The sequence below is a fragment of the Hippoglossus hippoglossus genome, chromosome 4, assembly GCF_009819705.1.
Source record: "Hippoglossus hippoglossus isolate fHipHip1 chromosome 4, fHipHip1.pri, whole genome shotgun sequence".
NCBI classification, from domain to species: Eukaryota; Metazoa; Chordata; class Actinopteri; order Pleuronectiformes; family Pleuronectidae; genus Hippoglossus; species Hippoglossus hippoglossus.
This window is the reverse complement of record NC_047154.1, coordinates 4,189,676-4,261,764: the sequence shown is the minus strand read 5'-3', so window position 1 is coordinate 4,261,764 and position 72,089 is coordinate 4,189,676. Positions and strand designations below refer to the sequence as shown.

Below are 72,089 nucleotides of genomic sequence, written 5' to 3'. Positions count from 1 at the left end.
CTTTCCTCTATAGGAAGGTTTTTCCAGTGATGGGTGTATCCCAGGTTTAAATTTCAGCTTGTCGATTTTGAGTGCGGACTATTTTCATCTGAGGGTTGCTCAGGCCCAACATGTCGATCATGTTTGGATTGCTGAGAATTCAATATTTCTCCAGGAAGTCATCATGATGGAGAACATTCATAACACGACACACACTGGCATGCAAAAGCATTTTCTCAAAGCAAAACGCTATTTTGTTAAAAGCCAGTGGATTTAAATGGTTGTGTGACAAAAATATTGAAATGAAAAGATAAAATCAAATCAGTGGACTGCTCGGACTGTTTTATGACAATGACACAGCAGTGTGTGATGTTGCATGGGCATTGTTGGTCGTGTCCTCACTCAGTGTCGGTGCAGAATTTGCTCCCCATTTGTCGACATCCACACAATTATTTTGGGTAGTGTCAATTGAATATCTGATTGGGGTTATGAATTCAGGGATTTAATTTCACTGCAACAATGCATCAATTGTTTCCAGTAAGAGACGCAGGGACGGTGTTGTTGTTCAGTAAACTGATCATACACAGAGTGTACTAATGCCTCTGTGGTGGAGTCCATTGATCTGCTGTCCCCATGCATAGTACTTTCCTAATGATATCTGAGATGCCACTGTTACAGAAACGGAGAGCAGCATTTCCCCAGCTCTCTGGAGCAATTTATTGTGGGAAGGTAATAATAAGTCTATATTTGAAAAAATGGGAGTGGATGAGCCCCTGTCTGGATGTGGGCTCGGAGCCTGAAACCACAGCGGCTCATGGTGGCACTGGGAGTCATTTTCAATCTTACTTTAGAGGGAAACATCGCTGACTGCAAGAGAGCGGTTTGACAGAGGAGCTACATTTGTGACTTTTTCACAGCTTTTTATTCACTCTGTTAGGGACTGTACAAAGTTAATTGGGGTCAGGAGGCCGGTTAAATCTACCCTCCCCTGCATTATTCGTTTTCGGGAACTGTCCGCTTGGCTTCACTCTGCCCCCCTGATATCTTAAATTATATATTTATAACAAATGCAACACGTCCAAGATCCCACACAATGATAAAATATATGAATTACATCTGATGACGGTATAGCCTCACATGTATGAGATCATTTGTCTGACTGTCCCTCAAATCAATTACATGATGCATGACTTGCATGGTTGGATGCACAAGGAGATGCTTCTTCAAGTCACCTGTTTAAATGACACACTGGGAAGGCAATATAGTAATTTGCTTTGTGATTTCACACCCCAATCACTATGTTTTTTCAAATATAATTGAAATGATAAGAAACTAGAAATGACAAATATAATACTGGTTGTACTATTTGTTGTATTATCTTTTTCCCCCAGATTCATTTATATGTTGTTTTGTTGATACAGTTAAAAAAAACAAAATGATATCATCTGACTTTGGAAGTGGCCGATGATAAAAATGACAATGCCAAGTGACATGCTGGGGAATTTCATTTGGTATTTGTTTAGCTGAAAGACTCAGGGAATCAGGGATTTGTCATGTAGTTGGAAATCTAATAAGCAACTAAAACCACTTTCAGCAAATGTATTTCCAGAGCCTGTTTTCTCTCCCAGGGGTGAAGTGTGTCAGTGGTGCAGCAGCAGCCACTGTATAGTAAACATAACACTGAAACAAACCACAGTGAAGTTTCTGGCCATCGATCTTCGGTCATTAGCTATGAGCTCATGGCGCCACTCAATGACCAGCAAGACTTTCAGAGTAATATAAGTACGCAACACCACTATTGATCCTGGTGTGCCCCTTTCTGTGTCAAGCACTCTTAATAAGGGGGTGTCAAAAAAACAACCACGGTCAAGCCAGAAAAAGTTGTTTAACCAAACCTGACATTTGCTCTGGACTAAATGTACCTCAATGTACCTCTGTCTGCTAGAAATAATGTCTCTACGCAAACTAAACTGCAACACAAAATATGTTCTGAATGAAATGGAATTGTTGTAGAAGCAACACATTTTTTAATAAACAAAACACTACATGTGTCACCTTTTCTGTGGACAAATTATTGATAAGTTCAGGATCAACATATTAGCAAAATACGTAAATTAACATCCTCGTTATATTAATATCAAACATAATCATAACACAATTAGGTTTTGTACAAAACTTACCTGTTGTTGCAATTTAGTAATTTTAGGTAACAGGCAGGGCTCCGACTGACTTTTTCCATTGGTTCCACCGGTGGGAACCCGGCTCCAGAGGTTCCAGAGGAGGATAACAGAGGACATTTAGACTAAAAACACTTAGACTACTGCACCACAGGAGCAGTATGGAGGCATTTTCTGTTTTTTTCTGTTGTTTTTTCTGTTTGAAGAATTGGTCACCATTGACTTCAAATGTATCGGATTTGGCTGCAACGCTGTTTTCCCCTGAAACTCCAAAAGTGTCCATCGGCATAGTGGTGAGTAGGTTATGAGTACATTTTCATTTTTGGAACTAGCGTGTTTTAGCACCACAATAATTCACCTATTATACCTTTACTATACCCCAGATTCGATTTCCAGTTCAATTCAATTTCGATTCAGTTAAGGGTATTTCATTGTACAATACCAATTTGGCCTGGATATGAGAGAAATTCTCAGTTAATTAAAGCTGTAAACTGAACGAGGAAACTTCTAACTCTGTGCATTCTTACAAATATTAAGGAAGGCCTGTCACGATAACAAAGTTGTTTGATGATATTTTGTCCCAGAAATGATTGCGATAAATGATATTATTGTCATCTTTGAGAAACCATTTTAATACGTTTTATGATATTATAGCATGAACATTTGGCACAGGATACATGTTACCAGCTCAGTAAACAGGACATGGATGAACTTTTACCTTTGTATTGTATTAGGTTAGTATGGGATTTGTGTGTGTGGGTGTGTGTGTGTGTGTGTGTGTGTTTGTCAGATTTTCTATGTGTTAACATATGTGTCTCATAAACACTGGAGTGAATCAAACAAACACAAAGTAAACTTCAGTAGTGTTCAGATAATCACTTGTGAGTAGTGTTGGTGTTTATTGTTAAAGTGTAAAGTGTAGCCAGGTCAGCAGGAGTGTGGAGGAGGCAGCTCAGACAGAGACTCTGACACGGTAAAACCAAAGTGCTGCTTCTGCTCTGATCATGAAGCAGCGGCGCTAATCGTTTAGCGGCCCTTGTGGAAACCCTGTATTCACACTTTCTGTCGCCACTGTTCGACATTTACCGCCTCGTTCACCGCCTCTCATCTCTCATCTGTGAGTGAGTGGGGGCGGGGCCAGCCAGGTGTAAACTCCGCAGAGGAGAAGAGATGAGGAAGCGACACAACTCGATCAAATACAGAGACACCAGATTGATGTTTGGCGCACCGGTGCGACCAAGGAACATTTTTAGTCGCACTTCACAGGTTTTTGGTCACACTCGGGAGGCCTGACAGGGCTGCTGAAGGTCAGTTAATGATTAAATGTTAATCATAAATAAATGTTAACCAAGTAGTTTTGTTTGCCAACCAATACTGGGGCTGAAAACTTAGAAGGGCAAAAGCTAAAGATAATGAGGTAAGTCTAATGATGAACTTTTGTCTTGTCATGCAAGTCAAACACCAGTCTTCTGGATGGTGGCAGAAGTTGACACACTTGAAAAACACAGTTCAAGTGACAATTCTCGTACAATGGACATACTGTATGTGTGCTGGTGTTGGAAACAGATTGTCTAATCTGCAGTTGATTACTTAGTTAGAGAAAATACTACAAAGGAGAAACAAGAATGGTGAGACAAGAGATTTCTTTTCTTGGGCCATTTCTGTTGAACTACCTAGTAGTGAGTGCTGGCAGGTGTAAACGCAGCAGTAGTGATGCATTTTGAAACTAAAACAGAGTCGTGTGGATGCAGCCGAAGACACTTGATGATAAACAGATTTGAAGGAATGAGAGAGATGACAGTAATTAAGGCCAACATTTTACCACGAAGAGATAAGAATGGGAAGATTAGGAAAAAATGTTTCCCCTGAAGAGTTGAATTGTTGAGTAAGACTGCAGTAAAACTTTTATGAAACCAATTGTTCATCTGAATGTTAGCATTTGCTTTTATTTGTTGGGAAAAATGTAATATCTTATGTCATAGTTTGTTTTCAAAGGTTATGCCTTATTTAGTTTATGTTGTTTTCATGGGACAAAAAACATTGGCAACGAATATTACAAAAAGAACGATAGACTCTAATAATCCATGATGAATACCAGTGGACAATAATCCGAGGGGAATTTAATTTTAAAAGAACTGCCGATCTAAACTTATGCAATAAACATCAAGACAAACCATCTCTGAGCATCAGCCTTTCCAGTTCAATTTAGCTTTCAGCGAAAAGATAATTGCATTATTTCCTGAATTCCTGAAATCTTTTAGAGAAAAAACACTCACATTCATTACACCAGACTTTGACATCACTTCAAGTTCTCATTTTACAAAAAAGTGAAACTGGAATGGAGTACAGTTCAACCCCTGGGCTAATCGTGGGGCCTTTTATCTGTAGCAGGAAGAGTGTCTTTTGTCAGAAACAGCACCCTGAGTCTGGAGTGAGGGGGGTGGGGGGAGGGAGAGTTCTGGGCATTGTCTCCCTGGAGGACACTAATGGGTTTTGGTGTCATGTGTTTTTCACTCAACACTTGACACATGGAGCCGCTCTCCTTCAATCACTCCACTTTAATGTCCATTACGATGAGGTATGCCAAAGTAACAGGCTGACTTTTGGTCACTTAGATTGTCCAAAAAATGAGAGTCTATTTTAAAGACATCCCTCCTTTTAAAGCTCTCAGCCTTTCTTTGCATCCCCGCACCCCAAGTTGTCTTGGTAACACACATCCTCGCCGTATCTGGTGTGTGTGCGACACCGTTTCAAGTGTGTAAAAGTCAATGTTTTTGTCTGGCCATGTATGCAAGTAACAAAAAACTATTGGTTGTGATTCTCTTTTCAAGGCACTAGACTGTCTAATGAACCCCTGAATTCCAATGAGGGTGGGATGGGAGGCTTCACAGTATTTGGGGCAATAAAAGATGTATTCTATCCAAAGGAGAAAAAGAAATGTATTCTCCTGAAATACAACTTCTCTTTGTCCTCACCTGGCACAATTTAAATTATTGCTCCAACCTAGTAAAGTAGGACACTCCATACCTCCTAATCCATTAGGCAATTAATATGGGAACTTAAAACATTGCTGCAGATTTTTGCCGCGCTGTCGTCGTAGTTCTGCGAGACAGAGAGCACTCGGGGGCAGTCCCTGAAACTTGAGTAGATGATTAAGTGCATTTCTGCTCTCGAGAAGAGATTATGTCTTGCGCCAGTGCCCGAGTCAGAGGATGGAGCATGGCTGTGGAACTTGGCAATTGTCGAGGTACATTGAGATAATGATGTACCTGTCCTCAACAATAACGCTAATCATATCTCACCTCCAGGGTATCGCTTTAAGGTCAGAACAAATTCACTACCATACATTAAGTCCTTGTATTGTTTTAATGAAGGTGCACGGATTCCTGCCGATGCGGATTGCACTTACACCTCAAATACCCTGTGTGTATGAATGCCTCCGATTCTTAATTCGCTTCTCACTTAACAGAGGAAAAAATCCACTGGAACACTGTTCACCTCTGAGCTCCCAAACATTATGAGTAAGAAGATTGTGACACATAAGACTGCAGGCTCATTTTTAATGAATGTGAAACCTGGCCCGAGTTTACACTGGACCGCAGTCTGGTGCCCTAAAATTATAGGCACACAACACCTTTCCACTCTGCACACTCGTGAGGGCAGCGGCAGCTCTCCAAATGTATGGGGCCGCTGAAACGAGCATCTGTGTAGACGCCAGCGCCTGATGGGAGTTTCTCATGGAGGGAGCCATGGAGATATATTTATGTTTCTCCCCCCATTACCAGAGCTTTAAATAATAAAGTAAAATAAATAGCATCCATTAAACTGATCACATTGTACTAACTCAAATTGTGTTTATTATGCTAATGGTACATGAAATTAAGAAAAAGACCTTGATGCCAGTGGATTTAATTAATGGGCTTTGCGAAAGGCACCGAGACATAATTCATTTCTGAGTAAGTAAGTCTCATTTGCAGTTCCATGGGTCCTCATGCCACTGATTGCCTGAGTTATTCTTGCAGATGTGCTGCTCACAGCATGTCCCTCCATTAGAAATGAACACCTCATTATATAAACTACCTAATTAAACATAATACAGCGCCGCATTGACTCATTAATGCGTAGCCTTCTTTCGTCTGAAGGAAAGAATGCGAGGGGGGGAAAGGGAGAGCGAGGCAGAGATAACGCAAATGAGAGATAGAGGAGGAAGAAAAGGCGCTGTGAGCAGAACGGGCCAGTCCACTGTACTCCCATCGCACCAAAAGGACCTGCACCTTTTCACAGATTCAAGTCATTGTTGCAAACACAAGAAAAACTGTGATTACATTGTGGGTGTGACACAGTTGCTGGAGAGTTTTTTTTTTACTCTCTATTTATAGTTTCTAATATTTTGTGTTAAAAATATAACACAAAAACAGCCAAGCAGGACAGCACACCGAAGTCCAAGATGAGCTGAAACAAAATCAAACAAATGCATGTTGAGTAAAAAGAAGATCAATGAGTGAAATCGAGGCCACCCCCCCCCCCTGTGGCTCAATCACCCCCAAAACCTAAAGCAAACACTGCCGGGATAAGCCTCAATAATTCAACACTAATTAAAAAGACACCAGGATATACAACCACTTTGAGAGCTGCAGAGGCGTCAGTCACTGACATGCCCACACAGTGCCCCATTCATCGCTTTGCGTGTGTGTGTGGGTGTTAGCAATTATGTGTGTTTTGCAACTTCAAGGCATTTTTGCGAAGTGATGACACTGTGGTTGGTGTTCATTTCTTCATGAAGTTTCGTCTGGTTGCAGGGTCAAGTTTGGATTTAAGATTAGAAGCGTTGAGGTTTGGGATATAGTGTTTGACGGCTTTAACGTGAGAGTTAGAGGCTGGGAATTACTCCAGTCGGTGAGGGTCCTCACACACAGCAGATGTGTGTGTCAGTGCACGTTTCTGAGTGTGAGTTAACAGTGGGGTCCACAGACATGTAGATGTGAGAATAAAATAGTTGACTCAGGGTCCAGTCAGGAGCATCATCTGGAGCTCTAAATCATATCTCACAGTCTTTATCAGCAGATGGAGTTATATTACGTCTCTATGACAACGGAGTGAACTCCATTCAAGACTGTGACATGTAGATAATAGCTCAGAAAAAAAAGCTAATAAGTGGACATTGAGACTTAAAAACAAAGAGACAGATTTATAATTTTGTCTTACAAATAAAATTTGAAATAAACTTAAACTAAAATTACATATATATGTGTGCATTATAATATCAGTAATTAAATGTGACAACATTTTTACATGACATATTTCAACTCTGATTGTCCCAGAGTTGAACAGTACAGTACAATAGTAAACTCCCTCAGTCTGATCCAATCAGAGACTTGTTTGATCTGAACATCCTGTATATAAGTACAAGCTGAACACACTTTTCTGTTGTGGTAATACAATACTTCAAATATAAATACTTTTTTTCCTGAATTCATATTCCCTTCAATAATATTCATTATATTTAGTCATGTTTTGTTGCACTGGCTGGTTCCTCATATTTTATATTATGATCCGAAAATAGCAGGAGAAATATGTCGCATTTCTCCAAAGTCTTCCTCTAAATAAAGACTAACACATATGGGTTGGAAAATTCGGATTACTACTGGAGGAGGTTAATGAGTAGCGCAGTCATAGGTTATATATTTATTCTGATCATATCAATTAAAAACCATTTATTAAAAGTATAAATGTATGAACTTGTCACATTTCATCTGGCTTTTACCCATAAAGAGTTTTGAACAAATACATCTCAGCCTCATTACACCAGAGAAAATCTACTTCTCTGTCCGTACAGTAATATGTCCTGATACCATCTTTAAACAGATTCAAAACCACTATGTCTTCCTGTGATTCCAAGCTGTTATAATATTGAAAAATTGGTGTCAAATCATATAAACTTTCTTTTTGACTTTACATCTGATTATTGTAATCGTAGCTCAACTTCAGTCTCTGAACATACAATTTACTTCTGTCGCTTCTCTTCCTCCACTCTGCCCTTTCTTACTCTGTCAGACATTTATTGCACTTTTGTAGGAAGCACAAATGAGAAACCAAGTCAATCATTGGTATGTCCAACAAGTGTTAATCTACAGTGCATACAGTATTCACAGCGCTTCACTTTTTCCACATTTTGTTATGTTACAGCCTTATTCCAAAATTTATTAAATTAAATTTTTGTCCTCAAAATTCTACATAGAATACCCCATAATGACAAAGTGAAAAAGGTTTGTTTAAAATGTTTGCAAATTTATCAAAAATAAAGAACAAAAATATAACATGTACATAAGTATTCACAGCCTTTGCTCAATACTTTGTTGAAGCACCTTTGGCAGCAATTACAGCCTCAAGTCTTTTTGAGTATGATGCTACAAGCTTGGCACACCTATTTTTGGGCAGTTTCTCCCATTCTTCTTTGCAGCACCTCTCAAGCTCCATCAGGTCCATCATTTTCAGATCTCTCCAGAGATGTTCAATCGGGTTCAAGTCTGGGCTCTGGCTGGGCCACTCAAGGACATTCACAGAGTTGTCCCGGAGCCACTCCTTTGTTATCTTGGCTGTGTGCTTAGGGTCGTTGTCCTGTTGGAAGATGAACCTTCGCCCCAGTCTGAGGTCCAGAGCGCTCTGGAGCAGGTTTTCATCAAGGATGTCTCTGTACATTGCTGCATTCATCTTTCCCTCGATCCTGACTAGTCTCCCAGTTCCTGCCGCTGAAAAACATCCCCACAGCATGATGCTGCCACCACCATGCTTCACTGTAGGGATGGTATTGGCCAGGTGATGAGCGGTGCCTGGTTTCCTCCAGACATGACGCTTGGCATTCAGGCCAAAGAGTTCGACCTTTGTTTCATCAGACCAGAGAATTTAGTTTCTCATGGTCTGAGAGTCCTTCAGGTGCCTTTTGGCAAACTCCAGGCGGGCTGTCATGTGCCTTTTACTGAGGAGTGGCTTCCGTCTGGCCACTCTACCATACAGGCCTGATTGGTGGAGTGCTGCAGAGATGGTTGTCCTTCTGGAAGGTTCTCCTCTCTTCACAGTGCAACGCTGGAGCTCTGTCCAATCAAGTTGTAGAAACATCTCAAGGATGATCAGTGGATACAGGATGCACCTGAGCTCAATTTTGAGTGTCATGGCAAAGGCTGTGAATACTTATGTACATGTGGTTTTTTCGTTTTTGATTTAAAAAAAAAAAAAATTCACGTTATCATTATGGGGTATTGTGTGTTGAATTTTGAGGAAAAAAATGAATTTAATCCATTTTGGAATAAGGCTGTAACATAACAAAATGTGGAAAAAGTGAAGCGCTGTGAATACTTTACGGATGCACTGTATATACCCCACGATGACCTAACAGCAATGCTAACCCCAGATAGCATTGAGAAATGTAATTTAGGTGTAAAACTCAGAAACTGTATCACACCTAAATTGCTTTCAGACATACACTGAGCTCTCGATAAGCTCCTGGCATATTACGGCGGGTGCTGTTTATGTCAAAACGCAAATGTCCAGGTGAGACGCTCCATACTTTTTTTTGTACTTTCTCCAGCCAGCCCCCTTGTAAAAACTCCGGATAATGTCTGAATGAGCTAATGTAAGAACACAGCAGGAGATCGTCAGGAGGATTCAAGCGAGTTGTGCGTTGATGACGTTTTTGACACATAACAGACACAAAACTGAAAAAAACAAACAGAATACAAATATCTTTGGCTGGGTCTGGATGCTAAAGTGGTGTCATACACAAAGAAGACACCAATGAAGATGTCAACAGAGCTTTTGGTGATAATGGCCGACGCCAGTGTCAATGTGCTGCAAGAACAAGTAAACTGCATAATTTATACGTTACATCCTGCCTCTGCCTGCTGTGTGACCCCTCACCTGAACGCTCCGGAGATCTTGGTGTTGTTGTGAACGAGTCTGAGCGGAGAATGTCCTGCTGCGTTGTTAATGTGGGAAAGACAAACTCCGGAGAATGTCCAGACCCAATTGTGCGTACATTTATAAACAGTCTTCCTCTCAGTGACGAGTAATCCACATTCTTTGTTACTTGTGGGAAATAAATATGAATATTCATATTCATAGTCATATTCTGCTCCTCTCAACACACTGGATCAAGCACAACTGCATGTTCTCACCAGGAGGTGAGAACAGCAGTTTATCTGACAAGTGTGAATATTTTATATATTAGTAATTTTGCAATTTACAAATTTCGAAAACTAATCTGAAAAACTGTCATTAGATTACCAGCACATGAGGCCTCCAGGACAACTAGTGGACATACTGAAACTAATCAGTATCAAAATGTAGATCTGAGAATAATGCCCAAAGAATGTGAGGGTCTCATTAAAAATCCTGTGACGTAACAAATTTTGTGTTGCACACATAACCTACATTTACTACTATCCAGAGTTTAGGCACAACAATTAGCGCACAACGCTAAGTTTTAGAGCTGGGTTTCAGGATGGCAAACAAAAAAAGTAAATCTGGTGGTGCCAGGTTTGAGGGATGTGTCACAAGAGTTTGGGGCAGTTCTGGGAAGAGTAGCATTTCTTTTGCTGCAAAGCGAGGGTTGATACAAGTACTGCACATGTAGCGTACTGGTTTTAATGAAGTCTTACAAGGATCGCCATCAGTCCGCTGCCATCCACATATGCTTTGGATCTGTAAACCTCGGTTCTTCTTTCTTTCTTCACAATGGTTATTAATATTTTTGACTGAAATACCTAGAAAGCATGGCCCTATCCATTTCAGTTAGCCTCTTTAACCTCTATCTCTTTATCCCAAAGGAATGTAATCACCTTCACCACTTCACTGGCCGATCCTGATGAAATGGACTCCACTGCAGTTTCATATCACTGGATTCAGGACGTTGTGAAGTTAAAGAAAATTAGGCCCTCCAAGGAAGGGCCAGTGCAGGGGTCCCTTTCTCCTACATCAGTTTCTTGATATTCCAATACAACAATTGAAATGTGGAGGGACAAAGTTCAGCAGTGTGAATTTTTTAATGAGTAGAATTACAATGCTCACATGCTTCTCAGCGCCATCATCATTATGTGGTTTTGTTTTGTCGTGTTCTCTAATTTACTTGTGTGTGCGTGTAGTCATACATGTCTGCATTCCTCTTTGGAGCATAATAAATGGCAGTCTTATTTGTAGAAGTAGTTGAGTGGTGAAAGCGTTGCCCATTGATAAACTTAGACGTTAATTCATAAAATAGTCAGTAGGACAGAAGTAAATAAAGAACAGCCCCGTCATTTTTCCCCTGTCAGCAAACTCAGCATAGTGCTTCCATGTACAGTTACAGTCGGTGCACTGAAAACACATTTTCCCCAGAGATATTTTACAAGTAGATTAAACAAATGTTTAAAACTGAGACACAGTGGATTCTCAGATCTCTTTATTCACAAAATATGAAGGATGTTTATCAATATATCTTTTTTCCTGTTTATGGTGTGTTTCTAATAAAATGTTTTTTTTTAAAAGCCAAAATCATTATATCATTATATGATAAATTGAAATCAGTTCATCCTGAATCTGTCAGGCTCTACTACTAAGTAGAAGATAAATCAAGGTGCAATGTTCAGATTGTTCACCCTTGCTTAAATTATACTCGTTATAAAAACGTATAATTAAAATGGGGAGAAAAAACCCCATTTCTTTTCAGATTTGCTGCGAAAAAGTCATTTAAATATACACATCATAACTTATTTCAGTCTGTATTTTTCATTTAAAAAGTAATGTGTGTGAATTTGTCTTTCATCCATACTGCACACTCCCTGATGGTAAGGAGTGGATTAAAGCATTGGCATGAAACAGACTTCTATTAAGAATTTACCTTTTTAATTATGCTGCACTTATGTCACAGTGTTATGGGGCCGCTATGCCCTGGGGTGTTTTTCAAGACATATAACACAACAACTCATCCCTGGACCATAAACTCTATATTAAAAGTTCCTGTATTGTTACAAAGAGAAGTCACAACAACTGCCAACGCAGATAATTAGTCTGCGATTGCCAGAAATTAGGTCATTATGAAAACTGCAGCCACCCCTGCTGACAACTTCACTCTATGATTAACCATTAATAATGTTGCTTCTATGCAAAAACTCTGTAGCAACTGAATGTGCAGCATCCGGAGCCCAAGGAACAGTGCACGGACACAAACGCAGATACGAAGGTCGAGAGAATACATTCACGTACATTTACCTTAATCCATCATCATCCCAGATCAACAGAGACATCAAACCAAACAAGTGCATCGGAGGTAATTATCACACTTAACAGTCAGAGCCATTTAAAGCAAATCTGTCTAAATATACATCGAAGCTCACAACGAAACAAGAGCATTGAAACGTTCTCAAATCCACTTCTCCTCAGTGGATCCATATGATCAGTGTAGTCAGTAACTCCACAGGCAGACATTCATACAGGGATGAAGTTAAGTCATTCTTTACCTGAGTGGGAACATTGCCAGGTTAGGTGAACAGAATCCAAGCTTCTAAAAACACAAACTCTTTATGGACAATGCTTGTTGTTGTTCATCTTGTTGTTAATCCCAGATCTCAACTATGAATCTGACCGTCCGAGACAGATTTTTTTCACACAAGCAGACTTGTTTTTCATTTACCTTCATTCTGACCACTGTCTCCATTTCGTAGCTGTAAAACCACAGGTTATTTCATCCGAATAATGTAATGATCTGAATCGAGTTCATACATAGAGTCTGGTTTTGTGTGGGTGGAGTGTGATGAGCTTTACTTTTCACAGGCAGTGGAACTTCCCCTCGACACTGTCTGATCTGATAATCAGATAATATCTTCCAAAATAAAACTTGGACCCATACAGGACAAGATAGGGACATTCACCATCTTGTCCTATATTCTGAAATGATACTCAGGATACAAAACGTAAATGATTGCCTCGTGGTTGTTTGCCTCCACCAACCTGTTAACTTTCAGGAAATATGGACACAATCTCCACGTCTGACTTAAGGTATTAAATAATGGCTAGAAAATGTTTTTTTGCAGAACATTATGATGTCAGTGAGGTTGACCTTTGACATTTTGGATTATGGCGCTATTGCCAAAAATGTGTTTTGATGTCGGAAGGATCTCGACCTTTGACCGAAAGAATCTAATCAGTTCATCCTTGAGTCCAAGTGAACCTTTAAGCCCGGTCTGAAAAAATTCCTTCAAGGTTTTTAAAAGATTGCATTCACAATGGGACAGATGGACAACCAGAAAATTGCTGGCACAGACGCATTAGAAAAGACCTAACCGCATGTATGTTCATTTCTCACACTTTGTTTACGACATTTGAATATTGTAAATGAGTCTGTAAAGGCCATTTGAGAAAAGGTATCCCTGTGTTTTTCCATTCAGTCTCGCTCTCTGTGGTCAAATTAATCCTGAGAACAAAGATAATCTGAGGAAAAAGAGCTGCAACATTAAATCAGTAAATGGAAAATCTGCCAGTCAAGCTGAAATGATGTTATTACACTGCATGCTGTGAGTGGCTGAGTAACCTTCAGATACCAACTGTGAGTGAGATGATTTATTTTAGAGCAAAAAAAACAAAACAAATCAAAATGAAATAGATTGAGATTTAATTAGAGATCATGACATAAAAGTTAAATATTCTGGATAATGAGATTTATGCTTGGTGTTTAAATTACAGATGGTAGATTGTATCTTTTTATGTACTCTTTTATTGGGTGTGTTTACGCTCTGTATAGTGCTGTGAATGTTGTGGGGAGGGCCTCTGGTCATTGCATGCCAGCCTTTTCAATGTAATGCAAGACCTTCCTGAAACTCTTGAAAGCTGACAGTGCTTGACGTGAGCTGTGTTAATTACAGTAATGGCACGCATTCTCATTAAGTCATTGTTTACGTATCCCGGGGCCTTATGGAGCCTGAGTGGTGCTCCGGTCTGCTCCAGCACCGCCGCCTCGCTGGCCTGTGTGGCTATGGCCTCGTTAACACAGACAGCTGTTCCTCCCAGCCACGGCCGTGGCCGACATGACGAGTGGCGCCGGACATGCTGCCGAACACACCCACTGAGCGACTGTCAGACACAGACGTATCCCAAAAGGCAGGCAAATGTCAATGAGTAATCAGCGAGAAAGTGCTCCTCGGGTGATGTTTTTCAGGCCCAGCCCCCCCCCCCAACCCCTCGTAGAACCAGCCGCTCCCCTTCACAAGACTGTGCATGAGGCTGTCGCATGACCTCGTCCTCTCCCTTTAAATTGGTGCAGTCAAAGGTGCAGGTGGTGTATAATTCCACCAGTGACCTGTGGAGGACACCATACACAGTGATACAGGAATCCTGTAAGACTCCTCTGTGAGGCCAAGCAGCCAAAAGCAGGAGGCAGATGAGGCAGATGAGGCAGGGCCTGTATTTATCCAACTAATCAACATTTTGGACTGAAGGGGAAGATAAACGTAAGAAACATTTAATGTCATCGCTACTCATGTATTTAAGGATAAAAGCCAAATAAACTTGTCACATATCTTTTCACTTAATACATAAAGTTATGGCAGTTCCAGAAATCCTATTAGTTGGTTTAGAGGAGATGATGATTGCAGTACAGACAGAGGTGAGCACATACCTTTTGAGATGTGTTAGAGATTAACTAAGTACTAAAAATCACTGTCATGTTGACAAATATGTTATTTATAGAGGTGGGATGTAAAGAAGTACAATTAATTCGTAACTGTACTTAATTACTTTGGAATGTATTTGCGCTTCATTTAAGTAGATTTAGTTTTGGTACTTTTAACTTTTACTCCACTACATATATCATCCAAAATTTGTACTTTCAACAGCAAACAATTTTTTTTTTACAAAGCACTGTGTTATATACTTTTACATGTATTTAAAAGTGATTAATAACGTTATAATATAGGTAAGTAAATAAGACCGGCCTCCTTCAATGAGAGCAAAGCAGCAGCAGCATCACTGGTGAAGAAACACCTGAAAAAGACATGAAGGAGACTCAGACATCGGCCCTGTCCCAGTTCCTCTACAACGCTGGGAGTGCCCAACGCTGGGAGTGCCCCCTCCAAACGGAGCCAACCGATATCAACCAACATTATACATAGTCAGTCAGCGTGTTCACATCGGTTATTTCAATGTTACGTTTGTCCTGTCCATAAAAAAACCTCTGCCCCCCACTGAAAACTTTATAACATGAGCGGGGGAAGTTTTTTCCAACATCCATAAATGGGTCCAGGGAGTAACAAACGTTCCCCGTTACTCTCACTCAGACTGTTTACATGCTTGTTTTGGCGCCGTGAGTAGTTTTCCTGAAGCGCTTGTCACAGCAATTCCATAATATTTTCATTTCCTATCAAAATAAGATATTCTGGGGGATTTAAAGCATTTAATCCGCAGCGGTTGTCATCTTGATTCGCTTCGTTCGTTCGTAAAGCATTCAGACACTTTCGTCTACCCCTTCTTTTTTAGGGGGTTCCTGAATACACTACGGTTGAAGGGGTGTTTGAAGAATGGCCACTACCCCTACATCACATAGAGAAATGGGACAACACTACCCCTTCACTGCCACACAGTAAAAACGAAGGGGTAGATCCAAGTGGTAGGACCAAGGGGCGAATTGGGACAGGGCCATAATGATGAAGGGAATAGGCGACACTCGGCTAGTACTTTGAGTATATCTAATAGTAAATACTCACTTTTACTGAGGTAGAAAAGCTAAGATGGTGATATAACTTTTACTTGAGTATATTTTGGTGAATTTATTAGTACTTTTAATGAAGTACAATGAGTACTTCCTCCACCACTGGTTATCAGCAATATACAGATTTCTTACAAAAGACCAAAATGAAGTTGAAATTGGTTTGGTTTGACTAAAACCTCATACTTAACTTACCTTATTTCCCCTCAGGTCCAGTCAGATCCTCCAGTTTGGTTTCAACCAATCCCACTAATCATAAATGCATTTAAAAGGTGTTAAGGATTTGTGTTATGTTTTGCAGATATTTTTTAATGTTTTGCTTTATAAAATTTCAGAAATCAAACCTTATTATGTCTTTGTTGGCTCTGGGGCACATGCGGCTCTGAAGGTGGCGCTGCTGGCCAGTTAGTGCTGCGGTGGTCAGTTTTAACCACTTTGTCCATGAGGAGCAGTCAAAAGCAGAGGCATGAGGAATTTGATAAAAACAAATCAAACAGCATGATCAAGTCAGCTTATCTACATGTGACTGTGACCTATAAAATAATCAAGCATTATCAAATTAGAGTTTGTGGAACTTGATTGATGCTTTCTATAAATGTTATTGCAAAATTCCAATTTCTAACATATCACGTCAGAGTGAAGGTGGCAGCGATGGCTTCAAGAAACAGGGATTGAAATGTCTAATAAGGAAACAGTGTGTTTCCTCTGAACGTGGGAACTATAAAAGCTTTAATTTCCCTATCATCACTGGGATCTAATACCAATCTGTATCCTCTATTCAGACCGTCTGTGTTGCTGCCAGACAAAGCCTTTGAAAAGCCAATTCCTGGGAATTAAAGAAAAGAGATTAAAATGTCATTAGGTGCTACATAATTGAATGTCAATTTTGTATAAACTTGAATTCAATCCCTGGTCGTTAAACTGGATGTGGTCTACCTTTTTCCAATCATAGTTTTTGAGCGTGCAGATGAGAGTGAGGTGCCATAACTTCAAAATCATTAAACTGAGGGGAGTTTGTTTGGCCTCGGCGCTGCCAGGCTGCTTTGATTTTGGCTCAGAGTGGAGGGATGAGCAGCTGGAGGAGAGATCCAATTGAAACAAAGCTTCGGAAAATTGAGGGAAACGTGAGCGTAATAATATTTAATAATTAAATTCTCACAAACAATGGCAACGCGAATGAAGTAATCTGCAAAAGTGTGCGACACCATTTGCATAATTGACACAGTCCCCCCCTTCTCCCTCCTGTAAATGAATGATGAAGACAATAAAAGATGTTGCTAAAATTGGGAACAATAACAGCAAAATTTCATCAAGGCCCCCGTGCTCTGATTAATCTGAGTTTGCAAATCAGTGCAGGGGTAAGAGAGAGAGAGCGGGAGAAGGAGGCAGAGGAGGGGGAGGGGGTGAGAGATTGGGGGGGAAGGCAGGTGATTAACAACAGCAGGGATTGCCACCGTGGACAACGTGCCCCGCTTTGCCGCGGCTCGAGGGGCACCATACGAGCACCCCTTCCACGCAGCTGCTGCAGGCGCTGGCTAGCTGGATCATCCCCTCAAAGCCTGAGTGAGTGCAATCATTTGTATTGTCATTAACCCCTCGTGCACCGTCTCCATGCCTCAGCACCTTTCACTCCTCGGCCACAAAAAAAGCCCAACTCAGACGCTTTTTAAAACATTCCATGACAAGACAAAGCAGCTGATACACTGCATGTATCATTTCATGTGACATTCCTGAATGTTTCTCATCTTTCTCTGCTAATTATTTGCTATCTGAGAACGCTGCCATTTTTAATTATTCAGTCTGAAGGAACCGTGCTAAATGGAAACATAGCACAATGGCAGGCCTATTCCGTATTCAGGATTTCTAATTAACGGTTTCTCTTTACACACATATCTCTCTGATCATTTAGATAACAACTTTCATCATCATCTTTTGATGTTTACAAAATACAAAAACCAGGCGGCAGCGTGGAGATTTATGCCGCATAGTCGGCTCCTAATAACATTTGCATTTATTAGTCAATTAACTTGATTAAATTCATATTCCGTGTCTGATTCAACTTTGCTTGCGAGCTTAGTGAATTAAATAGGAGCAGGGGCAAGAATGACGCAACAGGGGGACGGAGGAGGGAGGGGGGCGCTGCTATGTCAGGTTTCATTATGCTGTAAACAACACAGGACAACAGGAATTACACATTACAACAACGCAAGCCATGTGAAGCAAGTCTGTCATAGGAGAGGGGGCCTTTTACTACTTTTGCTGCATTTTTGGGGTTTGGGTTTTTTAATAGTTACTCACATGTTTTGTCTGTGATCATCAGTGACCGTCCTCTGCAGAGGACATGTGGCACAAGCCCTTCTGAGCACATTAGTAAAAACATATGATGTTTTCGCCGCATTCCTCCCCATGTTATCTCCCCCTGATTTCTGTATTCCCACAAGCAAGGGCGATCTTGTAAATTCCACGCAATTAGTGGCCTTAACATATCCAGAGACATCCATTTGATTTTAACCTCCTCTGTCCAATTAACAAAATGTAGGTTGGAAAATAAATGGCAGACGCCTAAGCAAATTAATTATGTGTCCACCAAGCTGTTAGCCCGCGTGCACAGAGCAGGGGCTGGCAATAAGGGCTGGGCACACACTGCCATATGGCCTGTGTGAGAGCGGACATTGTTGGAGGGTGGGGGTGGCACTGGTAGACCCCTTAAATTCTCACAGATATTTATGTCATTGTCACAATAGATATATAACATATGCTGTAAAATGCTGTGGAATTAGACTAATATAAAAAATAATAAAACTCGGAGGATTAGGACATTATTTGATCCATCTGTGATCCCTTGGGCCATTTTTACATTCTACTGTAAATTGAATTGTACTGTGACATGGTTCACAACAGATATTTGTTTTTAAATGCTGCTTTTAAAAGCTTTTGTTTCCTGAACTTTGCAAACTACTTTTCTCTCACAGTCAGAAATATTAAAGGGACACATTACTCATCTGGAGGACAACACGTCTTCTGCAGTTCTGGATGAAGCTTACCAAAGTTCGAAAAAATGACCCCAGTGATGTCATCAGGGTTATCTAAGCTTGGGTCTGAGACCGGGTTTAACGCCTATGTGCTTGTGCAGCACGTTACGGCTGCGTCGGGGATCTCCTGCGTCCTGCACACATCTGTTGTTCACTCAGGGAGCGTGTCTGCAACAGAGTTGTTTTACGTGAGGTCTCTGGCACGACTACTGTAGTTCCTTCAATAAAAGTAGGGCTATGCACTCAATAAATACCAGGACTCTACATTATGAAGCCGTGTATTATCCAGTTCCTGCAATAACAATCCAAACCTGGTTAAAACAATTGAATGGATTTAGTCAATGGAGTGCTTTTCTTTTGAAACAGGTACAGGTACAGGTGTTGCAAATATGTATGACATATTTGACAGAGACCAACTGTCTACAAGAGCAGCGCGGCTCAAGTTCATAAGCAGTCTGGCCACATGGGCGCTGAAATCAAGAGCAAGACGTTCACGAGCCGCTCATGCATCCAGAGTGGCCCAGGCGTAAGGTGCGAATCTGAAAGGCAAGCAGGATCCACAGAGGGTCCAAGTGAGAGACCATTCTGTAAATAGAAATGCAGCTGAACAAGTTGCATTAAGGGATATGCATTTTTGGGAACTTGACTCATAGACCAAAAGTCAAGATATCTCTGCCTCCGTTGATGATTATCTAGCATTTCAACTTAAATCAATACTGCCCCCATGAAAAAACTGATCATATCAAGTGTTTAGGACAGTTGGAGCAGAAAGATCCTGCATATAAAGAAGTACAGAATGAGGTGTAAAAAGCTCGGTTAAAGACAGACGTGTGACAACACCAAACCTCCCTCTGCACAAACCTGGAGCTGTTTGGCAAAGTTTGGTTTGAAAGCAGGAAGAAGGACAAACTGCTGTTTCTACAGAATATGATCAACGTCGCCACCTAGAGGCAGCACAAAGCAACACCAACATCTGCTCTATTTTTAAGGGCAACAATAACCTAATTCCTCCTTCATAACAGGATCGTGACATTAGATTATTGGCACTATAATCACAATTAACATAAATTATGAAGGTATTATGCGCAGAAACATCTAATCCACAGGGATCTGGTGACTGCACATGAAATATGTGGACTACAGCTGCCTACATAATAATAATACTCTTCAGATGTTTAACTGCAGATCCTGTGTTCCCAGCATCACTTCTCACACTACATTACAACGAGGCAGCATTATACATTTATGGAGCTGGATATTCCTACACATGAAAAATTCAGCCAACATAGCACACAGTGTTAATGCAGGACACTGTTATGTATAAGAGAACCCGAGCGAAAGCATCTACATGGTAATTTGAGGCAGTAAAAATATCCTATAGTGAGAAATGAAAACACGAGCAGAATAGGGCACATGCTATACATGCAAAAGATAAGAAAGCAGAGGTGACATATTCTGAAGTAAGTGGCTCCTCAAATTTATTGAAAATACTATTAATGAACATGATCTGTGCCATCGGCTGCAAAGGTTGAAAAGGGCCTAGATCAGTGTTTTAATGCACTTTAAGGTAAATCACAGTGAACCACTTCCACAGGTTATTCGAAGAAGCCTTGTAGTTTTCTGGATGGACAGAGTACCACTGACTGGAGGATGATGTTACTAAACGGGCTTGCTGCTTGACACTCTATAACCATGAGGCTGTGGACTCAAAGGAAGGAGAGACTAAGGACTCAATTGCAGAAATGTATATGTAAAAGGAAATTGATCTTGCAGACAGGTGTAATTTCTCCTGCATAAACCTGCCCTCTGGTTTCCATGACATCATCGGCCTGCATGAATTCAAAGGTTCACCCAGTCATGGTGTGTAGATGTTAATCTAGGGTTTGGAGAGAGGGGGAGGATGGGGGAGGATGGGGGGGGGGGGGGGTGAACATCAACGCCCCTCCTCACCTTTCCCTTTTCTTCCAGCAGCACCGCACCACCTTCGCCCCCCCCCCAGCACAGCACAATTTCATGCCAAGTAGCTTGGAACGTTAACTATTAACTCTGAGGCTACAATTAAAAGCATTTCATCAGATAGTGTTTCCTATACCAGATGAAGTGCGGGCGTATACCACTGCCGAATGTGGCAGCTGGAAACACCTTTAGGTCGGGTGTTTAATGTGCCAGAGCACACAAACACGTGCCTCATGTATGGAATCCTATCATCTGTTGATGGTACAATAAGGTTGTATGGACTGGCTGTAGAGTTCTGAAATATGTGCCAATTCTTTAATGTAAAGAAGCTGCGTCTATCGTCATATCTTCATCAAGACAATATTTAAATCTCAGTCACACAAAACAGTCCTCACCGGTATTTTTATAATGAATGTGTACGAATTTCATGCTACTTTTCATTTGTTGCACCAGATTCTTAGGATAGGATGCATCATATAATATTGGGCACTCAGAGAATGCATACAAAGGCCCAACTGTCTACATTTGTTTCATCAAGATCCATGAATTACTCTCTGAGAAATCAACGAAATTGTTGAAAAAAGGCTTCTCTTGCACTGCTAACGAAAGTTAAATTCTGCATCTGCCCCTTAATCCGGATCCAGCGAAGTTGGTTCTTTCTTGGCCCATAAACACGTCTTTTCACCACGTCTCCTGGTGATCCCTTCAGTAGGTTTTGCGTAATCCAGATGACGGACAATCGCAGACAAAACCACAACCTCCTCGGTGGAGGTAATAATAAAAAGGCTTGTGTATGTACGGCTTCTTAATATACTGTATACTACATGCTTGTGGTTTGGATATGGTCTAAATGTAAAGTCTCTACATGTATGTTTATGTCCTGTTTAATTTATTCATTGGCAGTGGGAGAAGCCCAATAGAGAGCAAACATTTTTTAAATGTTTCACTAAATTCCAAGTTCCTAAAAGCCTGACACATTCCTTCTCTGGAACATCCCAGCATTTCCCAGCACTGACGGCACAGACTGGCAACAAGTACAGGTACAGTTCATCTGTTTAAAAAGATTAGTATAAACTACTACGTATAAACTGACAAGTAATAAAATCAAGTAAGTCAAGTAAATCTAAAAGTTTTAGCATCATTTTCATTTTTCTGTGTCAAAGCATCTCTTTGTTCTCTCTCTGTTAATGTGATCATTCCTGATGTGTCTGTATTTCCACCCCATTGAGGCAGCCATCAGGTTTGAGTACAATGTCCTAAGCAATATAGCCTTTATAAATCATTAAAGTAAACATTTAACACAAAATGACTTGGCTTTGTTTTTTACTGCTGCATCACTGTAGTAAAATGGAAACACAATATACTCAACACTGCATGAAATGGGCACTGTCGATTTTTTTTTTCAGTCTGATGTACTTTGTCTCCCTCAAGTGGTCAAAAGGATGAACAAACATCATTGCTCACAGTGCAGAGTGAGTGGATCTGATGACAAACAGAACACATGGACCTTTTTTTTTTTTTTTTTACAGCAGACATACTGTACAGACACATCAGGAAAACAGAAGTGTAACTGAACACGTTAATTATGGCTGCATTCCATTCAGGTGAGTCGGGCCATGCTGGTTCAATGATCATTCAACCCTTAAATCCTGTGGAGCCATCGTCACTGTTATTAAATACATATGTGCTTTTCCAAAATTGGTTTGAAATGTCTGCTGCAAAAAAGGTTACTTAGTGCCTACAAGTAAATAAGTGTGGAGGAGTCGTTTAAAAAATATAAAAATAAAGTCACAGATGTCAAATTCAAACAGCAACTACATATATTCTTGAAAAGTTCTCTTTATTTTGGGAAAATGCGGTGTTTAGTTTTTATCAAAATTCATAAAAAGAAGACCAGCCTTTTTTTAATTACAAATCTGATATTAATGTCAGTAGATTTTCTATACACAAATGTAAATATAACAATAAAAAACCCTGCTTTGGTGTTTTTTGAAAGGATATGGAGCAATGCGTGAAATGACTTTCTAACAAAAAGGCTGTCAAAACATTTAATGTCTTTATGTTTTATAATATTTTATTTAATGTAGTTTTCCCCCTGGCTTTTTAATTTACTGTACTGCTGTATTTGTATACTTCCTCCTGTATACTTATAATTCTATGAATGCTGTTGCCATGACAAAGATCAGCACCGATGAATGTTTGTAAGGGTGCAGCACCCCTTCTGTGAGGGGGGGCTGTATCTGCAAGGCAAAAAAGTTAAAGAAAATAATTTTCTTGAAGAATATTTAAAGAGTAACATAGCAGTAAACCTACTTTTTTTCTTTGTTCAATACTTTTTATAATTATTCAGAAAAATCAATGTATTTTCTGTGATGCAAAAAGGTAGAAGATGACGTTTGTGAAATTGTTATGCACAAACTGACAGATTTTAGAGGAGGTGACAGTGGGTTAGATGTCTCAAAAAAGAAACTCTGATTTCTAAATTCTTTTGCATTCTAAAATGTTCTATAACTGGTATAAAATATTGTTGCCTTTAATGCAACAGTATTATAAAAACTTTCTCCCACTGAAGAAGAAAATGTAAAGATGCAATTTATCAGGGGGACCAGTTGTAGCCCGTTGTGGACCAGTGGTTTACAAGATCAAAATATCATTCAGCAATATTGTCCAGTACCATTTGTGAACCATTGCAGTACTAAGCTGACTAAACCAGTGTCTAGGGTAAGGACTTCACTGTGACATCGATTTTATTGGTGAGGCAAGCATCTAGCCTGTCCTGCTTTACAGGATTCAATTTCACCAGAGGCACAACGAGAACCGAACAATCAGCACATATCAGGTAACACTGCGTGACAAAGGAAAGGGTGGAGTGTGAGAAAAACAGCAGCAATGATTTGGACAACAAACTGAGTGCATTTATTGAGTGCAGAGATTCTAACAGACTCTAAGCACAACAAACATCTAAGTTTGCCGAAGAGAAATTCCACCAAATGTGGATGCTGGTAAATGCTGGTCAAAACAGCTCGTAAAAGCTGCAAGTCAACACTTTAAAGAGGCACAGCCATAAAAACACTAATTAAAAAAAAAAAAAGTCCAGTGTCTGTTGCAGAATGCACTCGAAAGTGTGGACACACCACTATTCACATTTCACTAAAAACATTTCAACAGTTTCCTGTTTATGTGCAAGTCAAAGCCAGACCCTTCAGTTTGACCACAGGGTTGGTCCCCCTCTGACCCCTGAAGTCCAGACACGGCAGCCCATTAAATCTTAGTCCAGTTCTTCAGGATGTTCTCTGCTGCATCCAGAGTGCTGTCTTTCTGTTGATTGAAAGACAAGTGGATGTTATAATGCTTTTTCACCACAGAAAAGAGGAATGTGCACCTCAGCCAACGTCTCTACTGGATGATTTTGGATGTTGTGTCCTTTTGGTTTGTAACCATCAGACAGTTTTTGTATTTACCTTAATGAAGCAAAGGCGAATATATTTCTCAAACTGCTTCTTTGACTCATCCCCGACAAACGCTGTGACTGGAATGGCTGCCAGTTTCTATCAATACAAAATGTTGTTTTAAGAACAGCGATAAAAGAATAAAACATAATGTGAATGATGTATATTATAGGGAGCAAAGTGAAATTACCTTTTCTTTAATCATCCACTGAACAAACCTGTAGTCATAGGCCTCATCATCACCCATATGTGACAGGTCCTGATCTACAATGAACACAGAACAGACATGAATATTCAGCAGTAAGGTTGGAGTTCACAGTCGCTCTGCTGATACGGTGACGATTGATAAAATACCGGGATGATGATGTTTCCAAATGTATCAACATTTTCTTCTCCTTCTTCTATAAGAGCTTAAAAATACATTTCCAGTGGTAACTTATTTACTTTGAATGTTGAGGCTATATCCAAGAATTTTGACAAATGTTGACAAAAATACATTTTGTTGTGTCTCCATGTGTTTTGTCCAGGAGTAAGACCTTGGGCAAAAGTTGAGTTCTAAGCAGTGGGAAGGTCCGTCATTGAGTTACACTGTTGAATAACTACCAGCCATTACAGCATAGCTGGTATTGTTTTCAGCTCGTGAGTCTGTATGTGTGCGTCGTCATGGCAATGATGTGGTCCTGGAGACACAGACAACTGACAAGTGTGTAGCTGAGAGCAAAATCTAGGCAGAGATTGAAGATGGGTGTGGTTCAACCCATGACTAGTAAGTACTCGTGTAATAATGCAATGATGTTCATTAACATGTTGATGGGCGTCTGGCAGGTGTGATGCCTGTGCAAGATGGTCTCTACAGAAACTTTTTTAGTAATTCAACAATTTTGTAAATACACTGAAAGTACACATCCTAAATTGATGCAAGTTTAGATGCAAATAAACGTTTGGAGTCATAACTACAGACCATCTTTTGGTTGGACAGGTCTGGTTACACTCCCATCACTATAACAACTTTGAGACGCCATTTCTCGCCCACTGTGAGTTCACACTTCTCTTGCACATAAATTGATAATCAGCTCTTTAAATCACTTCTGTGAAGCACATAACTTCAACTTGAAAAGTGAAAACTAGAGTGTATTACATTTGGAATGAGCAACCAAGTGGTAAATGTTGACACTAAGTGTTGTCGTTTAAATGTAGAGTAACTCACTGAGAGATGTGACGTCCACTACCATGAAGTAGCCTCCCTCTGGAATGACAGGAGTCATGCCGGCCTCCAGAAGGATGGCAGCCAGGCGGTCCCTCTTGCCTTCAAGTTCTTCTGCCAGTGAGCTGAAGTAGCACTCAGGCTGACCCATCAGCTCACAGTTCAGAAGCATACCTTGTGCCACAGCCTCCTGTAGAGTAGCAAACAGGCTTCAATATAACAGTGGATTTGATTTGTCTTTGCCTTACCTTGAAGGAACCTTGAAGACTTGCCTGTAAAGGTGTCGGACAGGTGTAGAGAGTATTCTGCATGATGGTCTGAAGGTGCTTTATCAAGTGCTCAGGTCCTATAGACCAACCAAGCTGCAAGACACAAAGTTCAACTTCATTCCATCATGTGCAAGACCTGATTGTTGACTGTTTAACGCAGTGTTTAAAATCCGGATCTCTCACCTTCCAGCCAGTGACACTGAATGTTTTCCCTGCACTGCTGACCGTAATTGTTCGATCCCACATTCCAGGCAGAGTCGCTAAAGAGAAAGACGACAACATATAACAGGCAATTTCATTTTATGTCCAGCAATTATATTTATCCGTTTTAATCCACGTCGATACTAACATGCCAGAAAAAGTATATCATGTAACTGCACACGTACAATGGGCATGTGCAGTGTAAACAGGAAGAATTCGGTTTCAAGTTGCAGAATTGTCCCAGATTGCTCGAATTATAGCTCGTCTTCTATGCATGTAAGCAGTTGTTTCATTGTAAAACGCGGAATTTAACTGCACAACAGCTGCTAGCAAAGATTACAGGGGTCAGCAGATCTTCTTCCGCAAGATCATGTGATAGAAACCAGCTAAGGCTACATTTTGACCAAAAAGAGTGTATACATCATCATTTCCAAATGTCTCAGTTTCTGAGTGTTGTCGTGGCAATTTCTGCAATCCCACCTTAACAACGAGGAACGAGACACAATTCTCTTACAGTATTGTCACACTTTAATGCTCAGAGCATGGTGCATACGACAAAGGTTAGTTTGTAATATGCACACCGATGGGAAACAGTTCTTTGTCTTTATACATTTGGCTCATCCCTCCCACTCTGGTTGGGTTTGTTACAAAGTCAAAGGTCAGGATCTTCTGATGACATCAAGGCAACAATGCCTTAGTTAAAGCAATCAGGCCAAGATTCATTCAGTTGTACAGGATACAGCATGATCAAGGTTACATTGTATGAGATTCAATCATGATCAATCAAAGGGGAAATTAACATGATCATATTGTGGTCAAAATGTTACATTTCCCTTACAGTGTCAAGACTAAAACATAGCCCCGACATTTTCAAACTAAAACGTTTGCAAACAGCATTTCCAAAGAGGAGAAGTGTAGACGCCGGGCATGTCATTAGAGTTAGGGTAGTGTTTTTAAATTAAAACTTAATAATGTGGATATAACCTCACAGAGTGAAAAACTCAGATACGCTATAACTAGCTCAGCAAAAAGTGTCATCAAGCAGCGTTTCAGAGGACGCAACTCCCTGTAGCTGAGCTTGAAGGATGGAGGTGCTTCTATTGCACAGGGTGGGGACAAAGCCAATTGGCTCTCATATAGTTTTTTGTTTAAAAAGTATGTTGAGCTGAAAACGTACCAATTTTAATGTGCTGGTGGCCCCTGTAGACGAGCCACTCATAAACCTCATCGCTGAAGCACAGAGTGTCATGTTTGATACAAAGGTCTGCGATCATCTGCAGCTCATCTCTGGTGAAAACCTGCAAGAAAAGAACAAGCTATTGAAACCGCGGAGTTTCCTGTCATGCGAATACATCAAGTTTCAAGTTTACATTCCTCAAACTTAATGAGGTGACTGATATGGTTTTACTTACCTTCCCTATAGGATTGTTGGGATTATTGATGATGATGGCCTTTGTCTTAGAGTTGAATTTACTGGAAAGCTCATCTGGGTCAAGAACCCAGTCAGCACTTCTAATGTCCTTCTTCTTTCCAGACTTCTAAAAAATGGCAGGACATGTTTTGTGTCATGACTTTCAAAAGGTACCACCCTTCACAGGCCAGCGTGTTAAAGTGGTAAAGTAGGTACATATGAAACATGTATGCTAAACAGAAGTGGTTTTGGATTAAACTTACAAGGCGTAACGGTATCATCACAGGCTTTGCCCCGGCCATTCGTACCATAGGTACATAGCAATCGAAAAAAGGTTCTATTATGATGACCTACAAAATGAAACATTACACAAAATAAATGGCAAATACAGAGAGCATGATTATGAACATTTGAATACAAACACCCTTGCTTGAGAAAGAGGAAAGTCTTTTTGCCTCGTCTCCCTCGTCCACCAGTCCTTGCATGGTGCTGAATAAGGAACCATAACCTCCGACTGTGACCAGGATTTCTTTAAATGGGTCAATCTCACGTCCATAGACCTTCCCATAAACCTGAGAAAGGGCCTTCACCAGAGATGGATGACCCTTTTAAATAAACAGAAGATGTAAATCAGTAAATGAAAAACACAACATGCAGTAGACAGTAGACTTCTGGAGTACTGCATCGTGTGAGTCTTAAGGGTTATTTATGCTGTCTTTACGTACGAGAAGAGATACGTCCGTTTCAAACAATGTAACCGTAACAATGTCACTGCTTAAACACTTCAAACAACACATCCACTAGAGGGCAGCCGAGCGTGGCGAGCTACTGACAACAACAAACATAGTGAAAGTGGAGGAGGTTGCGATAATGTTCCTCTTAAGAAAGAGTCAAAAGCGGCTGCGTTGTAAGCAATGGTGGTTTAAGTTACCAAGTCTCTCCTCAAAAAGTTCAACCATTGCTGACATTTTTTGCTTGTGTGCTAATGTCCTCCCCCTCAACTAATGGCTACGCCGCCCACTACAGTTTGTGGTGCTACTGCTCTGTTTCTTCTGTTTTGTCCGTATCCATAAGCTTTCAGAGGCACAAATATGGCCGAAAATTACTCCGGGCAGAAGGTTCCCACCATTTCCGTATACATATCTAACATTGAGCATAAAGTTACCTTAATACAATCTTGGTCTCTATCTGTACGATATAAATTATATAATTTGCATCAAAATGGAATTTGTTTTTTGTTATCGTCTACAATGGCATCAGTCAATGATCTTACAAAGCCTCTGGTGTACTGGTTCATCTGGTCCACTGATGCAGCCTGAGCTAGTGCCTCCTTGACATAAGACGGTGGAGGGATGTCTGGGTAGCCTTGGCCGAGGTTAACAATAGATGGGTCTGCTGCCACTGAGGTAAATGCCACCCTGAAAATACAAAGAAATAAACAAAACATTTTCAGAACTGATTCATAAAAAAACTCTACTCTGACCGTAGTAAACCAACATAACAACAGGGAACTGACTTGACCAATGGTTTTACTCTTGTGTTCGCATAAGCTGTACTGTTAGGTGTCTATGCCTCTTAACTTGATTATAGTGTTTTACATTTGACTTTTACCGAATTTTTGTATCAGATATGTTGTTTTAATGTCTCCTAATCTGATTCTCACATTTGGTTTTACTTAAACTATTACATGTGTTTAATTATGATGCATTGTTAAGTTGTCCTCGGGTGTTTAGAAAGGCCCTGTGGAAAGAAAAATAAATGATTATTTGTATTATTATGAAAACACGATGCTTTCCTCTCTCACCCATACCGGTTGCAATGGTGTGATATCAACTTTCACTGACTGCTTTTTCTTCTGTATTACTTTAGTATTATTCTTTGTAGTGTGTATTTTCTGTTTTAAGTTTGTAAGATGTAACCTTCTTTTTTCTTGCCCTATCCAGCACTTTGTGATCCATCTGTGAAAAGTGCAATACCAATAAACGTAATTTATTTACTTAATCTCAACTTATTTCATCTTGTTTTTTTTAAGTTTTTCTACTTTTATTTCTTTTACATCTTTTGCTCTCTTTTCTCCTAATTTCCTCTCTTAGCTCGGCTGGTTTTACAATGTCCTTTCTGATTTTAAATTAATTCATTTTCGTATGTCTCTGTGTTGTATTTAATGTCCCTGTACAGCACCTTGAATCTACTTCCGTGCTTTATAAATAAAACTGCCTTGCCTTCTGTTACAGACATGGTCAAAAACTAAATCTACTTCAAACTCAAACAAGCTGGGTCAGTCACCATTTTATTTACCCGTCTAAGCACAGACTTCTTGCATAAAGACTAAAGAGAACGGGTTAATTACGTCCCTACAACCTTTTTTGCAGTTTGTATAAGACAACTGAGCTTATATTTAACTGTACCAGCATGCTTAGAAGACTGCTTAGGCTCTCAAGCATTATAAACTGATGAGGTATGCATCAGAACTCCTCATCTACAGTGTCATACACACAGATGAACTTTTCATTCTGCCACTTACCAGACATTTTTGTCCAGTCCCTCAATTCTTTTTGCATGACTGTGCCGTGATGTCATGATACACTGCAAGACAATACCAAAATACATTCATTCAATCAAATTGAACATCTTATCAATTGATCAGTTACATTTTGTTTAACTAAATGCGTAGATAACCTCAACAACTGCCAAGAGCCAAGTGCGAGTGAAATACAGGAAACACTTTTCCAGCAAAAGGTTTGCTAGTTAAATAGTCATCAACCCTTCATGGTTTGTGATGGGCATTAACATTCCATTGTTAAATGTGGTGTCAAAGTATCAACCTAATCTATTATCAAGTAATTCTTCAACACTGCTGACACTGCACTGGTGTTGGTAGAAGTGTGCCTTGTTGAACCCAAACACTTGCTACCTTTGTAACAGGGTTATATTAAAAAGACAGACCCTTAGTTTAATACCAAAAATCATTGAGCAGAGAACTGAGGTGGACCTACCTGTGAAGTACAGAACCGTCTGTAGTTGATGTTTGCAGAATGACGTGCAAACCTGGAGCAGTTCAGGACCTGCCGTGCAACGTTCATGCTGCACACCAAGAGAAAGATGAAAAATGCTGTTAAACGTTAACCTCATCCTGCATTTTCTGTTAACCTCTGTCTCGCTGTTTGAACATATACACACAGTGACACTGCAGTTGCTCTCTCCTAGTAACAACACAGTAACAACACAGTAACAACACTCTAACCCTAACCCCCCCTCCAGGACACAAACTGCTCCAAAAGATCTCACCTAGAAATTGTTTCCACTCATTCAACATTCAACATTTTCTTTTGAAAAGCGCTGCAAGTATATAATGAAAAACATGCGACTTCATTCAAACAACAGGAACTACACAAATGTGGACGGAGGCATTTGGTCCGTTTGAACAAACAGACATAGCACTAATTAACAATTAGTAAATCTGGCAATGCGATGCTGACAATAAAAAGGAGAGAGCTTAAAAAACTGTCAGACAGAAATTGCCTTAATGCAAAAAACAATAATCTTGACTAAAAATGTATCTATGGCTGCACTTTTTAAACCTTATCTGTTATAGTTTGGTCAAATTCCATTGCTTCATGCTTGAGTACTTTAATAGTTAAATGACGGAAAATTATACTGTACTGTTTTCTCTCCTAATATTCACTGTAAAACTGAAAATTGTTTGTACCGAGGGTCAGGGGGAAGAACACTACCCTACAGGACAGAAGGTGGCGCTCGTATGCACGAGCAGAGTCCTGGGTCAGCTATAACTTTCATGACCTTATAATAATGTTATTGAGCATTGGTTGATTGAGAACCAGGGGAAAGAGTCACGGGACGTTTCCAGGTCGTGACACCTGCGTGTTGTTCGTAAACAGAGCGCTAATGTGAGTGTTAGCTCACCGTTATACGCAGACCCGCACCGTTATACGCAGCCTGTGACCCACAAACACTGCTGGTGACATCGTTAGCTACAGCTAGCTAGCAGCGAACTGTGGCACCATTAATCAGGCTGTCCCTATGGGCTGTCCCTTTAGCTTGCATGCTATGAGGTAGAGAGAGGTTAGCTCTCTGACAGAAACACGTACCATGTAGTTACAGAGGAGTCAGACACGTCACCGGCTCAGTCAGCGCTACTTACGTATCTCCACGGTGAGTCTCCTATTTATATACACACTCTATGGTCTCCTCTCAAAACAAAAAAGGATGCTGCAGTCAGGAGTCAGGAAGCGCCAACCTCGTTCCACCAAGAGCGCCAGACCCAGAGATGAACGTGGCAAGGCTTTTTAAAGGGCCCAGCACACCTTACCGAGGTGTGCACTGATTAACACTGACGTCACCTCCACCTACAGCTCAGGGGAAAAGAGAACAGGGACACCTAGTGTCCAGGCGAGGGTGGAAGGGGTCGTCACAGTGACAACACCAAAAAGCTGTAAAAACAGACACTGCTCAAAACAGATTTAAAGCCTGCCTGCAGAGGGCGACAAAAGTGTATGAGTCAGTAATTCCCAAAGTATTATTAATTTCAATATTATTTAGGGGATAGGAACATTAGACGTATACAGTATATTTATTCCAAGGTATACTGAAACTAATTACACTTATTCAAGTACTGAAAATAAACACAATTTGAGGTATATTCATGCTGCTTTACACATTTGCTTTTGTACATTTAAAAGAGAAATGTGCTGCTTTTCTATTCCACTACCTTTATAACACAGATACAGGTTTTCTGCTTTAGATTGGAAAGTTTATATATTTTTTTTAAATAAAATGTTTAACAAACAATTAATAAATAATAAATAAATAGTGATTCTCAACATCATTAGGTATAATGACCCCTTACATGAAAAGAAAAAAATGTGTAGTTGGGGCCACTTGTCACATTTAGTCTTATGTCTATAAGTAATTTGCTGTTTCAGTGAATTTCCCCTCTAAAGTTTTCTAATATTCTCACAACTCTTTGAGGCAATTTATAAGGACTAAAACAATTCCTGAAAATGAATATCAGAGTCAGAGTGTGTTTATTTCTTCTGTTCTTCTGTTCCAAGTGCCCAGCCCAGAAAGTAGGTCAAACAAGCTACAGCAGTCAAATGGGGCAATAAGAGGTGAAAGGTTGCACAAGTATTAAAATTAAATGTAATGTAGAGTTACTGTATTTGTAATTTACATGATCAAACCCATTTAATGCAATTTTAGATTTCCACTCCAATTCAGAGGGAACTATTGTATCACTACATCTATTTACAGTAACTACTCTACTTTTCTAATAAATATACAAAGAGACTGATGGAGGTTATGAAGTATAAGATTAAATGTTTTGCCTAAGGCCATACACTCAACAGTATACAGAATAAAAACAAGTTCCATGTCTACCAACTGCATATACAATGCTGTCTAACAAAGCTGCCTAGTAAAGTAATACTACAGTAGATAATAATAAAACATATCAAACACTCTATTATCTTCCATACTTTAAACAGGCTTCATTTTATGTACTGTATGTTTAACTATGTAGCACTTTTTATTTATTTGTATTTTTTTTTATAATGGAGTCTACACACTGTGGTGTATTTGATTTGTGTAAAGGATCTGAGTACTTCTTCCACTACTGCGAATCAGTGCTGGAATAAGTACTTTAATCGTTTATTTATGTTTATGCATGTCTTCCAAAATCTAATTCAGTAAAATGAAAATCTCCTTCAAATGTAGTGGTTATTATTGTGAAAATACCTAACTCAAAAATCATACAATTTACTGACGACCATAGCCTATTTATGTGTGCATCATTTTACCTTGCAGCTGGTTTATTACTCTCCCAAGGATCAATCAAATCTTATTTTGGTGTTACCAGCTACTACCAACTAATCACTACACCATCATTTATTGGATAATACTTTGTTGTGGAGTGAAATGTACAAGTACCTCAACATTTGACAGTAGAGTACTTTAATAAATAGTTACATTCCATCACTGGTGGAAATCTAGTAATATTATATTTAATAATTTGTGAAAGGGGAATTTTGATAGGCTTGGACCATTTTGATCACGACACTTATAGGTAGAATTTTAAGTAAAGAAGTTGTACTAGTACTATTACTCAAGTGAAAGATGTGAGTACTTCTTCCTGAAGTGTTTGGCACAGACAACCTCTCAGGGGTGAGTGTGTGTGTCCTCAGCAGTCCACGCCCCTGGAGCTGACAGCAGCTCCATGCCTGCTCCGTGTGGCCGTGGCCGGGGATACAGGAAGGCTGGCGGACAGAGAGGGAGGGGGCCGGCGCACATCATGATCCCAAAGATCACCGCATGAGAGACGACCACTCGGATCCTCAAGTCCGGACCTCATCGAAGAGAAGGTAAAGCAATAATATAACCATCAGCTTCACCCACAGAGAGCGCGTCATACTGTGGAGGAGCGTCTATACGACTAGTTCCCACTCAGATCACCGTTAGTTTACCTGCTGTGGTGTGCGTGTGTGTGTGTGTGTGTGTGTGTGTGCGTGTGTGTGGCTGCGAATACGCGTTAGTTTACGCACATGAGCACAGTGCGGCACTTCGTTTATCCTCAGTGTTTAAGGTCGAACGACTTATTGATGGTTTCGCGGCTGATCTGACGGTGTCAGCACTTTTCATTCTGGAGCGTCTCATCCTCCGTAAAGTCTGCTAAAGTCTGCCTCATCAAAAACACCCAACATGTTTTTTTCTGTCTGCAATGCGGGTGCTTCCCCCCCCCCCCCCCCCCCCCCCCTCTGTATCCTTGAGGAGAGAGGACTTTTTGTTTTGCCCAGGGCGCTGGGTGTGTTCCAAACATGTCTGTTTTGGGATATCTGTGATTCAGACACATTTCCTGTCAGGAAGGGACGAGGATATGGCCTGGTCAGCCCAAGTCAATGGCTGACTCATCCAGTGGAAGACAGGATTTTTCCTATGCACCTAATACCAAGTGTGGGCCTCAGATAAACCCCCTTTGCTCTGTGACATCCACTTTATTTTCTTATGAATGCACTATTATTAAACATGTAGGGAAGGCTTGTGACCAAACTTCAAAGATTTCGATGCTGCCATGTAAATGGATTTAATCTTTTTTTAGCCCAAGTTCTAATGAGTTGCTGAAATTTGACTTTAGCCTTCAAGGGTTCATCCCAGTTAACTGTTTTAGCAGCTTGAGTGAAAGCTGTAAAAATGATGGCGACCTCCGTAGAGAGGACCTGATCCCGCTGTATATATAAAGGGCTCATTTTAGGGGAAAGACAACAACAATTGAACAGAAAGCCTGCACTGAAATGTATGTGTGTATGATTTGAAAGAAGTGGACACTTGAGAGGCAGGAAAGGATCGGATTTAGGATGTCATTGAGTTTTTAGATGGGAAAAGCAGGATCCAGTTGTTAAAAGGACAGGACATTCTACTGATGACTTGTTTCGTGAGTTCCCCTCATTATTAGAATGCAATAAGGTTTTTGTTGCCCACAGCACTGATCAATTGCATCTGGAAAAAAAAATACTTTTCATAATCAGTATCGGTGAAGTTTTCAGATAGCAATACCACAGTTCAAGAATACTCAAGTGAAAGTAAAAGTCCTACATCAAAATATACTTCAAGTATCAAAAGTAAAAGTACACATTAGTTACAATAGTTTCTTTTAGAGTGCTATAGTACAGTGTGTTGTGCTGAAAGATGTTTATTACCAGTAACACATACATGGCATTGTATTGTGGTAGCTTATTGAGGCCAGTTTAAAGTAGTTCATGTTGAATTGCCTTATCTACTGATCTTATTTGTAAGAAGTTCCAATCCCCTTATGCACAGAGCAACACCAGGTCTGTGAAGTTTTCCTAAATGGCAATGGGGATGTGTATGGTTTTGAAATTGTTTTTATAAAAATGGTCCACAGTGCAAACACTTTTGGGAACTCCCACATACGGGCTGATCCTTCAAAGTAAGTAAAGACTATAGTTGTCAAATAAATTGAATAGACTATTCAAACCTTTTTATACTTTATGAAGTAGAACAAAACAACATAAATACTCAGTTACAGTTCAGATGCCTCAAAGTTCTTTCTTTCTTATTAATTTATTTGACTGGGATAGTACATATTACTGACATTTCTGAAAATATGCCAGAGTTAGCCACAGAGGCTAATTTTCATCTGCAGTCCCTGGGCAGGCAATACAAGTGCATACGTTCAGAATAAAAGCATCTAAAATACAGAAAAATATTAAAGTAGTGAAAACTATGGAGACACAAACAGAGCCTGCCTTACATAAAAGTAAGAGCAACAGCTTTTACAATAAACAAAAGGAACAAGATGACAACAATAAACAAATAGCAAGACATCCCAATATCATTATGTATATATATATATTAGGCCTGGAGAGGTGTGAACACTTTGCACAGACACATTAACTAAAGAGCACCTGTTCCCAGTTCTGATTTATTATAAACCAGGCTCTATGTGGAGGAGAAGGAATGATAGTTGGCAGTTTCTTTTGTGTTGCCGTAAGTTGTTCCAATCCTGTGAGGCTCTGACAGAGAAAGGAGATTTGTCTTGTCTAGTTGTTGCTCTAATAGTTCGGCATGTTTTTAACGTTATATAGGTACAGAGTGGCGGAGGAGCCATATTTACATGCAGTAGCTACTGTACACGATCAAATGTAGTTTTTATCACTGTAAAACAGAGTTTTTCACAGGGACTATTTATTCTGTTGAAAACTATTCACAGTGAAGTCTGAGAAGGACACAGCATAACTGGGATATTGTTTTTGGATACTGCTGTGTATTTCAAACAAAATTCCACGAGATGGATGTCTCAAACCTTGGCACACTTTATCTACACGGCTATTTACAAATAGAGCTGAGAGACAAAAATGTTCTTTTTTGTAATGTTTGGCTGAACTAGCATTTTAAAGTCAACCATTAGTGGACGGATGAGTGTAAACATCCTCTGAATGGCTTCTCTCCAACCTTCCTGAAGGGATGACACTGAGCTGTGACAACCAATAAAAACATCCTATGTGAAAAACTGAATTGAAATATCAAAACGTTGACTTGCCCAAAAGCCCCAACGCTTCTAGCAACTAAAGTTTGAGTGTGGATACATTCAGCTATTGGCAGCACGTGCTTCTCTGGCACTGTGGAACTGCTGATGATAAAACACTGTACATTTGGACCTAGCACAGTGTAGATTATTCATTATACCTGCTCGGATGGACTGTATGATTCTGTACAAACCTCACAAGTGCTCAGAGAAAATTTTCACCAGCTAGCTCTTTTCATTCTGAATGACACTGCAGTCAACCTACTGGCAGGCAGATACTGAAACAAGATATCTGCAGCTGGAGTACGCATTTTACTGAAGGTGACCATAGACAGTGGGAGCATGAAGCAGCATCAGGATCACACTGCTCTCTACTGCTGCTGATGTTAACAGAGACGGGGTTTTAATAGTTTAATTTATTCAATTACCAGGTGTGAGGCAACTTTACAAACATGTAGGCTTCTCGGACTATGAAGAATGAAAGTCCAAATGCTCCTAACACTTGTCACAAGCTCACAAAGTGTATAAATAATGACACTGTTAATGTGCATTTGTATAATGTTAACAATCCACTAGAAAGCCACTCATCGGGTTAAGGGAACTTTCTGTTTTTACTAGTGTCCATTTTCCTCTGTGCTAATGCCAAAGAGGACAAGGTGAAAAAGTAGAGAGTTGACAGCTCCTCTGGAGAGTGAGGATGGAGAACAGCTCTGTGATGCTTGTAGCTAAATGCTAACATTAGCATGCTAATATATTCCTAATTGTAATGCTAACATGCTGATGTTCCACATGTAAAATGTTCACCATGGTCGCCATGTTAGTTTAGACTGAGGCCGATGGGAATATCATTAGTTTTTCCTCATGGCCATCTTCTCTCTTCTTTTCATTATGAGTCCTCCAAATTAATTGTCCATGTAGATTGTTTGTCTCAATCCTCAGATGTTGTCATGGTAACAACAATCCTACCATTGGAAAAAATAATGAACACTCAGTTAGGGTTATGGAACAGACATGGTTGGGATCTGTCGTGGCACAGAAGCTACTAAATAGAAAAAGATCATGGGATAAAATAAGCACTTCATTACGGTTAGAGGACCATTCGACATCATCGTTATGGTAATAACACTCTTAACACACATAAGGTTATGGACTGGTCATGGACAAAAGACGATGAGTGAGTGGGCGTGTTAATGACGTTTCCAACATGTGATGGATGCAAAAATAAAAATAAAACTAAATACAAATATCTCAGGATGAAAATGTCAAGAGAGCTTTTGGTGATATGGTCCGACGCCGGTGTTGATTTGCAGTAAACAAATACAGTTGATCTCTGCAGTGGAATTAATACGTTACGTAGATTTCTGAGATTTCTGTGTTGTTGTGAAGGCATGTGAGCGGAGAATCTCCTGCTGCGTTGATCATGTGTGAAAGGTGAACTTCAGAGAAAGTCCGGGGCCCAATTGTGTGGACAAATTTCCGGAGTTCATGTCTGAAAAAGGCTTAAATGAAAGGTGTGAAACATCTAATGGACATCACAATATAGCTCCACATTTTCCCTTAAATCTTGCTCGGGAAAAATGTGGGTTGTGAGTCACAGTTAATACAGTGTTACACAATGAAAGCGAACCCATGCTGCACTGCCCTCGTAGTGTAGCTCCACCTTTTTCTTCAGCTCATGTAGCGAAGTGATGTTTAAAGCGTTCTTGATTCTAAAGCTTTCTGCTAATATAGTTGATTGGATGTTCACAAACATGCTGATGCTGAGAAGCTTTGTTTTCTATTTTCACTGTCTTAATTTAGCATAGCATGATTACCTAGTCAGCCCAAAGTAGAACTGAGGGTGATTTGGGTTTGTGAAGGTATTACATAAAGTGAAGTAAATTAAGTACTGAACAAACTCAAGTGTGACCTGATGATGAAAAAAATGAAGGGTTTGCCAAATTAAGCAATTTTTCCTCAGGGGGACATGACTGAATGCTAAAAATACCCCCCCCCCCCCCCCACCCCCATTGTACTGAATGAAGGTCATGTGGTCTAATTTTATCTCCTTTTGTAACAGGCATCATGATTCCGGTGATGGAATTCCGGCAGTTCTCTGAACAGCAGCCAGCGTTCAGAGTCCTGAAGCCTTGGTGGGATGTGTTCACTGACTACCTGTCTGTAATCATGCTCATGATTGGTGTGTTTGGATGCACCCTTCAGGTCAGTAACAGCGCCTCCTACGATGTTTTTACTGCAGCGAATAGGCTCAGATTAGGATCAGAAAGACTTTGAGCTTGTAAAGTGATACTCACACAAATAACACAAATTAGATTGTGGTTGTAAATCAAAACTCCCTAACCAATAGAATGTCAGCTGTGGTGTTGACATGGGAAATTATCCCACTCGTTGTGGGTGTGTTAGCGTTATGTCTTTGAGAGTCCCATATGCAGTTACTTTAAATGGGTTCATGCATTCCAGCCTCCATGGCTTCCTGTTGCTGTGCTTCAAGAAAAATGTCGACATCTTCATGGAGCAGGATTCCAGACGATCTCTGGTCAACATGAAGCGGCAATATCCAGGATCTCACGTTTGTTATGTTGCTAGAAAAAAAGAAGATAGATGCTGCTCTGTTTCTTTTCCCCCTGTATTTTATGGGATGAGCACCAACAGCATAAGTAACGTTAAGTGCGTCAACAATAAGTAAGGTTGGGTAATTTTGACACAAAAAAACATCTTCAAAACACAAAAAATCTGAGAGGAGAATAATCCAAAGCAGACATTTCATGTTAGCACAGAAGCAGTGTTAGCGTGAGAAGAATAGCTGAAGCTGGAGCACAAGAAATCTAAACACAAGCGGGTATATTTGAGTGCAAGCACATGGATTTGAGTGAGAGCATTATAAATTCGGCACATGAAATTAATAAATCTTGCTCTCAAACTGAAAGACCATGCTCTTGAATAAAGAGAGCCATAGGTTTTGCATTGCAAATTAAATGTTTACCATTATTTTATATAGCATCATCAAATATATACCCACCAGCATCACAGAAGAGGGTTTCTTCCATCTGCAAAATCTACATATGACAGTGTCTTTGCGTCACGTCACCACTAATAGAATTTGTTCACAGATTATATTCACACAGTCAATACAAATCTATACACGTGTTTACACTTGAATATATCATGCAAATTTATTTTATAGTTTATGTAAATCAATTACAAGTTCAAAACCCTACTCAAGCTTATACTCTACCCTCATGTATCGCTTTTAAAATGGCTTGCGCTGCTTGTGTTTCCATTTTTGAACTGTAACCTCTTTGTAAGTGAAGGAGAAATGTGCTGCAGCTAATGCGCGCTAATGTAACATGGGTCTGAACTGCAACATGTTTATGTGATAAAAGGAGTTCCCCTACAATTGTATTCATTAAATCTGGAGCACTTGAATCCACCAGAGCAAGCTCCATGATGGAACATTGCTGCGCTGCCTTCTGCACTGGCACCAGCTCAAAACCACTAATACATTTCTTTTACAACCTGGACTGTGCAGCAAAGGAAGCATTCAGCCCATCAGGGGTTTACCAGTGGAAACATTCACCCACCCAGTCCCCTTCAGTAAACACGAGATTCCTAAATCATGTGGCCATGCGCTTGACTTCTCTCTCTGTGTGGAATAGGAATGTTTTGTGGCTGCTGTGAATGCTGTAAATTATGTCAGCTTATTTTTAGAAAAACAAGATATTTGTCAGGGCAAGAGCTGCCATTGTCTCTCGCCCTGTTTGTAACAATGTTAAGACGTGATCTGATAGATAGTAATTAACTGGGCATTTCATTCTGAGGCCAAGTTTACTTTATAAGTGAGAGTGTTATCAACATGTCATGTTGTGTAATTACTTCATTGCCTGACACAATAATCCCTGCATTCAGAATTAGAAGGAGAAGTGATTTGTAATTTCTGCAGATCAGCTCCTCATAGATCCCCACAGACCTTGCAGCACAACTGCATTGCACTAATTATAGTTGTTATAATGTTATTTTGTATTGACTCATCAGAAATGTACTATGTTTGCCTTGACATACCGCGACAGTGTCAGATCATGTTACATTATAGTAGGTCGAGCTCAGTATCTGGCAGCTAAACAGGGTGTACAGAATGCTTGTCACTACTGAATGTAAGTTCCAATTTCCTGTTATTAGCTTTGCAGACTCAAACCTGTGTCACCTCAAAAAGTGGTTTTCATTATTTACAGTACATATAAACACTAGAGGCACTTGTTGTTTACTGATGTCAACCTGGGGAATCATGCAATCTGTGCAACCAGGTTACTCAAAGCCAGGATAAATCAGAGACTGGTTTATATGCACTGTAATAAGGTATGGAGTGTAAAAACTATGGATAGTATGGACACAAGTTGGGAATGTAAAGCCCCTCTTCCACTCGTCAAAAAACCACGCAAACTACGCAACACAGCGATTTTTTTCTGAGTTAAAAGAAGAGGAAAAAGTAAACGTCAAGGCAGATGGGAACCTGCTGTGGTGTGATGTGATACTTTGTGGTCTGTGATGCCTCAGCTTGTATTAAATGGACTGGATGGACTGCAATTACAGAGCACTTTCCTAGTCTTAACCACTCAAAGCATTTTACAATAAAAACACATTCACCCTCTGGCACACAGATTCATACAGGGCTTCAATATGCAGCACTTTTCTATCATACATACACTCGGGCTGAAACGATATGCTCATACATTTTAACACCAACATTTGAGACAGTAAAGAGAAGAACACTGAAGAGCACGTTGGACTTGATTTTACATAAAACTACGTAAACAAAAATAACCAAAGAATAGGAAAGAGGTGAGGGTGTGTGTGTGTGTGTGTCTCCCACAGTCTCAACATCCAGAGTTCAATCTGTATATCTACAAAGTCCGGTTCAGTCTCCCCCACAAGCCCAACACAGTTCAGCTCAATCCAGTTCAAACAACGAAAAACAGATGCAACAAAAATAATAATCCACCAGATAATTTCCTCCTGACCTCGACTGTGGAGATGAGGCGTCTGCTCCCGAGCGGTGACAACACGCAGACTTTACACAGAACTTTTGCCAAGTTAAATCAGTCGATCCTCTCCAACCTCCAACCTGCTCTGAAGAGACTAGTCACTTCTGTGTTGGTTCAGATTAAGCTGGGTTGTGGTCCTGGATTGGAGTGTGAATTGGAGTTGTGGTTCGAGAGTCGCTACAGCCCTACCATACACTGATTGTACATTTAGGACAATTTGGGGTTCGGTGTTTTTCCCCAGGACACTTTGACATGCAAACTAGAGAAGCCAGGGATAGAATTACCTTATATTGCACCGCCACCACCACCAGGCGGGGGGGAAACTGTCTTTCTAATGGTAAGTGACAACTGGAAGCAAGGCTGAGTGGCTGTGCTGTATTCAGCTCTCTTAATGCATGTGTGACATAAACCCTGGTTGTTGCCTCTCAGTGTCTGAATGTTTCTTTTAAGTAATTTTACATTTTTTTTACATTTGATTTCAGGTAATGCAAGACAAAATCATATGCCTTCCTCAGAGAATAGCATCGCCATCGGATAACACAAGTGGAGGGGAACTGAAGTCACTGGTACCCCTTCAAACCAACATTTCAGCTGTACCCAGAGAAATGAAAGGCCTGAAAACTGATCTGGATCTTCAGCAGTACAGTTTCATCAATCAGATGTGTTATGAGAAGGCTCTTCACTGGTATGCCAAGTATTTTCCCTATTTGGTTCTCATACACACTGTTGTGTTCATGGTGTGTAGTAACTTCTGGTTCAAATTCCCTGGCTCGAGCTCAAAAATAGAGCATTTCATCTCCATGCTCAGCAAGTGCTTTGATTCTCCGTGGACCACACGAGCTTTGTCTGAGGTGTCCGGGGAGAATACTGAAGAGAAGGACAGTAAAAAGACTAGTACTTCTAGGTCCACCATCACTGTGTCTCCTGGAGAAGGAGATTTGGAAAAGACACAGTCCCTCCGGTCTATCCCAGAAAAGATTGTTGTCGAAAAGCCGTCTGCAAGTGTTCTTGATAAAAAAGAGGGTGAACAAGCTAAGGCTCTTTTTGAAAAGGTAAAGAAATTCCGTTTGCACGTTGAAGAGGGAGACATTCTTTACCTTATGTATGTTCGTCAGACAGTGGTCAAGGTGTTCAAATTCCTCTTAATCATTGCCTATAATAGTTCTCTAGTGAATAAAGTGCGGAACAGAGTACGTTGTGAAGTTGAGATCCAGGACATGACAGGCTATAGAGAGTTTGAATGTAATCACACTATGGCTCATCTGTTTTCTAAGCTTTCCTACTGTTACCTGTGTTTAGTGGCTGTCTATGGATTAACAAGCCTTTACACCTCCTACTGGCTGTTTTACCGCTCGCTGAAAGAATACTCCTTTGAGTATGTGCGGCAGGAAACAGGCATCAATGACATCCCCGACGTGAAGAACGACTTTGCTTTCATGCTCCATATGATTGATCAGTATGACCCACTGTACTCTAAAAGATTTGCAGTTTTTTTATCTGAGGTCAGTGAGAACAAATTGAAACAGCTCAACCTTAACCATGAATGGACTGCAGAGAAACTGCGTCAGAGACTCCAGACTAATACCAACAACAGACTGGAACTCCAGCTGTTCATGCTGCCTGGGTTACCCGACACTGTCTTTGAGTTGACAGAGCTGCAGTCACTCAAGCTTGAGATCATCAACAATGTCACCATACCTGCCTCGATCTCTCAGCTGGAAGACTTGCAGGAGCTGTCTCTTTACCAATGCTGTTTAAAGTTGCACACAACAGCTACCTCCTTCCTCAAAGAAAACCTAAAAGTGCTTCGCGTGAAGTTCGATGATAACAGGGAACTTCCACACTGGATGTATTGCCTGCGCAACTTAGAGGAGCTCTCTCTCACTGGATCACTCAGCCCCGATGCCTCGAAGAATATAGTTCTTGAGTCGCTGCGGGAGATGAAGTGTTTGAAAACTCTTTCCCTTAAAAGTAATTTGACCAAGATTCCTCAGTCAATAGTGGATGTTTCCAGCCATCTGCAGCGACTGTACTTACACAATGATGGCACAAAGCTGGTAATGCTCAACAACCTGAAAAAGATGACCAATCTGATTGAGCTGGAGCTAGTGCGTTGTGACCTGGAACGTATCCCGCACGCAGTCTTCAGCCTCACCAGTCTGCAAGAGCTCGATCTGAAAGAAAATAACATTCGCTCGATAGAGGAGATTATCAGTTTCCAGCATCTGAGGAAACTCACTTGCCTTAAACTTTGGTACAATGGCATCATGTATATCCCTGAGCATATCAAAAAGCTTGGCAGCCTAGAGCGCCTCTACTTCAGCTACAACAAGATCGAGGTATTGCCATCGCACTTGTTCTTGTGCAACAAGCTGCGGTACCTGGACCTGTCCAACAATGACATCCGATTCATCCCTCCAGAAATTGGAGTCCTTCAGAGTCTACAGTATTTCTCAGTCACGTATAACAAAATCGAAAGTCTACCAGATGAGCTCTTCTTTTGCAAAAAGCTCAAGACGCTAAAGCTAGGAAAGAACATGCTGTCTATACTTTCGCCAAAAATTTCCTACCTAGCACTACTGACATATCTGGATCTCAAAGGCAACCACTTTGAGCACCTGCCACAAGAGCTTGGTTACTGCCGCGCTTTGAAGCGCAGTGGCCTTATAGTGGAGGAGACAGTGTTTGAAACTCTGCCTTCAGATATCAGGGACCAGATGAAGGCTGAGTGAGATGCCTTATTGTAGCCACAGTGCCTGCTGTTGGGTCTGTCTACCAACTCAGAATCCTTATTTTGTATTAACTCATAACCAAACCTAAGTATTACGCTACTGTTAAGTTAAGCTAAGTTGTGTTCCAGTTTCTTGATGGAGGGAAAATAACGGATTGTATGTTGTCACATTCAGTGTGGCTCCATAGGGGGGCATGTTCTGGTATTAAGTTTGGACACATTATTCAGCCAGAAAGCCTTCTTATACACATATTTTTACATTTTGGGAAATACAGTCTTTCTCTCTTATAAGATTGATATCAATCTCATATTTGTACGTTAAACATTATGCTCCAACCAGCAGCTGATTCGCTTTGCACAAAGACCAGAAAGCAGGAGGAAATCTAGCCTGGCTCATTCCAAGGGTTAAAAAAATACATCTGCAGCACCTCTGAGGTTCAACAGACTGTTTGTTTAGGCACAAAAAACAAACCAAAACAAAGAACGGTTAGGTTTTATGGGGACATACATTAATTACATAGATTTTTGCTGTACATTGATTTTCTGGAGTCCCTTAATCAGTGAGTTTTGAGGTGCTGTGGATTTTCTAAAAACATAACTGTCTACTAGCTGTAGCTTCATATTTAGCATACAAGCTTGAAACAGTATCAATCTTTTCATCAAACTCTTGGCAAGAAAGCAAAGAATATTTCCCAAAATGTCCTTAAAAAACACATTTCTTGTCATTGCCTCATTAAACCAGTGCATTACTGAATGTAAATCCAAACAGAAGACCTCACTTAACGTTAGGCGAGTAGCCTTATGCTGCATTCTGTATATTTTTTATTGCCCGAATGATAACCTTTATTTTCTTCATGAGACTGTTAGCTAATATGGACAAAAGCAGGGCAAATGCAAAAAACAAAGGATACATCTTTAATAAGAACATGTAATAACTTGTCTAATCGATTCTGTGTTATAGAGAGATGCCATTTTAAAGTGTATTAAACTTAAAGGCCTATGTCATACTAGTATCTTTCTTCAGTTCCTGAAATGTGCACAAGGAGAATGTTGCCTATTAAACGTGTATTTTTATAAAGAGTATTGTATGCTGTTTATAAATAAAATTTGATATACTTGTGGATGTCAGTTCTTAGGTTGGAACTTATGAAATCATATATTAGCAAGAAATCCTCTATGGAAACAAAACAATGAAGGATAACATTTATTTAATCAGAGTAATGACTCAATGTCATTAACTTGTGCTGAATTTACAGAAAGACCATTTAAATGATGTCTTCTCTTTGAAATCAGAATAGTTCAACTGCACTTCATCTAACATATTTCCGGTTGTGTTGTGGAATATCACCTGCTGGCTGGTGAAGATTTAAGTGAAGAAGATGTTGTCAACAAGTTAAGTGCAAAGTGTAAAGTTATTTGGTTAAAAGAAATGTTAAGTTTGTTTTAGAAACATTATGGATGCATTATTTTCTCCAAGATGTAAAAGAGTGTGGCTGCAGTTGGATCATTCCTAATGAAATTTTATTTTAATTCTCCAAGAACAAGGAATTTGTTTTATTGCAGGTGTTAGCGCAACATTTTTTAAATTTGCTAATAAAAGCTATATTATGTAACTATAACAGGCAACTTGTGGGTATCAAGCCACTTAATAGGGTTTGAGAACCACCACTCCCTACCATAGCTAATACTAACTATGGTGGGTGTAGTAGAACACAGGGCTGTATACATCTAGCGGTCGGCAGCAGTGGGCCCCACCCCTGGCTTTGACATTCTCAGATTAGTGAGAGGGAACTCCCTGTGAGTCAGGGTCACAGGAGCCTTTAACGACACCAGTCCACTTTCAAGATAAGTTTTGGAACATATTATAAAGAAACCAGTGGCGGATGGTGATAAAATGTATTTGGGGGCTGCAGTTTAAAAAAAAGTTGTTTTGGGGCAGGGGTTAAACATACTGAAGCCAGACTCAACAAAAACAACACAACACACAATACGACAGTCCTGTAGCCTTCATCGGAAACGTAGCTTCATTGTGACTGTGGCAACTTTCATGCAATTTTCAGAGATGTTTAAGGTCTTGCAAAACAGCAAACAGGTGAATCAGTAAAAGACATTACTCACACCACATCCAGTAACCTCTGTTTCTCATAACAAGAGCGGGAGAAGCACCAGGTGTAAACTCGTCCTCATCACTTGCTGCTGAATCTGTAAATGGCGTAGGTCTGGACCAAGCTCTTTTATCCTCTTTTTGTCTTGTTGGGGTGTTTTTGTTAAGAAATGACTGGATTATCTTTAACGGTCAAATCGCCGTGGACGTAACTGGATGTACATTAGACGGCGTCGAGGTTCGATCAAACACATTAGATTTTAAAAATGTAAATCAATCCCTATTGGCTGTAAATAAAAGTGGGAGTGCTGGGGGGGCAGAGAGCTGCGTCCTGTGGAAAATCTGCAACAACCAATTAAAGAGCAGCCTCCGGTCCAGTGGTTGCCAAAAGTATATGGGCCCCCATTCACATCCATTTGGCCGGCGCCCCGCACCAGGAAGTATTACGTATTTAGACAGAAATTAACGCAACACAATTGGAAAACAACTTATATTTAATGCTCACAGGCGCTTATTGTCTACCAGGAGCATTGTACGAGTAAAATATTGTTTTATAATTCAATTATGTTTAACATTCTTATACAGGCTTTTTTGTCCCAGGATATTGGAGGGGACTTCACCCCATATTAACCAGCTGCCACTGAAAGAAAATAAAATGCCTAAATCACTCTACTCTAAAAACACTGAAAGGATGATTTTTGCACGGTTGATTAAATTCTTTAGACATTTTCACCTCGCTTGCTGCTGCCACTATTGAAAAGCAGTTTGTCGCTTTATCATGGGATAGTTCGGGACGGGGAAGGGTCCACTTTTGCTTTGTCATCCACATTTTGAGGAGCCTTTCGAACTGGGACAGTCTAGTCGCGCTGCTGTGACGCAAGCGGCCATCACAGGCAGCCTCCGAAGGATGCGGCCCATTGCACTTTTGCGACGGTCCCTAACTCCAGTGGGTCATTGTCCCATCTGTGCGGGGTCTTCTCTGCTGTTTACTGTGTCCATCAGCTGCTGGTGTGAGAAGGAAACATCACACTGCACACTAACATGAGAGCTGGGGGTCATGTTGAGGAAGAGGCTGTGTGAGGAAGAGGATCATCTCCAGCAGCCGGCACAGGACCCGACCATCTGAAGCGGAGTGGGGGGGGGGTAGTCGGCTAAGCTGCTTACAGCCCGGCCAGCAGCAGGCCTCCGGTGCAAGGGATGCGAGGAATGGACGGCGTCACCAGCGCAGAGAAACAGGCGTGTGAGAGGAGGCTTTGTTCGGCTCGGCTGTCATCGACATAACTGGACCAACTCACCTGAAGGTGCGTGACCGTGCGTGTGAGTGCGGGTCCTCGTGTGGGTTATTCAAACAGCCTGTAACGCTGCGACGGCGAGTTTCAAACAATAGGTTCTGGATCCCGATCAACAGTCGGTGCACTGCTCCACTGCGACCTGAACGCACCATGATTTAATTTTACAGAAGCCAGATTTCAGTGTTGCGTTTAGGGCCACCTCCTGCTTTGTGTGTGTGTGTGTGTGTGTGTGTGTGGACCAGTCTATGGTGTGGATGCGTCTGTCTGCTGGAGCCGGTCCCAGCCTGCTCTCTCTGCAGCCGCATTAACAATAGTGACCTTCATGCTGTTAGCTCACGCACACACACACACACACAATGGTGGCTTAACGTGTGTGTGCTACAAGCAGTACGTCCCGTTAGCATTGGGATAAATGATATAACCATTATGATAGTGTGACTGTGGTGTAAACAGGTTATATGAAGAGAAAATTATGCTGCACAGAAAAATCACAACAAATGCAGATGTTAAGAATGTCCCAGACTCACACATTTAGGTGCAGTATGAGTATTTGTGTTGCACACAACGTGCACTGTCTGCACAGACAACTCATGTGCTCATGTGTGTCCCGGTTCAAGGCCAGCCTCCTCTCTAAAGCCATAACAATCACACAACGCTGTCCTTTCCCGAGCCTCCTCCTTACATACCTGGGAAATGTGGCCTTGCCCGAAATTGGATGACACAACCAGTGAATTATTTTCCAGTGCCCGCTATCCCAAAATCAAATATGCAGTGATTCCATGGTCACCTAGCCAGGAAATAGAACTCCTCTCTGTTTTTCTATGTACAAAGTCACAACATCAACATGGTAAATGTGACACATCTCTCACAGTGGTGTTTACCAGAAATGTCGTACTTTCTGAGTCGTCTCGTTGCTTTATCAGTTTATTTAACGTGTAAACTTGACTGATGAACAAGCTGCTGCAGGTATGATGTAAATAATGAATTATAATCAAACATATACTCTGTGGGCACTTCGTCACTGGCTGCTGATAATCATTTACAAAAATTAAGCATAAACATGTCATTATTTTAATGAGTTCACACATGACAAAAATAACGTGTACATGCTCCTGGTCACAGCTAAAAACATAGGATAATGCTAACAGTAAAATATTACATTTGACAAAAGGACCAGTTTAATCAAGCTTGCATAAGAATTTGAAAGATCCATAATTTAGGAATATCAACCTCAAAGAAACATGTTCTGTACTGAAGAAAAGGGAATTTACAGCTGCCTGTGCCTAAGCTGACAGTATGTGTGAGAGTAGTGTGACTAAAAAGCCCCTTAACCACTGGTCAAAAACCCCAATAACACCAACCTACATCTTGCTTCTGTCTGCAATGGGAAAGGATTCAATCAGCGTTCACTCCCGAGTCACATGACTGCAGTAGATGCAGATTTTAATCAGCTCCACCTCTGATCGGCTGTGATGGAAAGGAGGCACCTGGGTAAAATAGCTAGCTGTGTCCGATATCACTCACTAATCACTATATTGTGCCTTTGCCATTTTGTAGTGGTGTCTGAATGTTTAGTGTAGTTTTGTATTCCCTATATAGTGCACTCATTATTTCCCACAATGCATTGTGAAAAGTAGTGCAGGGAAAAGAGGAGCGAGAGGAGCAGGAACAGCCCGACCTGTCGTGTAAATGTAAAAAGAAGCCGAGCAGAGCAGCACAGCACAAAGTAGGGGGAAAAAGTCTATTTCTATATTTGAAGATGATCATTCATTATGTTTTTTTCACCTTTAAGTATTAATACTAAGTGTAAAATAAACGTCTAAACTGTACTGTGGGATTTTCCACCGGCCGACGTTGTTGTTGTTGTACGCCATTATCCTGCGACAATGATGACATTACTCTGGGTCCAGTAGTAGAAAGTGTTTTTTTCTTTCCCTGATGAGCTCACTATATAGAAGTCACTATATATAATAATGAGTGAGTGGGGGATTTCAGACACAGCCACTAATTAGGCAAGACAACGAGGTATGATATCGAACATGATCCACCAGGAAATTTAAAAAAAGCAAACTTCTCGACTGACAATGGCAAAGCAATCAGTCTCCTTTTATAGCTGGTTTAAAAAACTTGCTTGTACCTGCTAATTTTGGTGTAAAAGAGGTATGACATACACAAACCCTCTGTTCCAGGGTCTAACATGGACACACAAAATATAATGTTGAAATAATTTAATAGGTTGATGAAATAACAAAGATAAATCTTTCTGTTGCAGGAATGTTCACCCTCACAGAAGTAGCCTCCCTGAACGACATCCAGCCAACCTATCGAATCCTGAAACCATGGTGGGATGTCTTCATGGATTATCTCGGTATTGTCATGCTGATGTTGGCCATATTTTCAGGAACCATGCAGTTAACCAAAGACCAAGTGGTCTGTCTTCCCATCCTGGAACAAACTCCAGAGGAGGCTGGGGGCTTCTTGGGCCCCCAACCACCAGAGACAGCTGATGGTTTCTGGAACAAAGAAAGTGCCATTGGGGAGCAAGCTGCTCCCCTAATGGCTAAAAGGCCTCCTGATAGCGTTGCACCTACAATTCACATGGCACAGCAATCTACTGTCGGGCAACCCCAACCTACAGGTGTCAGAACCAAGCTGGATTTTCAGCAGTATGTTTTCGTGAACCAGATGTGCTACCATGTTGCCCTTCCTTGGTATTCCAAATATTTCCCCTACCTCGCTCTAATCCACACTATTGTTTTAATGGTCAGCAGCAACTTCTGGTTCAAGTACCCGAAGACAAGCTCCAAAATAGAACATTTTGTGTCCATCCTTGGAAAATGTTTTGAATCACCTTGGACTACTAAAGCACTGTCCGAGACCGCTTGTGAGGACTCGGAGGAGAACAAGCAAAGACTGGCTGATGCGTCCTGCCTCCTTAAACATCTGTCCACAAGCAGCGAGGAGGGGAGTCCAAACCAGTCTGCCCCAGTGCTGACTAAATCTGGGGTCACGTTCTCGGCTGAAAAGCTTGTGAGTGAAGTTCCCTCTATGACGATACTGGACAAGAAAGATGGGGAGCAAGCAAAGGCTTTGTTTGAAAAAGTTCGGAAATTCCGTGCCCATGTGGAAGACAGTGACTTGATTTACAGGCTGTATGCCATTCAGACAGTCATCAAAACAGTCAAATTCATTTTGATCCTTTGCTACACAATGACATTTGTTGCCTCTATAGATTTTGACCATGTGTGTGAGCCTGAGATAAAGCATTTGACTGGATACTCTAAATTCCATTGTACACATAACATGGCTTTCATGTTGAAGAAGCTACTTGTCAGCTATATTGCTCTCATATGTGTTTATGGCGTTATTTGCATATATACATTGTTCTGGCTTTTTCGTCGGCCACTAAAGGAGTATTCCTTTGAAAAAGTCAGAGAGGAGAGCAGCTTCAGTGACATTCCTGATGTTAAAAATGACTTTGCTTTCCTCCTCCACATGGTCGATCAGTATGACCAGCTGTACTCAAAGCGTTTTGGAGTTTTTCTCTCAGAAGTGAGTGAAAACAAACTTCGAGAGATCAGCCTGAACCACGAGTGGACCTATGAGAAGTTGCGACAGCATGTAACACGCAATGCTCAAGAAAAGCTGGAACTTCATCTTTTTATGCTATCCGGAGTTCCGGACGCTGTGTTCGATCACACCGATTTGGAAATCCTTAAACTAGAATTAATCCCAGAGGCCAGGATAACTGCTAAGATCTCACAAATGATAAACCTCCAGGAGTTGCAATTCTATCACTGTCCAGCCAAAGTTGAGCAGACTGCTTTCATTTTTCTTCGCGATCACCTACGGTGCCTTCATGTCAAATTCACAGATGTCGCTGAGATTCCTAGCTGGGTATACTTATTAAAAAGCTTAAGGGAACTATACCTGATTGGTAACCTGAACTCTGAAAACAATAAAATGATTGGACTTGAGTCTCTCCGAGACCTCAGGCACCTAAAGATTCTGCATCTCAAAAGCAACCTCACAAAGGTTCCCACAAACATAACCGATCTGTCCCCACATCTGATCAAGTTGGTCATTCATAATGACGGTACAAAGCTTTTAGTACTGAACAGTTTGAAGAAAATGATGAATCTCGCAGAGTTGGAGCTTCATAATTGTGAGCTGGAGCGAATCCCCCATGCTATCTTCAGTTTGAGCAACCTTCAGGAGCTTGATCTCAAATCCAACAATATTCGTACCATCGAGGAGGTCATCAGCTTTCAGCACCTGAAGAGACTAACGTGCCTCAAGCTTTGGCACAATAAGATCATCAACATTCCTCTGTCAATCAGCCACGTCAAAAACCTTGAGTCACTCTATCTCTCGCACAACAAGCTTGAGTCTCTACCCTCTTCATTATTCACCCTCCTGAAGTTGAGGTACCTTGACGTTAGCCATAACTCCATAGTGGTGATACCACTGGAGGTTGGCTTTCTGCAGAACCTCCAACATTTTGCCATTAACAACAACAGAGTCGAGGTCGTCCCAAAGCAACTGTTCAAGTGTAACAAGCTGAGGACCTTATGTATCAGCCACAACTGCATCTCGTCCATTCCTGAGAAAATTGGCCAACTCACACAGCTGGCACATCTGGAAATGAAGGGAAACTGCCTGGATCGTCTGCCCGTCCAGCTCGGTCAGTGCTGCCTCCTCCGCAGGAGCTGCCTGATGGTGGAGGATCACCTCTTCGACTCTCTCCCCATGGAGGTCAAAGAGAGCATCAATCAGGAATCCAGTGTTTCTTTTACAAATGGGTGCAAGTGTCTAAGTGATGGGCGGTAGTTACATTCTACCTGGGATCATAAGTTTGGAGCATTTCATCTTAGTTTTTTAGGTCATGCATTGAGAAGCAGTAGTTCAAGGTACAGTGTTGTAGGCAATACTCGCCTTGCCTATGCTTTGTGATGTTTTAGGAGCATACACATGAACACACCGCAGCACAGACGAAGTCAGTACCACTGGAGATATTTTAGATAAACAGTAGTTATTATCACAACTTGTGTCACATCCTTGTTTTTATTAATTTTGTACTCAGTCAATGTGGTTGTACAAAAGTAGTTAAATCACTCAGTTTATATTTTTTGTAACTTTTGTTTGCAATATGTCTACAGTGAAATGTATATAGTTTGTCCTTTTTGAAGTACAATTTTATTTTTTATTAGGTTTTCTTCAAACTAACTTGGTTGTTTAATGTGGTTGACCTCGGCTTAAAGGTTTGGTTCACTCAAATTACAAAACGTAGCAATGCAGCTAACTTGCTGCCAAGATTTTTTCCATTTAGATTTGATTACATTTGGTCTCCCCAGGTTTTGGGCCTCGGTGCTCACAACAATAAAATATTACATTTGACAACGATAAACAGCAACATTTCTTTTCAGGAACAATGCTCCCATTACTAGCATAAAACCTCATTGCAGTTTTTATGACAGCTGCCTTACATGCAGAAATATTTATATTAGTGAGGTCTGTGAATTATCCAGAGCTCCCTAGATATTGTTCAAGAAATTCAGTGTTGTGAGCACCTCAAACATAAATGTATTCATTCGCTTGGAGTAGAGACAGCAATCTTAGAGACTGATATCTCACATCTTAGACCAGCAAATCAAACCTACCTTCATGAGAATATTTTTCTCATTTGGACGAACAGACCCTTTAGAGAGCACTCAACCATTACAGTATCCTGTGGACCACTAAAAGATATTATTCCAGTAGTTTCCATCTGGTCTAGCTTCAGGGCCCAAGACAGACATCCGGTCTGACATTAACCAACTTGACACCCATTCTGTAAACATTATTTCCATCCATCCACTCTGCATCTTCTTGTTGTGAAGGGACATAGCTAACCACACTGCCACCCTTTAATGTTATATCACAAAAAAGTTACCAAAATAACTGAAGTGCAGCTGCGTAAAGCTCAAATATTTAAGTAAAAATAAAAAGAAGCTTTGCACATTAACATTAAAACCATTTCAGACACAGTTACAAGCATTTGGGGCTTATTAAGCTGACTGAAACTACAGCATAACATATGAACAGGCCTGACAAAGAGAAAAGATTGATACAACAGCTGCAGTGCAATAGGTTTTAACCCCAAAACTTCTACATTTAAACTCGTATAATTACAACCACATGCATTCCAGTTTGAATACACTTGTTATACGTCATTATTTTTATACACTTAATTTGACAAACAGAGTAAATTGGAGTTTTGTTTCCTGTGCACAGGCCAACTCACAATGATGCATTTTATTACTTTTATTTTTGCGCCCACGTTTTTGCTATGTTTGATTCTTGTAAACAATATTTATGTATTTTGTGTGTTCTTTGTATGTGATCATGATCTCATTGTCTTGTATCTATCTGTACAGCAGTTTGTAAACCTGGTTTTAAAATGTGTTACACAAATACTGTGTGTAATTCTACTACTATTACTATTGGAAGTTAGAAATTAAGCTAAAATTGCACTATAATAGTTTTTGTAACATAAAAACATCATTATGAAATATTCAGCATACTTATAAAGTTGAACCTTGATGGCAGATGTATTTATTATCAAAGAAAGTGCAGGCAAAAAGGTTCTCCTTACTTAACTTGAAAACACTGCAATCAAGCCAAACATCCCAAACTCTGAAGGGATCACGTCACAACGTTTGATTCCGAAGTCATTTAACTGAGGTTTATAAACATTGTGACCGATACTATCTATGCACTACACTCACTGAAGTGTTTCTTTTTTCAATTAGTGGAGAATTATGTGGAGAACCGTAATAACCAGATTTGTATTTCTTTTTTCTATGCTTTGTTACTATCAAAAGTCTAAATTAGAAATAATCGACTACGGAACAACAATTTACAATATAGTATTTTGAAAGTTAGCATTAAAATGCTCTCAGTCAGGTGCAGCTTTGCCAACACTCTTGTCCCTCTACCCCACAGCTATTTGTTTAAAAAGCTTCACATGCGGAACGCAATAGTCTCTCAGTGAAAATGACATGAAGCAGTTTCTCAACCAAGTCCAGTTACCTGTTTTAGCACTTGGACATCCCATGACCTGGATGACTGAGAATCTCCACAGACATATGACATGAAGCAGTGTAACACACAGTGCTCCTATACCTCACTGTCTCCTGTTCATCCAGTTCACACTTATGAATGACTCATCCTTTCAGGAGAACATTCTGTAAGTGTAGGATGACTGGACCATCACAACTGTGTTGTATTTTACTAAATATAATAAAACCCCTCTCTCTTGCTGATCGTGTGTGTGTGTGCGAGAGAGGGAGAGCTGCGAGCACATAAGCATTGTGGGAAATCAAAACATTTCACTGGAATAAATATGAGTTCTGAATAAATGCTGGTTCTGTAATCTTGATTTAAATTTTGTGTGACAGCTGCCGCAAGAAATATTCAGAGGATTTAATTAATTGTAAATGACCTAACCCTAACTATACCCTCACGTTTTGGAAACTCATGCCATTCTTATCTTATCTTTTCTACCCTTAGCTACTAACAAGATCCAAAACAAGTCACGTGTAGAACATGAGACTGGACAATGTCCACTTTGCTGATAGAGTGACAGTGAGCTTACATTTCAAGAACATCCTAAATATTCCTCAATACATTTGTTCCAATAATCGCTTCTATAGATGGGTTTAATATTGATGAAGAATTTCCCTCTCAGTGGACTCAAAAATGACAGTATTGCTCATATTATCATATGAATTCTGTCGTTGCAACAAACTGGATTTGCACTGTCAGGACGTCCTTGTGCTCTCTTTCTCCAGACCTCTCATTTGTCTGTATAGGAGGTAAAAACTGAACATTTACTATGTGACAGTATTAATACAGTATGAGTCAATAGTTAGGCGTATATATACCAGCAGCTGGTTGAAGTACTGAAAACAGCTGATAAATGACCCTCAGCAGCAAACCCCACTAATGTTATTCAATATACATGTAATGGAACTGTTCCCAAACATGATAAACCACGAGGGGAGGCTGTGGATGATGCAGGTGTCTGAATGTCAAACTGCAAACATTTGTTGGATAATGTTGCCCTCTGCTGGAATTAATAGTGACTACACATTATAACAACTCGGTGCATTGTCTTCACTGCTGCATGCTGAACAATACGAAATTAAATCTATTGTTTTGGATGCAAGCTACCATATAGTTTTCCAATGTTTATTAGACACTTATTCTTATCAACCCACTAATTCAACGTGTTTAATACAATTTTGAACTTAATAATATTAGATATTAATAGTATCCAACATCAGAATATATAAATGTGTTGAGACGCAGGGAAATTTAGGTTTAATATTCAGTTACAGACAACACACATTCAAAGTCCTGCAATAAATATGAAGTCTCCCATTCATCTGAGCTGCATGTTTGTCAACAGTGTCTCTAATATCCTAAATATCGTTAGAGAATGATAGTTGACGGAAAATATCTGAGATTATGAATAATAATCATATTATAATAATATTCTGGAGATGGATGGATACATTTATGATGACGTAGATAAAAACCAAAAACAACAACATTACAAATCAGACTGCAAAGCTGCGCTTGCAACACAAAGCTGTCTTTTCAGCTATATATGCTTCTGTCATTATCATTTATTAATTGTTAATTATGTAACAGATAAAATAGGGAGGCTCTAAGGTCCAAGAATATTTTTTTCAAATCAGGATTAACTACTGAAAAAGTCAGTTAAATTTAGATTTTATATATATATATATATATATATATATATATATATATATATATATATATATATATATATTAAATAAGCAGTTTAACAATTAAAAAATATAGCAAACAATGATGAATTCCCAAGCAGATAAACAATGAATGGTATGTCTTTGATAATGCACCTATTAACTTCTATAACATATACAACATTGTAATTATACTGTATATAGGTGCATGGTTTTATAAGTTTGGACACTCAGTTGTGAATGATTTGTACATGTTTATCAACAATTGATAAATGCTTTATAACAGCCTTTTTTTTTTATGTGTGTAATCATACAGTTACATTTTACAGTGTTATTGACCATTTAAATCTAAATCATGAAAGTAGTGTGGAATTTGAATGGATGGAATACTTAAATAATATCTAAAAGGCACATGAAATAATAAATAATTACTATTTACTTATTTTTTTAATTATCATTATTAATTAAGTTAAGTTTGCTTACAATTATATTTTTATATATCTGTTTATATACTTCTTCTAAATGTTTAATAGTCCATAATTATTCTGGAGGTAAATTCCAGCCTCTCTTTATTAATCTATTGAATCATATTTACCTTTTTAAGCTTTATCATAGTGATCTCTTTGTGTAAAGTCATCATTTTAGCAAAGTCATATTAACTTAAAGTGTTATAGTTTTGTCAGTTGTGACTGTATTTCATGCATGTATTTCACCACCAGTGGGCGCTCTACTCTGTTCTTCCTTGCATCCTTTTTGCTTTTTGTGTCCTGCTCAGTATTCACACATTAACAAACATAGTGTCTCTGCTGCCTTGTTTTCTGAATAACTCGCATCACTGAACCAGACTAGTTTGTGACCATTGTGCCATTTGGCTCCACAGCGCTGCAGTGGGAGGGGTGAACACATGATGTGATAACTCTGGAGGAGCAGCGGAGGGAGGACTTGTGACCTTAAGCCGGACTGACACTGGGCTTGTTAGAAGTCTGCCATCAGGTGGACGAAGAAAACACACCGCCTACAGTCCAGCCTTCATTACTTCCTTGGGATCAAGCAATGGCCTTAGCACTCGTCACAAACACTTAGCGTGCACTTTCCCCCTCACCGGACCGCCCTGCCAGCCATGTTTGTACGAAGTGGTCATCACAGAAGCATTGGCCATCAACCCTTGCTGCAACCTGAGGACAGAGCTAACATGATGTCAATTTAAGAGGTTGACTGGCTGTGTCTCAGTTTTGCAGAGCATACAGTTTGACACATCAGCCGAGGAGACACGTTATTGCTTTAACGACCTGCTGTACAATCTGTGCCTTCTCTGCTACCTGGCCTGTCCTTGGCAGACAACATATTCTTCGACAAATGCAGGTGTTTATCAAGGAGAATAAGCAGTAAGTACCCATTTAACGCCCATGAGAAATTCATTTGAATTTGCACTGTTGAGGCCAATTTAGTTCCTTTGTGGTGTTCCTGATAACAAGACATAAGTATTTATTTGGTGTAAATGTGGCTGCGTGGGGAATTTTGTATCTGTATGTGGCATGCTGCTCCGCGGATGCCCCGAGGAAAGCAGCAGCTCTTCAGCGACAGCACTTTGTGAGCACTTGCACAGCTGATGAGCTGTAATTATGTTTTAATTATTTCTGTAGGGCATCGTTCTCTCCTGACGTGAACACCCACACACACACACACACACACACACACACACACACACACAAATTAAGACATTCCGCTTTTTGAAAACATTTGGTGATGAAACTCTCCTCAGTGAAGTCCACTAATTACTGCACAACCTCGTGTCAGAGCCCACAGAAGGCCGCTTTGATGTCTCCGGCCCAGCATGATAATCAAGGGCACAGATCGCATGTGATTGGCTGTAATTGGGACAAGTTGTTTAAAAAAAGGGCACCACATGACTTTGACGGCTGCTTTGCACAGCCACCGCTCCGAGACACTGTCCCCCACCCCCCCACACACACCCCGCCACCCTCCTACCCTCCCCCACCCTGTGCCCACGGGTGAGGAAGCCTTGTCACTTATTAAGGGGGCTGTTGCCATGAAGTGACAGATGTCCTGATGTGATCTGTCTGCATCTTTGGCCTCCATCTGTCTTGTTAGTACACATAGTTAAGGATGGTGTGAGGACAGAGTTGTTCTCCTTTCATATATGTTAAATGTATTGGAAACTGTTTCTGGGAGCTGAAACTGGCTCCCCTGGCAATCCTTCGACAACAATCTCGCAGCTCGTCTCCTCCACCTCTTGTTTTTTTCAAGGTTTCGTCTGCCTCCACTTTCTGCAGGCCCTGATGTTCAGGGTTCAGTGCCACTGAACCATCTCTAAATCTCCATTTTTGCTCTGCTTTGCTCCCTGCTTGGCAGAGAAAGATTAGGGGCCTGGGTCCTGGGGTGCGTATCCCACCCTCTCTCTCTCTCCTCCTCACACCCTCCCTTTCCTCAGCCATCCTGGGAGATTCAGATCCTTTTAGCTTCTTCCTCAGGTAAAATTGCCAAGGACCTTGTGAGCCCTAGGTTCCCCTGGAGGTAAAATCTATAATGGAGTTTTGATTTGAGCAAGAGCAGCCTTGAAAATGGACTTCTTTAACTAGGTAGCTGCCTCGCAGAAGGTCAACAGTGCTCCAGGTGGACACAACATGCCACGACTGTGTTAGGAAAAGGCAGAACAAAGGTACAGTTTTACTCCAAAGAAAGTGACCTGTAGACAATTTTGTAAATAAAAAGAAAATGTCTTGCTCTTCAGGTCTTTTCAGACTGAATTATTCAGCCATCACAATGTCATCATCAGCTTCGACATTAGAATACTTTTGTTGGCAGAATAAACTCCCATTTACTGTCATGACTGTGATAGATTTCTGACTATATGTCATAAAAATGACTATATTTAACTGCAAATTAAGGAAATTGTCAACTTACTATTATTATTATTATTATTATTATTATTATTATTATTATTATTTTGCTTCTTTGACTTAAAGGTAGAGGGCACCAAAGCCTCAGTTTTGAAAATACTCTTGTTGACATCAACATAGAGGATTTGAAGTGATTTTAGTTTTTAATATTATTATACACTAGTGCCAAGGCCAAGGTCAGGGGTAGGAGTTGGGTTATGAAATATGATGAAGGATGCAGTGAATGTAATGTATTATAATTATTATTATTATTATTATTATTATTATTATTATTACTTGAGTTAGGGTTAGTGGTGAAGGTAAGGTAATAATACAAATAATACCAATAATAAGAATAATCATTTTCAATATTATAATTTGTATTAAATTAACCATCATTAACGATTAGTACAAGCAGCAGTTAACAGTACGAATATAAATCGTGTGTTCAGTTTTATCATGTTTATATTTCTTAATTCTCAGTAGCTGATTTTGAAAAGGTGCCATTTATTAAGAGCCACAGTAACATACAGTGAGCTTCATCACAACAGCAGATGTTGCAGACTGCTGGAAGAGTGGCAGAGTTTGAGAATTAGAGATTTCACACAGATATGCTTCATTACCACTTTATTGATGTACCCTCTGCTGACTCTCAATTATTCATCAGCCACTCAAAAAAAACTGTTTGCTCTTCCTCAATTTATGCTCCGTATCAAAACAGAAATCACATCCCTGCCGCAGCTATAATCTTAGTTAATCAGCATCATTTAATGCACTTAGCAGCAGTGTTTCAAATTCAATTGAACCACTTGTGAAAAAGCAATCGGCGTCTGCCCTAGTTCTCATCGATGGTGGGTTTGTCAAAATGATGCAATTGGTCATTACCTCACATCAGACGCCTCAGAGACATAATTCTGCCTGACAGTTGGATTCGAGCTTTGACAGCCTCAAACTTGTTGAGTTTTCTCTAAATACTTGCCACTGCAATGAGTTAAACATCCCCCGGAGGCACCGCAGAGTTTTCCTTTTGAACAAACACCCGAGGGACGCCAAGCTGGGACTGCACGAGGAACTGGAGGTCTTATGGAGAGGGCTGTTTGGGTTTATCTAATGGTACAATGGGTAATTTCTTCTGCCACTGCAGAGGGAGGGGGAAAAAGAGGGATGAAAAGAGAGAAGGGAGTATGTTTAAGAGAGAATCTTTATCTGGGCTTAATTTCCCATGCTCTAGCAGAGTGGAGGATTTTTTTGCTGTACAGATCTCTTTTGTCAGATCCTACCTACCCATGGAAGACCCAGGGGCACTCTAAGAACATACGCATCACCTAGATTTGCCTTCCAGCCCACTTCTCTCCAGCGATTGCACCCTCTCCCCGCTGGCTTCTTTGTGTAGAAGAGACGAGCGAGCATTTTGGAAATCAAATCTCAGTTTGTCAGAAGAAAAGTGGAGCAGACTTCAATTTGAATAGATTTATTTCTACATAATTGTTCTGAGCACATACATGCATGTGTTCTGTGCTTTGCCGGGTTGTGATGCAAAATGGAGCTGAACGGGAGCCACTGTGAGAGATGCTGTGACTCTCCCTGCTGTCCAATTGAGAACCCCTACATATAATCTCTATATTATTATGCGTATTTAGTAAATGGTAAATGGTCTGTATTTATATAGCACTAATTTAGTCTTGAAGACCACTGAAAGCACTTTACAGTACCGTTTTTGTAATTCACATATTCACACAAAGTACACAGTACACTATCACACACTCACTCACTGCCGGCACAGGGGCAATTTGTGGTTCAGTATCTTACTCAAGGACACGTCGACATGTGGAATGGGGAGGACTAGGATCGAACCGCCGGCATTCTGGTTATCTCCACCTCCTGAGCCACATATATATATATATATATATATATATATATATATATATGTGTGTATATCAATAAAATCTCCCCCTGTCAAGAATATTAAAGTTCATCTTCATGCTGTAATCGCTCAAGTCTCCCAACACCTTGAGAAAGCTAAGCCCTGGAACAGAGCGTGGCTGGTCTCTGAAGGCCGGGCCACTTCGCAAGGGAGACTACAAGCAGGTACAGGAGTCATCGTTGTCAAAAAGGAGTGCACAACACTGCTGGGACAAAGGAAGGTGCTGGTGAAAACACGAGGTGAGTGAAACAGGCTGAGGTGGAGATAGGAGGGGAGGGGGCTGGGGGGGGTGGGGAGGTTGAGGAGAGTCCCAAAGCTCCCTGCCAGTGATGACCAGAGTGTCCATCAGCGAGGTCTCACGGGTGCCCACTGAAACAGCAGCGCTGGCAGAACTAAAAAACACCCACCCTGGGAAAGTGCTTTTTCTCCCGCCAGACGCCGAGTGATGGATTGGGCCGGCCAGTGCACACAATGCATTTGTGAGGAGGGAGAGAGAGAGAGAAGGGGGGGGGGGGGGACAACCTCTGTCAGAAAAACAATTCCACTTTACTCCTAGAATGCACTAAAATATTTAAGGGTTCGATATTTATTTCATTATTGCACACATCGAATGTGAGAATGGACATAGACACAAATGGAAGCATACAACAAAAGGTTTAAAGTCAGGTCCTGTCGACTGCACTGAAGTGGTTCAGGTAAAGACAAAGAAATACCTGGATGAATATTTCATGAGGGGTGCTTTATTTTTTTAAGGCAAAAATTGTAAATTAACTACTATTAAACACTTGAAATGACAACAGAGGGCATTTGAAAGTTGGGATTAGGTTTCCAGCTTGGCCGCATTGAGCTTTTTCTCTCTGAATGATGGAAACGCTTCTGCTGAGAGGTGCGCACAAACCACACCTGCCAACCTCAAGAGTCAACAGTATTGATTAAACCGCCGCATCCTCTCAAATCCATCCCCATTTCCTTTGAAGACGAAAATCATCCTTGATATCTGCCAACAGCTTACTTACTTAGGGATTTCCTCCCTTCCATCTAGGTTGTATTAATTAATGCATGCTTTTCTTAAATTAGCCCTCTGAGGAGCTATAACTCAAATTCCTGTATTTATGGAAGTAATAGGTTGGAAAAAAAATGCTAAACTGAAATAATTATGCAGTCCAACACTTTGCTTTGAGAATAAACTGCAAGAAACCTGATGAAATATGAATGTGCATTGGGTGCAAAGATAGTTAAATATTTACAATCCTGTGTTGGTCCACAACCCCAGTAAAGATGCTAGTCAACTGCAATAATTGCTTTACTGCAAAACTTTGCACTTGATTCATGGATTCACAGGGTGTTATACAAGAAGTTCAAGAACTTTTTAAATAAATATACACTGATTTAACGAATTACATTTTTGAAACTGCTGGTGCAAACTGTGCAATCCTGTATACATTAAATTTACTACTTAATATAATCAGGCAGGTAGTTGCATCTGAAGCAGCGGCCCATACTGCAGTTAGGAGAGGGCACGCTGCAGTAAGATGGCGAGGGAGCCCCCTGAGGGACTGATCTTATATCAGGAGACTGTATATGTCTACGCTAAAGAGGCTATTCAAACCCACCAATGCTTGAATTATTAAAGACACTGTATATTTTTCAAAGCCTTGATTTAGCTTTTTTAAGGGGCGGGATGCGTGCTGTGTTCGTAGTGGTGTGGCCAGGGGTTGGGGATTGTTGGGGGCAGAGTGAGGAGAGTGTCTGGGGGGAGGGCTGTAGGCTATCAGAGGCCGGATTGTTTCTGCCTCCCCCCCTCCCATCGTCGGGAGCGCCTCCTCTGCTAAAATGGCCTTTTACTTTCTAAGCATGCTTTTACTGCCTTTGAAAGGTTATTTCTGTTGATGAAAAGGATACGCCACCTCAGTTAAAGCGAACTCCGGCTATTCACAAGGTTGTTTAATACTTTCCCCTCAGTTTGGCTTATAAATTTATCATCAGTAAAGTATACCAGTGGTCTCATGCTTTCGTAGTACAGCCCTCAAGGTAAGTGGCTAAGGTTGAGTGAGTGAACGAGGGACATAAGAGAGATAGACGGCAAAATGCAGAGAGGGAAAGAGAGAAAACGGTTTAACAGTGGTTGATCTCATTCCAGAGTGGAGGAGTGTGTACTCAAGGTTTTAAGACATTAAAAGTCTTAAACTGGCTCTATCGATGGCTCTCTTGATTCCTAGATACAGTACAGAGGCCTCACTTGTTAACAACTTGTATGTTAATGACTTGTATTAGAACTGATCAATCTACTTTGGATGCAAGCATTTCCCATCGCTTTGAAGTGAACACATTGATTAGTGAGAATATAACAGAATTAAACAATCGGTCCTCCACAGTGCTGAGTGGAGCTGTCTGTTAGAGTAAGCCTCTTTTCTCTTCTATTAATAGATTACAAAACAACATTGCTAGTAGAGCACAGATTACCATATTGACATTATATAAATACTTGTATAAGAAAAGCATTGGTAGAGCCTAACATTACACTGAATCTGAAACCACATGGGCATACATGTGTTGCTAGAGCCTCCCCTCCTCGGGTCTCAGGCTTTCTGCTGGATGCTGGACCCAAACTGCTGAAAGTTTCTCTACCACAGGTTTAGTGAAGTCCAACACTGAGGCTGGATGATAACGCCTGGCTCTCAGTCGGCATTCCCAGTCATCCCAAAGGTATTGGATTAGATCAAGGTCAAGGAGATAAGTCAAGTTCTTCCCAAACCCAATGTGGGTATTGGGCAATTCTTTAAAACCCCGGATTGCAACCAGTGACTGAGTGAAAAAAAAATATATATATATAGGCCTAATTACCATTTGCTAAGAAAGCTTCATAAAATGAAAATGTAGCCTAGCTTGTTTCTGCTGCCACAACATGGTATAAAAAAAATAAAATAAAAGTAATGCAGGTTTAAGATGATCATTAAATGGATCTTTCTCCAAACCATAAAAAACAGCACATTTGGAGGTGTCCCCATAATTTTCACCATAGTGTAATTTTCTACATGAATAGGTGCATGTTACACCTGATTTTCCTCATTGCTTTCATAAACAGATGTTCGTTATCCGAGTGGAACCCAGAAGAAGTGGTGTTAAAATCATCATATCCTGTACATACACATATATAACCTCAAACGGCACCATTTCTGTTCTCTGTGTTTCAGTATGGGGTGAAGTATGGATGCTATCCCAGGTGGAATATTGCTGGTGTATTGCCCACCTAACAGATGTCTCTCCTGAATTAGTTACCTCAGGATCCTCTCTGAATACCAAACACATACACACAGGGACACATACAAGTTGTGCACAATTCTGATTTATTCATCCAGTCTCTTCCTCCTGCTTATTACTATATCATGCAAATCAATGGCATTTATCACCATGTCATGGTATATGGCATATATAGTAGTTTGATGTTTTATTGATTTGCCTTCTCTGAGGATAGATAAATAAATGATACAGCCTTGAATTAAAGGAAGTGCTGCCACACCTGACACTACAGTGCTGTCGAGATTTAGAGGACCGCAAGTCAATCTCTGGGTTCCAAACAAAACAGAGGTTGCAGTTGCATTGCAGTGGGACGGCGAGGTGGTCTGGACTTGGATCACGGTTACATTATTTCCTCTGTTAAAGTGGGAGGGCATGAAAACAAATGGAACTCATGATATCATCCCCATCTCCTCCTCCCTCTGAAAGACCACACAGCCCTGCCTTTCTTTATTGATAGTGGAGTGCTTGACAAAGCAGGGTAATTAAAGCAATAGTGCCGGTTGGGTTTCATTGATAAAGATTGGAGTCGATGCACCTCTCTGTGGTGTGTCAGCAGCAGAGAGCTCCCGTCCCCTGGATTCCTAATTCCCCTTTCATCTCCCCACTCAGCCATGAAAAATTCATCCAAGACCTCCAGAAATATTTATTGTAAAATCTTAGGGAGAAGTGGTAGCACTGAAAAATTCATGGCCTTATTCGCCTCCAACAGCTGTGGACCCCTTAATTAATTTGATTGCTCACATTACACAATAAAATTCATTTATACAATATTTATCTGTCCTTTTCCTCAACTTGGGCTAATCAAACAGACACACATACAAAGATATGTTTCTTTTCCTCCTACCTACCCCATACTATAAAGTCAATATGATATAATATAATATATCTAATTCAGTTATCCTGCCAATATTCTTGTTTCACTCAATACCACTTGTATACGAGACAGTATATATGTGATATACCAAAGAAACGATGACTCAATTAGTAAAACATGTTATCAGACATTATATCTTGGGAGAATAAAGTGATAGAAAAAAAGAAATACAACTGACGACGTTTTGCTGTAAAAAATAATAATAAACAAACTACTGGCAAAGTACTACCATGCTACTGGCTCTGTGAGGCTGCACATGGTTCTTTGAGCAAAAATGCTAACCTCAACAATTCAATCTTGCTCACAATGTATTCTGCATAGCATTCAAACAGGTACAATTCTAAATTTAGCATGTTGGAATGCTAACATTCAGTAATTTGTGCTCAACAGAAAGTACAAATGATGCTGGTGGGAATGTCAAAGTGTCAGGCATTTAGTCATGAACCAAGGTATTGGCCAATTTCAGATTTTGATCTGAGGATCGTGTGAGATTGAAAAGTCAGAGTATTACCAAAGCTATTAGGGTTCATCCTCTGTGGAGCATGAGAGTCTGCACAAGTTTTAATGGAAATGCTTACAGTAGCCGCTGAGATATTTTAGTCCGGACCTTAGCAGTGAAAACATGGACTGAGTGACAGGACAATACAGCTTCATGGCTAAAGAAGTCCTTTCATGTGGTAGCTGTGACATCACAATAATAGTTTATGGTTTAAATGTAATATTTAATATTTTTGACAGACTGTTGATGAATTGTGATAATGACCATCAGTGCTACATACCTCTTTCTACAGGCATGTCCATTATTTTGCTATGTTTGATGTGTATTTTTCTGCTTTCACATGTAAAGCTTGACACACATCAGCAGGCCTGCGATTCATAATGGTGAGTGATGACAGTCATGTTGCTTTGTTAGTGTTCAAATGTGTCACCACAACTAATTTGATGCTGATATATACTGCAGGACACCCCTTTCGTTCAGCATTTTAGAATCCCTGTCTCTCATCTCCTGCACCCAGCGGTAACATTACAGCTTCCCCCCAAAAACCGGAATACAAATGAATCTCCATGTAGCTCCAAATACCTCGGCAGTGATTCTAACTCACTTTCCAGACTTGGTAATTCTTTTGCCTCCTTACGATGTAGCGTTTTGTTTTCTGAAAATGGGATTTAGGCATATGCAAAGATAAAATGATACACTCCAAGATTAGGCTTGTCATTTTTTCCCCCTATGCAATCGTAAGAGCTGCAACCAATCTGTAGTCGCCTTGACAGCTCGTAACAGCTAGTAACAGCTCCATGTGACAGGTGTCTTCCTCTGGTATGTAATCACAGTGTGAGGACCCATGCTGTGCACAAGAGACAACAACAGTTTTTATAATGATGGAATATGTACAATGTGCAGACTTGAAGCGAGGACTCTTGAGATGCTTGTGATGCACATTTGAATTGCATTTTTAAGTCAATGGCAGCAGTACGAGAAGCACAACCTGGTAATATCGCCGTCCTAAAGGTTGCATTTACACCCAATGAAGTGGAGAAGATGAGAGATAATAGGGCCTATCAGGCAATTCATTACCGGTGGACCCAGGTAGTCAGTCTTGCTGCCCACTGAGATTTGGTACCGGTCCAGTCCTGCACCAGATGTAAGCCTGAGGGGAGTACTGGGTCAGGGTTAATGGCTATAGCATGGTATCATGTTCTGCTCTGTTGAAGTCCACCCTCTCACCCTGCCAAGAGAGCTCAGAGGTCAGCAGGGACATTAGTCTCAGCCCTATTCTTCATTAGCCTTGCTAATTACAGGGCTCCTCTGCAGGGATGGCAGCTCATGCCTGGGACGAGCCCCGCGCTCCTCTGCCTCCTGTCTTTACTTTACACCACCATGGGCCCTTCCATATGCCAAGCTTCAGTTGGTGCCAAGAAAAGACACACTTATTTGAGACTCAGTGCTTCTTCAGCCAGTTTGGACATATGTCAAGTCGACACATATCCACACCCAAGATCCCTTTAACCCCATTTCCACCAAAGTGAACCAGTTTGTTCGTCCATGGGCTGGAGATGCTTTAGAGCCATATCATTATGTCATTACGATTTCCCAGCAACAACAAGCTAGGGCAACTGTACAAATATATCATCTATCAGTGATTGGTTAGGTCCACTGTCAGTTGTGCCTATTGGGCAATTTGTCATTTTATTTTGTTGATATAATGGTCTGCATCTTCGAGAATGTATTGCACTGTTTGAATAAACCTAAGAACTGGCACTTATTATTTAATATTAAATTATATAAATTCAATCATTCATTCAGTCCATCCTGACTCTATGCCCTCACGTCTCTCTCTCTCTCTCTCTCTCTCTCTCTCTCGCTCTCGCTCGCTCTCGCTCGCGCTCGCTCGCGCTCTCGCGCGCTGACACACACATACACACACACACACACACAACGACTCACCTGACGTCTCTGACCCGCCTTAAGTTTTCATGTCAACCACTGCCACATTATCAACACTGATCACAACATAATGATCGATACTTTTCTTAGAGTAAAATCTTTCCTTATAGCTGAGTGTATTCATTCTTTTATTCAGCCCCTCCTGACCATGCTCGCTCTCTTCCTTTCTCTCTCTCTCTCTCTCTCTCTCACTCACTCTTGCGATAGCACACAGACACACTCCGACACACACATACAGTGTCATTGGACACTGTGAACGCAGACTGGGTAAAAACAACATAAATTAATCTTCACCAACACTAATCTCGTGTTTATTTGGTAAACATAATTTCCTAAGGAAATAATGGTAAATAAAAATAACTCATTGAGATGAAATACACAAATACTAAACTAAACTAAATGATAAATTAAATCCCAAAATAGAAATTGGAAGTAATAATTAATAAAGTGTATAATAAAGTCCACTCTTAACTCTGTCACATTTGCACACAGAGCGGTGAAGTGAGATCCGATCACAAGTGGTCACAACAAAGTTTTTGTTGGTCACAAAAATCCCGCCCCCAGCCTCTGACGTAGACAGTTATTTATATTACAACTGTAGACAAGGGAATGAGTTGCTGCAGCCCTGGTACAAGCTTTACCGGCCGAGAGCCAGATTTGGCACTAGCTCCGAACCGGGCCTGGAACTACCTTGGTGGAAAAGGGGTATCACTGGACTATGCTCCCTGACCTAAAGCCAGAGAATTGTATGAACTGACAGGGCCTTTTTTATGCTGTGAGGGAGCGCTCTTACAGGTCCTTTTCACTGTTATCGGGTGACCTGTGACATTGCTGTTGGCCTCTATCGACTGTTGTTGTTATGTTGTAGACAGCTTCTACCTGAAGCGCTGAAGAAGATCCTCAGAGCACTGCTGGGCGAGGTGTCAGAATCATTATTGCTTTCTGACCTTGGCCAGCTCTCCATTACATCTTTAATGAAACCTGCACTTTCTCTACAGCTGCTTCTGAATGGTAAAAGGTGCCTCGCTGGATATCGCCTTTGATATCAGGTTGTGGCTGGCATTTGATCCTTAACGCATTTCCTCCTCTGGTGACCATGCACCTTTGGGACCTGTCATCATGGCACAGTAGTTGGGTGCCTTCATTCATTCAGCCAGTCCTTTTTGATCTGTCATTGGAGAAAGGTGACTTTACAAGTAAAATTATCTAATTATCTAACCAAAAAGAGACCGATTAGGTGTTGAGTAAGATAAATATGATTTCAGCGATATTGACATAACTCAGTAACAACTTAATATTTATATATGTATTTCATTTATGGACTAGTTCAGTGTGGACAATGCTATTTTCCACGTTTTCCCAATGTGCTGGAACTGCTATGTGATACATTGTGATTTTGTTGAATAAAGGCACATGGTTAACTGTTTGTTTTTTTGGGGGAAACTGAAAAGACTTCTGACAACTCTGCTTTGTAGCGGCGAAATGAGGGTGACACAATTATTTTATCGAATGAAAGACTCATTATCTTCTCCTCTTGCACAACCAGCCTCCTTGTTCACAGTTAACAATGTGACGTTTTTAAAACTTGACAGCTTGTAAGGGCATTGTTAATGTGATAATTGAATTACATTTAGTCAATTTGCAATTTTGATATTGACTTTAATAGAATGAACAATTTTATCTAATTTTTGACCCTCTACCAAGCTCATTTTTTTGTTCTTAATAAGTAGTTCTTGAACAAAACACTGGACTGCAGGTCTCTCTCTCTCTCTCTCTCTCTATATATATATACTGTATATATATATGTGTGTGTGTGTGTGTGTGTGTGTGTGTGTGTGTGTGTGTGTGTGTGTGTGTGTGTGTGTGTGTGTGTGTGTGTGTGTGTGTGTGTGTGTCTGTGTCTGTGTGTGTGTGTGTTGTCATTGTGTCTTGTGCTTGTGGAGACTGAAAGAAAAGAGAAGAGTGATTATTAAAAAGTGATAAAGTGGAAAGGGAGTTTTTGAGCAGCACAGAAGTACCATCCCATAGTTTCTCTGCTCATAGGCCTGTCTGGAAAGTCCCATTGATCAGCCTCCAGTCTCTTGTTCAGCGCTAACCGCTATCCCTCATCCCAAACTGTCACAAAGCCATCAAGATCAAATCCCGCTTCTACATGGCAGGCCTGAGAGTGCGTTTCCCTCTGATACCATACAACCCCTATAGACAGGAGAGCAATAGAAGGAGCCCAGTAGAAAACTAGAACTCCTGCCACATCTTTGGCAACCATTACTGCCTTTTTTGTGACACGGTTTTTGATATGTCACCTTCTGATCTGATGCGGGTTTCTGCTGGTCTCGCCTCAAGGGGTCGGGGGTAGGCTGCGCTTGCAGAAAAGTCGGCGAGAAAACGAGCACTTTGCATTCAATTGCTCCCCGTTTGGTACTTCTTTCCCCGCCATATCTGAGGAAGAGAGCAGACAAACAGATATCCAGAGGAGCTTTCTCTCCTTTTTCATCCCCAGTGTCAAGTTAATTTACAGCAGAGTCTTCCTGGATGCAGGATGCCATGTTAGTTATTGATTATTTTCCTCCCACTCTCAGAGCCATCATCCTGAGCCTTGATGGAACAATGAGGGAGGGTTGGGCCCCAGAGGAGTGGTGTGTACAGCTCTGTACACGCCACTTTACACTTGTACTCACTGTCAGGAACATACAGCAGAATTCAATTTACACTGCTTTTAGACAAATGTAAACATACCGCAAGCAACACGCAAGTGCAAATCTCAGTAGTCTGCGAGTTATCACATGCCGGCAGACAGAGTTGTGATTTGACTTCCACTAAAGGATGTCTAAATTAGAAAGGAAAAAAAAAAAAAGTATGTTATATGAAAAGTAAATTCTCAAAACAATAGCTGTGAAAACACATTTTATTGTTTTTTTTTTCACTGCTAGAAGAAAGACAAAAGAAAAATGACTGCAGTAAAACTAGCATTATTAGACTATCAACACACTGATGCATGCTACAGGAGTAATGCAGAACGTCCTTTTAATTGTTACTAATTTAAAGATAATAAAATCCAAATGTGATCCCCAGAGAATTTACAGATTGTGAGAGTATCTGAAGGAAGGATTGAAGCCAGATTTCAGGAGGAAAGTGAGGGGGAGTGACCCAGTGGAACACTGTCAGAATGTCAAAAAGCCTCCCTGAGTCAACTAATCCCCTCGCCTATGAAGTGCTCCCCCTGTGATTAACTGTCTAACGAACATGCACAAAGACAGCAGTGAAATAGGTCAGAATAATGCTTCTAAGGCAGTTTGATTAGACTTTTGTCCTCTGACATTGTGCAGATTAAAAATTCTCTGGTGAGAACCAAACATTTAACCAAAAGATTAGGGCAAATGAATCACTTTGCCTCCAATCATTAAGTAGTTTGATCTGCATGTTGTTGTCCATTAAGTTTGATATTTACCTGAAGACACTGAAGAATATATATTTTTCATCATGCAATCGAAATTAAAATGTTGTTCATTATATTTATTTGCCCATTTGTATAGCTGATTACCATTTGAGATTATCAGCATTGTTCATTTTATACAGTATGTGTATATATATTTATATAAATACAGCCCTTCAGAGTCTGTGGTTTACATCAGTGTTTGTGAACAGTTGGCTCAATCGGTTTTATTCTGTGTCATCAAAAGAAAATCAAACAGAGGGATTGTTGCTTTTGATGTGAACAGATTAAACCATCAAAGATTTTAATTGTTTCTAAAACACTTTCAGATCTTTAGTATTCCCTTTGCCGAGACTGTCTTCCATCTGTCTCCCAAATGCTGTACAATGAAGGGGGATGTGGTACACACACACACACACACACACACACACACACACACACACACACACACACACACACACACACACACACACACACACTCAGGCATTGGCATACACATAAACACACAGCACAAGTGTAAGCCTCACATACTGTAATTGTGCACTTCTCATTCATCAGTGGGTGAAACTTCTGTCAATCTCATTTGCTTTTTAACTCAGATAATTGATTCACTATTAATTAGTATGGTAAAGATGAAAGGATGAACTTTACATTACTAAACGTGCACTACATAGCACAGCTTATATGAGATTTCTGAGGTTTCTATATGTAACTCAGAGATACCTTGGGTTATTTTGAAAATCCAGCCTCCTTTCGGGTTTCCTGGTAACATCCTGTAACTATCTCTACTTTTTTGAGTGAGTTATA

General features: G+C 40.4%; 3 protein-coding genes across 6 annotated transcripts; 2 read left to right on the top strand and 1 right to left on the bottom strand.

The window, feature by feature from the left end:
- Positions 1–23,771: 23,771 nt before the first annotated feature.
- Positions 23,772–31,730, bottom strand: LOC117760520 (kynurenine--oxoglutarate transaminase 3-like). Of its 3 annotated transcripts, none has more exons than XM_034583622.1 (14): positions 31,517–31,730; positions 30,404–30,491; positions 29,932–29,993; positions 28,681–28,825; positions 27,863–28,012; positions 27,671–27,757; positions 27,409–27,534; positions 27,174–27,294; positions 25,979–26,055; positions 25,799–25,888; positions 25,530–25,716; positions 24,513–24,586; positions 24,335–24,421; positions 23,772–24,191 (listed from the first exon to the last, which is right to left on the bottom strand). In XM_034583622.1, exons 2-14 carry the CDS (start codon positions 30,488–30,490, stop codon positions 24,135–24,137), a joined length of 1,350 nt encoding a protein of 449 aa, XP_034439513.1. In that variant the 5' UTR covers position 30,491; positions 31,517–31,730; the 3' UTR covers positions 23,772–24,134. The 3 variants fall into 3 exon arrangements, with proteins under 3 accessions (XP_034439513.1, XP_034439515.1, XP_034439514.1); XM_034583624.1 differs by having other exon boundaries at positions 31,570–31,691; XM_034583623.1 differs by having other exon boundaries at positions 30,404–30,497; positions 31,573–31,624.
- Positions 31,731–33,646: 1,916 nt separating this feature from the next.
- Positions 33,647–45,353, top strand: lrrc8c (leucine rich repeat containing 8 VRAC subunit C). 2 transcript variants are annotated; one of them, XR_004613630.1, is made up of 4 exons: positions 33,647–33,784; positions 38,525–38,667; positions 41,987–44,319; positions 44,418–45,353. XR_004613630.1 is itself a non-coding variant. In XM_034583002.1 (3 exons), exons 2-3 carry the CDS (start codon positions 38,530–38,532, stop codon positions 44,234–44,236), a joined length of 2,388 nt encoding a protein of 795 aa, XP_034438893.1. In that variant the 5' UTR covers positions 33,647–33,784; positions 38,525–38,529; the 3' UTR covers positions 44,237–45,353. The 2 variants fall into 2 exon arrangements, 1 of the variants encoding a protein (XP_034438893.1); XM_034583002.1 differs by having other exon boundaries at positions 41,987–45,353.
- A 1,914-nt stretch (positions 45,354–47,267) lies between these two features.
- lrrc8db (leucine rich repeat containing 8 VRAC subunit Db) lies at positions 47,268–54,213 on the top strand. The gene is made up of 2 exons (XM_034583001.1): positions 47,268–47,640; positions 49,904–54,213. The coding sequence occupies exon 2, from the start codon at positions 49,906–49,908 to the stop codon at positions 52,459–52,461; it is 2,556 nt and encodes an 851-aa protein (XP_034438892.1). The 5' UTR covers positions 47,268–47,640; positions 49,904–49,905; the 3' UTR covers positions 52,462–54,213.
- Positions 54,214–72,089: the final 17,876 nt, after the last annotated feature.

Coding starts and splice junctions, on each gene's coding strand:
- LOC117760520 (XM_034583622.1), bottom strand. CDS start 30,490: ATGAACGTTGCACGGCAGGTCCTGAACTGCTCCAGGTTTGCACGTCAT. Junction 24,587..25,529: donor AGTGGACGTCACATCTCTCA/GTGAGTTACTCT, acceptor TGTTCATTGTAG/ATCAGGACCTGTCACATATG. Junction 24,192..24,334: donor TTCGCCTTTGCTTCATTAAG/GTAAATACAAAA, acceptor TTCAATCAACAG/AAAGACAGCACTCTGGATGC.
- lrrc8db (XM_034583001.1), top strand. CDS start 49,906: ATGTTCACCCTCACAGAAGTAGCCTCCCTGAACGACATCCAGCCAACC.
- lrrc8c (XM_034583002.1), top strand. CDS start 38,530: ATGATTCCGGTGATGGAATTCCGGCAGTTCTCTGAACAGCAGCCAGCG. Junction 38,668..41,986: donor TGTTTGGATGCACCCTTCAG/GTCAGTAACAGC, acceptor ATTTGATTTCAG/GTAATGCAAGACAAAATCAT.